Below are 63,575 nucleotides of genomic sequence, written 5' to 3'. Positions count from 1 at the left end.
ATTGCTTTCTTATGATTGTTTTTCTAATATATTGAAAAGTTTTTTTATTTATTTTCAACTGAACCATGAAAGCAATGGAGGGAAAATTGTCGGCACCAGTGATACGAAGAAGGCAAAGAATTAAAAAGCCCCTAGCAAACATGGTTTTGAATCTCAAATCAAAACGATTGTATTTCATCCATTGGAAGTTGTTTAGTAACTTGATCACAACCTCTTTTTGTTTCCATAAATATGTGAATGATGGATGTAAGTGATCATATTTATGGAAACAAAAAGAGGTTGTGATCAAGTTACTAAACAACTTCCAATGGATGCATTTGGAGCTTTATCTATCCATGATGATAAGAGTCAAGCTGAACAAGATTGGCTTCTTTTGAATTTAGATCTAGCAATAGCCCTATAATGACAACAATAGATGAATATGAAGGACATAAATCACAAGAAAGAAAAACAACAACAAAGACCGCACCGACATTGACAATGAGGTCATGTCAAAGAGGACATGAATTCGGAGGGGGGGAGTGTTGACCCATGGGTCAACAACATGACATAACTCAATTTCCCATATCAAAGTCTTATTTTTTGATTGTTATGATATGATGCGGATTATGGTTAGAAACATCATTTATAATGAGTAGTTATTCTACTTGTAGAAGCTAGGGTGCAATGGCACTTCATCCTAACTCTACTTCTTGCCTCCTCGTTGCATTGGAGATTCAACTGCACCATCACAATTGGCTTGGAGAGAGCTACACAACAATGCCAAGCATTCCTTGAAAATTGGAGCACATGTGCTAACGCATCTACAAGCTATTTGTGGTTGTAAGTGTATCAAATGATCTTTGCTTTTTGCGTGCAAGTAGTCATTATAATTGTGGCAACACTACGTAGCTCCACAACGAAGATATTCATTGAACTCTCTCTCTCTCTCTCTCTCTCACACACACACACACACACACACACGACCCCCTCTCTCCTCTCGACGTGCCTACAAAGATGGTCATCTCTCTCTCTCTCTCTCTCTCTCTCTCTCTCTCTCTCTCTCTCTCTCTCTCTCTCTGTGTGTGTGTGTGTGTGTGTGTGTGTGTGTGTGTGTGTGTCTCAACAAAAAACACCGAACGTGCCCGATTTGGGCCCTCTATGATATTAAGCTGTAGCCCACCAGGCTCTAGGGTCTTCCCGGAGGGCCCGGCAAGAAAACGCAAAAGCCCGGCGGGCTTTTTGTGGGTTTCCAGGTTGCTCTGAACCGGCTTGTTTGTGATTATGTAAATATGTCAACAAGACCTTGTGATCACACAATTTTTTTGGTAATTACGTAAATATTAAATCCCTGAGGGCAACATTAGTACAATATGTGTTGGAAAGAAAGAGAAATTGTGTTGAATGTATTTGGTTTGCAGTTGAACATCCTGTTGTATATTTTCACGGCACTAAGACTTTGCCTACATGGGAGAAATTGTTCTCTGCTGTTATAATTAAAAGTGGGTATGTCGTCTCTACCATGCTTATTAAATTTTGGAAGATGGTTGCCTCCAAGCTCATTTGGCAGGGGCGTGCGAGGTATTTTAGGAATTCCATAGGCCAAGAATCATTGTATTGGAGTTTTGTTTTTTACAACCGTCCTGCTTTGGTGTTAGGGAAAAAAGCTCTTCATATGTACAAAAAAGGGTCAAGCTTTATTGATCAAGGGGTGGACTTTCCGGGAATTGCTCTTCCCTGTTTGCACATGAGAAGAAGGTACAAGCTAAAAAGTCATCTAAAGCATGTATCAATGGGAAACAAGTGCCAATCAATCAAGACATAGATGCAAGAGACAAGGACTAGGTTTTGCCCAAATGCTCAATGCATTGGTCGATAGACTGCATGGGGAATTAAAGTGACTATATACAATATCAACATTTGCATTCATTAAGACAGAAGATGAAGGCATGCATAGATGTTTACACTCCTTTAGAATTTGGTTCTTATCGTTCATATGAACTATTAGAATACTTTTATGTATGAAAAGTATAAAATCTTCAGGTCTTCTATCACTTTGAACTTAATCAATGATAGAATGAATGAAGATGCATTGACTTTGACACCACAGGAGCTAAGTAGGAAAGCCCTAGTGGACCTATTGTACATACTATAACAATATGATTCAATTTCACAAAGCAAAGGAGAAGAGAGAGAGAGAGAGAGAGAGAGAGAGAGAATCCAAAAATCTTCGTTCTTTATTTATACATCAAAAACCGAAGGGGGAAAAAAAAGAGCAGGCCCGCTTCTTCATGCATGACAATGATGATGTGGCCCATAATGAAGGAGAGGATGTAGCAGATGCACAAGAGGGAGTGGGGAAGGACGGGAGCTGTCCATCAGGAGACCGGGGGAGTAGATATGGGAGAGGGGAAAGACCGGAGTGGGCCGACTTCAAGAGTAGTCGATTGGAGGTGGAGTGGGGTAGTCGAGATCAGGAGTATCGATTGGAGGTGGAGTGGGGTAGTCGAGATCAGGAGGAGTGGGGGTGGCCTCGGAGGGGTGGCCCGGAAGCAGGCGGACGTAGACGCCAAGCTTCATGCCCTCGTCACAATGGTCGGCGCCGCCACATGTGAAGTGGTAGACTCCTGCTTGCTGCAGGGGGCCGAAGATAGTGTAGCCGCTTTCGTCCATGAAGAGAGGGGGCTGCTCCTTGGTTGGATTAACGTTGCACAAGGCCCAGTCAAGAGGGCTCAAGAGCAGCACGTTGTGGAGCTGTGGATAATTATACTCAAACACTGCACACACAAAAACACAGACACATAAACTCTCTCTCTCTCTCTCTCTCTCTCTCTCTCTCTCTCTCTCTCTCTCTCTCTACTTACGCAGGGTGTCATCCACATGGATATGGTGCTCAAGCGTCCAGGCCGTGAAGTTGGTGCGGAGACTCCATCCGTTCTCGTTGCCTACGCGGTGCTGTACTCCTGCGCTCCCACTTGCCACCATAAACGCAGCCACCACTATGACTCCAATGAGCACACCTGCGTTCGTCATTTTTGAATCACCTTTGGAATTGCCTTCTCATCCTTTATATACTTACCTTGCTTTCAGTCGGTCAACTTTAGGTTACCTTTGAAAAACAAGATTTTGAAAAAGGTTGAAGTAGCCTTTCTAACTTTAGCTAATAAGGTCGCACACATTTTTTATAAATGGGAAATTGGGAATCAACAAATATTCATTTTAGTCCCCATCCGCACTAGCACTAATAATTCGGGCGCATCCGCACCGCGGGGGTAGAACCCCTGCCAATCGTCATCAGTTTTGTCGCGTACGCCAACTCCTGCCAATGCAAAGGAGACCTTTAACCAGACGAGGCAGGGGTAGCCAATTTGTTTTCTAACTCTGTCGATTTCGGCAAAGTTGAGCCTTTCGATCCTCGTTTGTTGACGACAGTACTGAACTGGGGTTCCACCCCCTCCTCTGTGGATCCGCCCATCGAGTGTCAATCTAGGGCATCTCATGTTATTTGAAGACAAGGGCATTCCAAATCCGTCAAAATTAAAAAAGGAGGAAGCGTATTGTTGATCTTCAGAAAAGGGGTGAAGTAAGATCACACATTCATAACTACATTTTGCAAAAAAATTACAATATTACACAGCACGATCTCACGTTATCGTCTTGTGGCGCGCTTATAATGTGAAAACAAAATGTTCACCTCACTTTTATTTTCTTCTGCTTGATCTTTTCTCGAGTGCAACCCTATTTGATTGATCTTTTCTCGAGTGCATGGAGATGGCACACTTGTTTCACCTAGAAAGTTCAGTGCGGACGATTTCAACCCAAAACAACAGAATTTGTCTACAGCCATAAACGATGTATCTAAAGTGCTTTCCAAGTGGAAAAATGAGGTTCAACGTGTAATTTGATTGTAGTGCAAGTTTTCCACAAGTTTAGGAATTTTTTCCAGCTCGTTTGGGCTTTTTACGGGGGAAAAAGGACATTTCCTGGCTTAAAATGACAAAAAATGGTAATCAAAATGACCCAAAAAGGGTCAACAATGGCTCAAAAGGCCACATCACTAACATTTCCATGACTATGATAGTTGGAGTAACATTTTATAAGAGGAATACCAGCTCATTTAGCCTCTCTGTGAAGGGATACTTCTTCTATGGAGTCACTAGTACAGTCGTGCATTGTTCTAACCCCATGTTTGAGCGTACGAGGGTTCCACTTAGGTTTTCTTCTCTTCAAAAAGGTGTGTAAGCTTGTCTATGAAAGTGTTGAAGCTTCCATAAAATGGCCTTGACGAAGAATTCAAGGAGCAAGAAAGCGTTTTAATAGGGGAAACATACATTGTATTTGTGCAATTGGGAGTGAGGCTACACCCAATCATCACAAAGACAAGAGTTTCGAGTTGATCTTGGTTTTCTTTTAGAGTAAAGCTTTCATGGCTGGAGTTTTGTTCTTTTTTGGTGTGTCTTTTTCTTCATATCTTTTGTGACTCGTTTAATTTTGTTGGGAACTCTCACAATCAAAGGCCAACCGCACTGGGCACTTCTCGACAATGTCTAAGGCACACTTGCTAGAAGCATCATTGCCATGTCATGCAAACCGTGGACACGTACTAAAGGATAGGATTTGATACCTCTATGATATATAACTGATAGCCCAACATGTAATTTAAAAGATCCATTAGTATATGCATAAATTCACACTTAAGAGGTCCAAAGACAAATCGGCATAATCCATTAGGAAGGGATCTAAGGGAGCCTCTTTATTTGCCATGGGTTAAAAAGGAGATTATGAAAGGGGGAAATGGGTGGATGCCATGTGGACTAAAATCGTGGGTATGGCCCGGCCTAAAAGTAAGTGGTCAAAATTGTACTCTTTTATAAAATATAAAGAAGAAATCTCTGATAAGTTCCAAAAACTAAACTTTTCTCTAAATAGTTGAGTAAAACCCAATCCTTCCTCTCTCTAGTGGCTGCCAATTCCTCCCGGCTCTCTCCTAAAAGGGGGTCCCTCCAAAAATGTGATGATCATTCCCTCCTCTCTCTCTCTACTATACCATCTCTCACTTCTCTTCAATTCACTTGTAAGCTGCTTCTCTTTCCTCCCCTTCATTTTTCCCTCCCAAAAGCTCTACAGCAGAAGTTTGAACCTCCTTTCCCTCCTCAAGCTTACTACATTCTCCTCAAGCTTGTTGCATTCTCCTCAAGCACAAGCTTTCCATTTTTCCATGAACCTCACTAAACACCTTTACCTAAAGCTAAAGATCTACAATATATCCTTCTGCTAGATCATCCTTCTTTCTTTTCTCAACAAGTCTCCTGCTTCTTCTCCATTAAGCTCTCTAGATAGTATCTACTTCCCTCTCAAGCTTTTGCAACATTATCTTCCCCATTAAGCCAAAAAGCAGGTTGAACAGTACAGTAGTAAGTGGCATCAATCGTCTTTGTGTACCATCAAGAATCTTGCTCTTTATACAGTTGAGAACACGGAATGTGCAGTGTCATAATATCTAATATTTAGCTAACCCAAATGATTTTCTCATATTGAACTGATCATTTAACGTGGAAAAGTAAATGGGAACAAGAATTAGAATATAGACATGTGCTTCTAGATCTAGCTTAGCACGAGACCAAAGGGAGAGAAGGCAACATGTCCAAAAGGGAGATGGTCTATAAAAGAGCAATGACCAGATAATGAAGTTTAAAAGACCTTAGGGTTAGCTTCATTAAAGAACTCCAAAGGTTAGTGTTAAAAGTCATTATACATAGGACCTTGAGGTATTTTAGACCTTAGACAAGCTAAGCATGTGCTTGAGGTGCTTGTCATGCTTGATGACTAATTAGGTGCTTGAGGTGCTTCTCATTCTTTATGACTAATGTGCTTGAGGGGCTTCATGACTAAGGTGCTTAAGGGGTGAGGTGTTCCAAAGTCAACCTAGATCCCTACACAAGGGGGGACAATCCCTACAAGTAGGAACATGAGAGAGAACACACACACTTACTCACTCAAGGCAAGCCCAAGACAAAAGACGCAACAAGCACACATGTCAAGCTACCCCCCATGTTGCCCTCATAAGGCGCCTAAAGCCTATTGGTTGGCCTCTAAAGGGGTCCAATGATAATTTAGTTTGTTTAATTAAATGTTTAAGCATTATTCAAGCTCTCTCTCTCAAAGGGGAAAGGAGGAAACTTGTCCAAAGTCTACCTCTATTGCTTGAAATGACCTACGCTTGTGATTGGGTAGGCTTGACATGAGCCAATGAGCTTCGAGTATAAGCTAGAAGGAGGGGTCGACCCAAGCAAGGACGGGGTGTGCTTTCAAGATATACACCCTCACACACACTCTCTTGGTGTGAAGCAAGAACTTCATCTCCTTCTCCAAGCTTGCTGAGAAGTTGAGAACCTACACCAACACTTCTTGGCTATGGAATGCAAATCCAACCAAGATCCATGATCCAAAGCAAAATCTTGCCATCTTCTTCATCTCCACTACTATGCTACTATGCTAGTAGTCATCATTTTTGTCACGTAAGCCAACTCCTCTCAAGCTTAATTTCAACATTATCTTCCTCATTAAGCCAAAAAGCAGGTTGAGCAGTATAGCAGTAAGTGGCATCAATCGTCTTTGTGTACCATCAAGAATCTTGCTCTTTATACAGCTGAGAACATAGATGGGCATTGTCATAAAATCTAATACTTAACTAACCCAAATGATTTTCTCATATTGAACTTATCATTTAATGTGGGAAAACAAATGGGAACAAGAGTTAGAATATAGACATGTGCATTTAGATCTAGCTCAGCACAGGACCAAAGGGAGAGAAGGCAACTCGTCCAAAAGGGCGATGGTCTATCAAAGATCAATGACCATATAATGGAGTTTAAAAGACCTTAGGGTTAGCTTCATTAAATACCTCCAAAGGTTAGTGTTAAAAGTCCTTAGACCTAGGGCCTTAAGGTATTCTAGGGCTTAATTAAATGTTTAAGCATTATTCAAGCTCTTTCTCTCAAAGGAGAAAGGAGGAAACTTGTCCAAAGTCTACCTCTATTGCTTGAAATGACCTAGGCTTGTGATTGGGTAGGCTTGACATGATCCATGAGCTTCAAGCATGAGCTAGAAGGAGGGGTCGACCCAAGCAAGGAGGAGGTGTGATTGCAAGATATACACCCTGACACACACTCTTGGTGTGAAGCAAGACAAGACCTTCACCTCCTTCTCCAATATTTTTCAGAAGTTGAGAGCCTACACCAACACTTCTTGGCTATGGAATGCAAATGCAATCAAGAACCATGCTCCAAATCAAAAGCTTTCCATCTTCTTCATCTCTACTACTATGCTACTATGCTATGCAAAGCTAAAAGAGTAATACAAGGTAGGAGACTATTTCTTTATCCTATGTTACTTCTTCTTACTCTTCCCTTACCTCACTCCTTGCTAGCTCTCTGCACCTTTGAAGGTGTTTGAGGCCTTGGGATTGAGACTGGGGATACGTTGTCAGGAGTTTTTTTGAGCAAGAGATTGCTCATATGTACATACACATGCATGGTGCATCAAATAAAGGATTACCCAATTTCCATAGCCAAGTGGTTACGTGGGGCCCACGTGTGTACAGGTAGGACAGGGTGTACATAGTGCTGCAATTTTCAATATTATCAGTACCACTGTGTTTTTTCTACAATAAGGAGGATTTGGTAGCGCGTAAAACTTCTCGAGGAATCTATCCGCGGGCCGACGACATGAGGTAAGCAGGTGCGTCAAATGGCATCGAGTGGCGTCAGGAGGTCGAACGGGGTCAATACTTGCACGCGGAGAAGTACGGACACAACGTGGGTGTTTCCTTGTGATAAATATGCAGAAAGGTCATCATGAGGACCACTTTTTGAGGAAACTTCACATGGTGGCGAGACACATTATTGGAAAAAATCGAGTGCCAGGTGTGCATACGGATGCAGCAGGGTGACAACTATGCACTGCGAGGTCAGTTTTTGGCCTTTTCGGGGTCCGTTTGAGGTCATCTAAAAGGCCAAGGGTGCCCAACTAAAAAATCTAAGTGTGGGAACTGAAAAAATAGAGAGAAGAGCAGAAAAAACATGGAGAAGAGAGGAGGAACAGCCGCAGGTGTGTTTTTGCTCATTTTGGAGGTTGTTTTGGTCGTAAACTACTCATCCGAGGTCGGATTTGAGCACTTTGACATTGTAGACTGGGGTTTTGGGCCGTTCCGGACACGATGGCGCTGTCCATTTTGCCAAATTCCTCACTCTTTTCCTGCTATTTTTCTGTGTAAGTTTCTCCTATGAGCGAAGTTTCTGCTCTAGTTTGTGATTGTATCTGGCTTATTTTACCCATATTGTGTGAGTTGTTTGCCCCTTGGTGTTGGCCCAAGCTCATTTGTATCTAATTATCAGAAGTTCCCCTCTTTTGAGATGAGTTTTTTGGGTGTGTGTGTGTGTGTGTGTGTGTGTCTCTGTGTGGAGTGGGCAAGTGGATAGTCTCTCTCCTCTCACTCCATAGGTGTGTTCCCGGTCTCAGCCAGGTGTGTTGTGTAAGCCGAGCGGTGCCCCATAGTGTGTGTGTGTGTGTATCTTCCCAAGAGTGTGTGTCGGATCGTTATAGAGGCGTTCTGTGTGTTTCCATCCCGCTCACATTCTTTTGGCGCCCCCACGGAGGATCTTCTTCGAGTACCTTCTGCTTCGAGCTTCAAGCTTCAAGATTCGGGATTATAGGTTGTAGGTTGCAGATTACAGGTTACAGGTTACAAGTTACAGGTTATAGGTTACAGGTTACAGGTTACAGGGACAGGTGATTCACACACGTACAGGTAGCTGGAGTACAGGGATATACTAGTAGTGGTGTCACTTGCAGTTGTTGTGGGTATGCATCACTTGGCGCCTGTATGAGCGCATTGTCTGTTGGATTGTACGCTACTTGTGGAAACTGCCATTGTATGCATTTGTGGAGCCATATTTGGTTTTATTTGGCACTCCTAGCCATTTTTGAGACTTGGTCTGGAAGATAGTCATTTCTAAGACTTGACTATACGCGATTTGCATTATCCTTCGTCTGAGGGTCGATAGCCTGAGGTTTTATTGAGTTGGGGGATTCTCAAATGTGGAGATCCTTTCGGTGATACAGGTAGCTGGAGCACCCTTTTTGTGACCTCGCCATCGGCTATGTACTAGTGAGTCCTATTTGATGCTCGGGTTCTATTGTTGACAGTTTGTGCATACAGATACAATCTATATTTTGGGTTCTCATTGCTCTACTTCTAGGGAAACTCTGTCAAAATTTTTCCAAGTTATGATGGCTGGTCTTTTGGTCTTTTGAGCCATTTTATGCTGTTATGCTGCTGAAATTTTGGAAAAATCAGAGGATAAGTCAGGTGTGCCTTCTTGGGAGCTGCATGGTTGGCTTTAATGGATGATCAAAATGGCCCTCAAGTCACTCCATTTCATTTAACTCAAAGAATCCAGATAAATGTTCATGTGTCCAAGAAGATTTTTTTCTAGCAGCGCATAGTCTTTATGTTCGGGCCAAGAAGATTAAGGGAGATACTCGAATGTCCTTTGCCTGTTGTAATTCCGATGATCAACTATGAAAACTCATTTGATGTGCATGTGTTTTTCCTTATCTAAAGTTGAGCTCCATTGAAGATTCTGGGAATTGAGTCAGTAAAAGTTTTGGGTTCTTGCACGTGTCTTCAAAGGGGTTCTCAAAGCATCATAACTTGGGTAGCCATGGCTTTCTCTTATCCGGAGTTTCATGGAAGAAGTGATGAAGATGTGGAAGACTTTCTGGAAAAGATGGAGGTTGCCTACATTAGAAACCAGATTCATGACGTTGTGCAGATGTTACGTCTTCTCCAAATCTGTTTGAAGAGTGATGCACAAGTTTGGTCCAAGGCATTTGAAGAGGAGTTGCGTATGGCTGATCCCCCCGTAAGGTTGATTTGGGACAATCTATGGCATGGGTTGGAGGTGGAGTTTGTGAAGATAGAAGATCCTGACAAAGTGTGGCAAGAAGTACAAGCTTTGGTGCAAAAGAAAGGTGAGCCAGTAGATGCGTACATACGTAAGTTCTCATTGGCATGGGAGAGGATGTGCAAGGCCTTAGCACCACAGGTACCCCCACCTGACATGATGAAGAAGGACAGGTTCTTGGCTGGTCTTTGGGAGAATATACGTTGGAGAGTGGAGCTAAAGAAGCCTAGGACATATGAAGATGCACTAGAGGTAGCAAGGAACAAAGAGTGGAAGCTGAGGAAAATGAGCTAGTTAGGGGTGGATTCTTTGCCCATGAGGTCTGAATTTCAGCCTATGGACTCTTTACAAGGTCGCATGTGAGGGGTTCATCATGAACCAGTGGTTCCTGCTACTACTCAGGTTATGCCAGCAGTGGTCACTACATCGGTGCAAGATGATGGGCTAAGGCAAGACATGAGGCAAGTGGTAGATTTGATGAAGAATCTTAGCCTAAACATGCTAGGTCAAGTGGGAAATAATCGAGGTCGAGGGAGGTATGCAAATCAGACAGGAGATGAAGAAAGACCTAGGAATGGTGTTGGACAAAGCAATGGTAGGTTTTGGAGGCGGACGCCCACATGTTACAATTGTGGAGAGTTGGGTCACATCAGCCCGCAATGTGATAAGCCACCAAGGATGGGGGGAGACATGTATCCATTGCCAAGACAGGTGATAACTAGGTCAAATGACTATGGCATCGAAATTAAGGGAGACGAAGGAACCAGTGGACTGACCAGGAGGAAAAGGGAAAGACAAAAGTGCTAAGTGTAGTCACCTTGGAGAAGGCATCAAAGCTAGAGGATACATTAGTGATGCCTATTGGGAAGAGGACCACAGAGGAAAAGGAAGGAAGAAGTGCCCCAAGTCCTAGAAAGAAGAAAGGAAACAGCCATGAAGGCGAGGATGTCAAGGCCAAGAGAAAAAGGAGAGCTCGTCGAAAGTTTCATGTTTCAGATTTTCCAATAGGGGATGGGCAATTAAGCTATGACTTGAAGGAGGATCTACGAGCAGGAAGGCAGATGTTACTTTTGGGAAGCTTATAGAGATGGTGCCTAAGCTAAAGCGACAGTGGAAGAGGATGGTTAACCCAATGGAGAAAGAGCCAGAGAGAGGTTCAGTAAAGGTGTTGGCAATGGATGAGCTACCAGACATTTGTCCAATAGTAGATGTGTGGCATAAAAGGAAAAATTTGGGACAAGGTTATGTGGATGGCGGAGCCCAAATACGCGTCATAACACACTCATGCATTGAGAAGATGGGTCTCACAGTGGCTGGGGTGTCAGTTTTTTGGATCAGATTGGCAAACCATCAAAAAGTAAAATGCTTGGGTGTTGTAAAGAGCTTAGAAGTGGAGGCATATGATGCAAAGGCAGTGGTTGATTTTCATGTGATGCCAGCCGGGTTGGGAGCATATCCTATTATACTGGGCAGACCATGGTTACGTGCAGTGGGAGCTGTTCAAGATTGGCGACATGGTACGATTAGCCTCTATGGAAAGACAGGTACCAAGAAGCTTTATAATATGGACACAAAGAAACGATTAGAGGAGCTTTATGAAGATGAGGATGAGTCTAGTGATGAAGACTCTTCCACGGTGACAAATGAGGACAGTGATAGCACTACCAGCAGTGATGAGGATGCTGATGTTGCATTTCTTTTGATGGACAAAGAAATACAAGAGTTTGGTTTAGTTGCATTTGCGAATGAGGTTGAAGATGAAAGTGAAGGGCCTTATGAAGTGATTGAAGGGCTGATTCAAACCAAGGTTGAGTTGTCAAAGAAGCAGGAATTGATGACACAAATGATCAGTGGAGACCTCTCAGCTATGGAGAAGGATATATATTTGCACATGCTGGCTAGTTTTCCTAATGGGTTCATTACTTCATATGAAGACATCAGAGGGTTCAAGGGCGAAGAGATGCATATAGAGCTGAAAGAAGGTGCTAAGCCAGTGCGGCAAAGGCTAAGAAGGATGGGTCAAGAGCAAATGGAAGCCTTGCGAGAAGAGGTGGACAAGTTGTTGAAGGCAGGGTTCATAGTCCCTGTGGAGACCACAGAATGGGTGAGTCCAAATGTAGTCAGTCCAAAGAAGGATGGGAAGTGGAGAATTTGTGTAGATTTTAAACCCTTAAACGCATCCACTAAGAAGAACCCATATCCTCTTCCATTCATCGATCAGATCTTGGATTCAGTGGCAGGTTATGAGAGGTACAATGTGTGTGATGGTTTTTCAGGCTTTTTTCAATTGAAGATTGCTCTTAAAGACCGCACAAATACCACTTTTATTACGCCATGGGGCTGCTATTGCTACACAGTATTGCCATTTGGGTTGTCAAATGGACCTTCCTTCTATCAAGAGAGAGCAAATTGGGTGTTGGAACCATTCATTGGTAGTTGTGTTCAAGCTTTTATGGATGACTTCTGTGTTTATAGCAATAGGGCTGAACACCATGAGAAGCTGCAGATGGTATTGGCTCGACATGATGAATGTGGAGGACAACTAAATCCAAAGAAATGTCATCTAGCACAGCCAAGGGTGAAGTTATTGGGCCATATGGTGTTAGAAAATGGCATTGAGGCTGATCCAGACAAGGTTAAGTTTATTATTCTTCTTCCATCACCTACGAGTACGAAGCAATTGGCAACCTTTATACACAAAGTGAAGTACATGGCAAGGTTTATTCCATTGTCTTCTCAGATTCTTTATCCATTACAACAAGTGGCAAAGCATGATCCATTGCAATGGGATGACAAGTGTGAAGAAGTGTTTCAAGAGGTGAAAGAGGTGTTAGGGGGTTGTCAGCCATGCAGGCTCCTGATTGGGAGAAAGTTTTTTATGTAAATCCCTTAGTAGGGGATGATGCCATTGGAGCCATGCTCTTGAAAAAGGGGAAGGGCAGCCATTATATGAGGCCAGTGTATTGTGCAAGCCGAGTGAAGTTGGTAGCGGAGAGAAAGTTCTCGGAAGTAGAGCTAGTGATGGCCAGTGTAATATTTGCTTGTCGACGATTTCGTCATTACTTGCTACCACGACCTTTTGTTTTCTTGATGAGTTATGCCTTTTTGCCACAGTTAATTAATGGTACTAACATGTCAAATGTGGTGACGAAATGGGTAATTGAGCTGCAAGAGTTTGAGTTCTCTTTTCTAGTGGAAGATAGTACAAGGGCTACCCTAGCTGATTTGTTGACCTACAAGGAGAATCCCCTTATTGTTAAGGAAGAGGTGGTGAGAAAGGTAGTTGAAGAAGTGCCACAGATCAGCAATGCACATGTGTTGTTCTTTGATGGTTCATACAGAAAGAGCCATGATGCAGCTTCAGGGGGTATAGCACTTTATGATCCAGAGGGGAAGCTAGTATGCAAGAGAGGGTTCAAATTGGATGCTCATAGTAACAATGAGGCTGAATATGCTACTCTGGAAGCCGGATTACACTTTTGTTTGAAGCATGGGGTTCGAAGGTTGAGCATAAAAGGTGATGCCTTGTTAGTGGTGAAGCAAGTGCTGGGTGTGTGGAAGAGCAAGAACACCTCATTGAAGGAAATGTGCTTCAGAATTAAAGGCCTCTTAAAAAAGTTCGAAGCATGGATCATCAGACACATTGAACGTGCTCTAAATGGAGAGGCACATGAAGCAGCTCAAGGCATGATTGGGGAGCTATTTGTGTTGAGGACCACTTTACCTCTTTATCATGGCCGGGAAAGTTTGGCTCAAGAAGAGGAGTTTTTGCTAACAGGAATCATTCCAAAGGAGATTCAGAAGTCTAAGAAGTATGGCTTTGTGCGTAGAGCATATAGGTACAAATTGATTGGTGATGTCTTATACGTGAAAGGGGCTGATCTCGTGTTTAGACATGTACCTTGGCGGGAGGAGCTTTACAGAGTGTTGGAAGAGAATCATGAAGGCGCATGTGGTGGCCATTTTGCTCTAAAGATCACCTTGCATAAGATTTTGCAAGAGGGGTATGTATGGCCTAGTTTGCAGAAGGATGTTCACCATTGGTGTAGGTCTTGCAATAGGTGTCAAGCATTTGGGAAGAGAGTATTGAAGCCAGAGCTACAGAAAACCATTATGGCGTTTGATGTGTTTGAAAAGTGGGGGATTGATGCAGTAGGCCCGTTACCTATCACAAGCAGGGGCAAAAGCTATATTTTGACGGCAGTGGACTATCTCTCTAGATGGACAGAGGCTATAGCAGTAAAATAGATCACTGCAAAGGATGTGGAAAAATTTGTGTATGATGAAATATGTTGCAAGTTTGGGGTGCCATTAGAGCTACTTTCAGATAAGGGGCCAGGATTTAGAGCTAAACTGCTAGACTTCTTATGCGCAAAGATGAAGATTAGGCACCAGCATACCACTCCTTATTACCCACAGTGTAATGGCTTAAATGAAAGGTTCAATGGTGAGTTGGTACAGATTCTTTCGAAAGTGATAGAGCACCAAGGAAAGAATTGGGATTTGGAATTGCCTAGTGCATTATGGGCTTACCGTACTTCGGTGAAGACAGGTACAGGGTTTACTCCATTTCATTTGGTGTATGGAAAAGAAGCACTATTGCCTGTGGAGGTAGAGTTGCCTGCGGTCAAGATGTTAGAGAAGTTGCTTGGGCCGCCTAGTGATGCATTCAAAGAGAGGATCTTGCAGTTACAAGAGGTCCAGCTGGATAGGATGAGCGCATTGGAGCATTATGGGCAGATGCAGGATAAGACTTTGGCAAAGATAAATGAAAAGGTCAAAAGTAAGGGTATCAAGAAACATGACTTGGTTTTGCGCTACAACAGTAAGCTGGACAACACCTTCCAAAAGAAGTTTCAAATTAAGTGGGAAGGCCCTTTCAAGGTAGTGGAGTGTTTTCCAAATGGCACATATCAGCTGGCTAACCTGGATGGTGTTCTACATAAGTCAAGAGTAAATGGATTGTGTCTTAAATTGTATCATGCTAGATTGATGATGGTGGAGCAGGATGAGCTGTCTGTGGAGCAAGTGATGTCTGTGAGGGATGAGGAGACCTGTGATGCGGCGAGTCTCATATCTCTCTTTGCTGCTGCTGATCATGAATGATCTAGCAGGCTAGGGGATGGGCAAATTATGTCAGGAGTTTTTTGGAGCAATGGATTGCGCATATGTACATATACATGCATGGTGCATCAAATAAATAATTGCCCATTTTTTAGAGCCAGGTGGTTACGTGGGGCCCACATGTGTACAGGTAGGACAGGGTGTACATAGTGCATCGATTTTCACTATTACCAGTATCACTGTGTTTTTTCTACAATAAGGAGGAGTTGGTAGCGCGTAAAACTTCTCGAGGAAGCTATCCGCCGGCCGACGACATGAGGTAAGCAGGTGCGTCAGATGGCATCTAGTGGCGTCAGGAGGGCGAACGGGGTCAATATTTGCACGCGGATGAGGAGACCTGTGATGCGGCGAGTCTCATATCTCTCTTTGCTGCTGCTGATCATGAATGATCTAGCAGGCTAGGGGATGGGCAAATTATGTCAGGAGTTTTTTTTAGCAAGGGATTGTGCATATGTAAATACACATGCATAGTGCATCGAATAAAGGATTATCCAATTTCCATAGCCAGGTGGTTACGTGGGGCCCACGTGTGTACAGGTAGGACAGGGTGTACATAGTGCAGCGATTTTCACTATTATCAGTACCAGTGTGTTTTTTCTACAATGAGGAGGAGTTGGTAGCACGTAAAACTTCTCGAGGAAGCTATCCGCGGGCCGACGACATGAGGTAAGCAGGTGCATGAAATGGCATCGAGTGGTGTAAGGAGGTCGAACGGGGTCAATACTTGCACGCGGAGAAGTACGGACACAACGTGGGTGTTTCCTTGTGATAAATATGCAGAAAGGTCATCATGAGGACCACTTTTTGGGGAAACTTCACGTGGTGGCGAGACACATTATTAGAAAAAATCGAGTGCCAGGTGTGCGTACGGATGTAGCAGGGTGACAACTATCCACTGCAAGGTCAGTTTTTGCCCTGTTCGGGGTCCCTTTGAGGTCATCTAAAAGGCCAAGGGTGCCCAACTAAAAAATCTAAGTGTGGGAACTGAAAAAATAAAGAGAAGAACAGAAAAAACATGGAGAAGAGAGGAGGAACAGCCGCAGGTGTGTTTTTGCTCATTTTGGAGCCTGTTTTGGCCGTAAACTACTCATCCGAGGGCGGATTTGAGCACTTTGACATTGTAGACTGGGGTTTTGGGCCGTTCCGGACACGATGGCGCTGTCCATTTTGCCAAATTCCTCACTCTTTTCCTGCTGTTTTTCTGTGTAAGTTTCTCCTATGAGCGAAGTTTCTACTCTAGTTTGTGATTGTATCTGGCAAGTGGATAGTCTCTCTCCTCTCACTCCATAGGTGTGTTCACTGTCTCGGCCAGGTGTGTTGTGTAAGCCAAGTGGTGCCCCATAGTGTGTGTGTGTGTGTGTGTGTGTGTGTGTGTATCTTCCCAAGAGTGTGTGTCGGGTCGTTATAGAGGCGTTCTGTGTGTTTCCATCCCGCTCACAACATTAACACTAGTTTGGTACCAAAAAGGACACTACAGTATCCTTTTTGGGTGTTTTGCAAAGAATTCTGGCAACTTTGTCATGGATCATTTGACCAACTCCTTTTTAAGGGGTTCTACATACAAGATGAGAGTATTATTAGACAAACCAAAAAATCTAAATGACCTGTACATAAAACCTCTCAAGTATCACATGGTATAAAACATTGATCTGTATTTTACGCATACATAATTTTCTTTCAAAAAAAAATCATTTGAATGAATTATAAATTTGTAATACCTCTTTGCAAGTTAGGGAATGATAGATGGTCAACTATCACTTCAAGAAAAATCATTTTCATGTATGAAAAATTTTGTTTTATGGTGACACTTATCAAAACAGCAAATCCAAAAACGAATATGGCTCTTCAAGTCGACATTGATACATATGGTATACATGTCACAATGGAGAACAAGTTGAGAATCTTAGCTTATGACTAAGAAAAACAATTCAACCTCTGAACTCAATGTCAAAGACACAAGTGAAATACAATCAAGACATAAATTGGTAGCAACATAGTCTCAAGAACCAGCTCATATTTCACTGGATAGCATTGCACAACTTGCTTTGCAGTTACACCCATGCGATCATACCCCACCATGACATGGTATTTGTCACAGTAAGGATCTATGCAAAGGTATTTCTTACATTTAGTGCAACCATAAAGTTTCCTTGATGGCTTTGACCTAACCACTTGTTTTTCTTCACACATAGACCTTTTCCGTTTATTGGCACATACAAAGCAAATCTTTCTTGCCTTTGCACTCAACTTCATCAACCTATGTCCTTCCATCGGACCACTTGTTTACAAAATTGCCTTACATGTGAGAATCCCTGCAAAGTGGTTATCAACAAGTTGTTCTTGCAAACGAATCATAAACTAAAACCGACATGCCCTAAAACAATGCGTGCCACCACTTCCAACCATGTATAGTAGCCTCTAAACTGTACCCAGATCCCAAGACCATACTATCAAATACATCACAACCTACTTTGTTCTTGTTATATACTGGATGGCTATGTTTGGACAAGTAAGTGCAACTCTATGACCACTTCCTATCTACCTCAATACTTCACCACTTTGCATACCATAGTCATTGGAAGCAAAAAATTTGTCTTTTCGTCCATCCAACTACATGCAAGAAGATGTTGGGGTCAGTCCAACTTGGGCGATCGTCCATGTGTGAACCTCTTATTGTAAATCCTTTATAAGGCTCAAGAAAACCATGCAAATCAAGAAGAACCATGCTAGCGGTGCTCAATATGTAACAACTGCAAATCCAAAAAATTCTCCATGTTAGTCATGTAAGTACCTATAGCACCAGGCCCTTGCTCAGTCAACTACATCAAGAGATTGGCTAATGTAAAACACATATCAAAGAACACATGATGACCTTTTTATTTCAAATATTTTGCAAGCATAGATGCAACATTATATGAAAGATCTACACAAGGCAATTTGTTATACAAACAAAAGGAATAATTATACCCAGTCTCAGAATCGCATAAGTTCCATAACTGGATCCCAAACTTCTGAGGCTTCTTGGGATTATATACCCTACATGGATTCAACTTACGTTTAGACAGTACACTCCTCCCATCAACAGTCACATTTTCCCCACAATTGAAGTGCAATTGAAACATTGCATTTAACCTTTCCTCTAATGGCAATACTTTCCATAGCTTATGCTCTCACAATCTAAGAAGTGGCCTTTGAGAGTTATCTCTTACATGCAAGAAACGCTTTATCTGTTGGTACTCAGTTTGCCCCATTTTCTCAGCATAGTTTGGATAATGCATGACACCACAAGTTTCCCCTTTCCAATAATAATTCTTGTCTGGCATATACTGCAAAGCCATGCCAAGAGAAACACCAAGAAATTGCAGAAAATAGTGCCTGTCAAGGTCATTTCACCTTCTTGTGGAGTCATACTTACATAAGACTTGTTCTTTCCTTTCCAATGCATATCTATTTGTCTCACCCACAATCATGTCAATCAAGTTTAACAGGAACAATGCCATAAAAAGCTGAATTTTTGTGAGCTCTCTTGGTACTTTTCCCAACTCTGGACCTCCAATATCTACAAATGTGGGAAGCACCCTAAATGTATCTTCAGGCTTGACATGCATCTTATCACTACTCTTCCTTGAAGGCATAGTCACATTAGACCAATTGGACTCATCATCACTATCCCGCAAGACCGGCCCTTTGGCCTCCAAAAGCTTATCCTTGCATTCATTTTCTTGTCCCACAGATCCATGCTCATCACAAGAATCACTTGCTTCATGGATACTTGATTTCCGACCTTTAGTAACAAGCGTCTTTTTCACTTTTCCACGCTTTTTGAGAATCTTGTAGCCCTTGCCATGAGCATGACTACTCTCTAAATCACCATTAGCATCATGAATTTCTTACATGATTCCTCTCAGCCTTTCTAGATGCATCATGAGTGTCCACATTCACATTATTAGCACAACCATCAAGAAGAAAATCAGTATGTTGGGCCTTTGGACACTTTAGTGTCTCAGGACACTTTAATGTCTCAGAACACTTGAGTGTCCAATTACAAGACTAGTGTTACTGCTTTTGCAAGATAGTTAAGGGCATAATTTTGGTGTATGAAGTCTACCATGTTCATTGCACCAATGAGGTCTCAAAGAACACAAGCTTGTACTGTACCAAGTCTCTCTATATGGGGGAATCTATAGTACAAAATCCTTTTGGAGGGGGGACCGGCTCCACGTAAATTCGGACCTCAACTGTTGTCAATTTCTCTAATCCTTTCTCTCTCTCTTTTACAAGTATTGTTCATGCCAAGCTAATTAGGTGTAGTATTCATCTTGCTACCTTTAATCATTTACTCTTGTTATGATCATTAAGAATTCTCTTAAAGGAAATTATCACTATTGTTATTTCAATTTCTACTACAATCAATGTTATAACAATATCCCATTACATTGGTATTGGAGCTATTGGTTTTTATTTTCTTGCTTAAGAAGAGAGGTCCTTAAGTTTTCCATGAAAGGTTGGACATATTCATTGCAAGAGGGTAGTGGGAGACGGATCTATTAGCTTGGTTGAAAAAGACTTAACTTGAGGTACATTGTGTTGAGATGCCGAGCTCTACACCTTGAGCTGGCATCCACTACGGGTCTTGGCCGCTTACGGGATTTACTCACTGGCGCGTTAGGTGACCAAAACGGAGGATCTCTGCCAGTGATTCTACGGCTGGACTACACTTATAGTGCCAGCCTAGTACGCTTCTAGCGAGTTCACACTTAGTGACAGCATGTACATATGTGCTACTTTTCAGCTTTAGCACTTAGTCATTTTGTACTCTCTTTTCTGTGAAGAAGAAGAAGAAGCTTTCCATCTCTGTGTGCTTTGTGCTTGTCTTGTGTATCTCTCTTGCATCCTCATTATTTACACATTGTTGGGAGCTATAGACTTAATAATGGATTCTTTTGGGACTTGCATTTGGCTTAACCATTATTGAGCTACTAGCAAGCTCAACAGGAACCATAATCAATCGAGCAATGTTAGACCCTATCCATTACTCTTTGCAATCAACAGTCCCCAAACCACGGGTGTGGTTGCTTGAGAGCTAATTTTCAAAGGTAAAGAAGAGTAGCAACTAAGGTTTTCAAGGATACCAAAGCACAAAGTAGCATATACACAAGTTAAGTTAGCCTGGCTGATAATAATAAAGAGAGTAGAATGAATATTGACAATCTTGATTCTGCACATGAAGGTGTTTGTGAACTATCTTGTTACTAGGTTGCAACAAGCTATGGTAGCAACTCTGCCTTGCAAGCCGAAGTTACTCACCAACTTCGTGCTTATGGGATTTCTCTACCTCTCCAAGAAGAGCGAGATCTTAGGAAGCCTCTTGTTGAGACTTCCAAAATAAGATTGATACTAGTCTTTCTTACCAATAACTCCCTCCTAGGACACCACACAACATATTGTTCAAATCTTCTTGTGCAATCATTCAATGTCTCTCTTGTCTTTTGTTTAAAGCTTTAAATTTGTGAGATAGTGTTATGTTTGATTCCCATTTTCAAGAATACTACCACAAACCTAGTTCCCAATGTGAGTAGGTCAGTGATTGTTTAGTTTTCTATCTTTTAAAACCATTTGAATGCTTTTCCTTCAAGCATCAACCTAAAGACATCATACTAGGTGTTACAATATACACGTGGTAGTGATGTGTGTGAGCACACTTAGGACCTCCGGGGCATTTTTCCTCTCACTAGGAGGTTTTTTCCCCCATGCATTGTATATACGCCCATCACTCTAGGGCCAACTTATCTTTCCATTGCACACTAAGTAATATACTCTTTAATATGTGCCTTGAGCTTCCTTCATCTTCTCCAAGCTGTTTGCATTTCCCTGCAACCCTAGTTCTAACAATTGGCATCAAAGCAGGTTGCATCCTCTAGAGCTCAGTCACCAGCATCGCTAACACACTCCTACTCAAATTTTTAGATTTTAGTGAGCTCAAATTCTTGATTCGAGCTCACTTCAGCCTCTGTTTCCACTACAAGCAGTACTACATAAGTAATTTTGTCCGTTTGTGAAAATTTTTTGTCAGTGTTGTTTTTTGCATAGCAGGTCCCTTACAATCTTCTTTGGGTTGTGTTGCATAGTATGCATTAGTCCTGTGTCAATTCTCCTCTTTTCGGGTAGTTTTCAATTAGGTGCATGTATTTGCCACGGTTGACAACAACAAAATGTGTTCAAGATGTTTGCTATTGAGGTAAATTGGATGGGGACAACTACTCAATATGGGCTTACATGATGCAACATGTTATTGTGTCAAAGGGCGTGTGGAATGTTGTACAGGGCATTGATGTACATCCCAGGGTTGTTGCTGTCAGAGTTGTTTTGCCTACGAGTGAGCAAGCTCATTGGGATGTAAGAGATGCGCACGTTGATGCATTGATTGCATAATATGTGAATTGCACTATCACTCCTTACATTTGTTCGACTAAATCTGCAAAAAAGGGCTTGAGATATTTTGATTGGTCTTTATGCAAGCCGCAATGACGCCAAAATTGCATTGCTACGTAAAACGCTAGAGTCAAAGATTATGCATGAGGAAGATGAAATGGACACTTTCCTTGCTCGTATTAAGGATATCAATGAGTAACTTATTTCTGCGATTGAAGTCATTTCCGATAGTTCCCTTATGCAGACTATTCTTGATGCTTTGTTAGATTCTTACCATACTTTTGCTAGTACTTGGAGGCTTATGACCCAAAGAAATTCTAAAGCTATCATGTTTGATGCATTATGCACATTGTTGTTGCAAGAGTCACTTTCTAGAAAAACAGGGCTAAACAGTGTACAATTGAGTAGGCCTTTATAGTTGGGGTAAAGGCACTACGCCTTTCTTAGGGCCAAACGTCCAGTGTCCGATTGTCTGTCCACGTGTGTACATACCCTTATTTGTTCTATATGAACAATAAGGAGATCCTCATTCTTAGTTCCTGAGGTTGCTCCACCCACACCATCTCATGCTCCTCACACGCATCACACCACACCACACCATTAAAATTAGGCATACACACACTCAATTAGAGCACACAATTGCAATTTAGCATCGCAATTAGGAAAATTCACAATGCTAATTTTCACATTCAATTCTAGGAAAGTTTGGGCATTACGATGACATGCAAACATTCCAATCAAAAGTTCCAAATTACAAATTGATAATGGCTAAGCATATCGCACAAGATTTGAGTCTAATGGCACCCTCCAATCACCAATAACACAATGTGTAGTCCGATTTTGTTGATGCTCCAAAGCCTAATCTTGCATTCCAAAATCAACAAATTTTTAGCAGAAGCTGACATTGTTCAAATGCAATCCAAGCCTCTAATTAGGCAAACATCAAAGAATAAGCACAAAATGTTAGTGCAATTAGTAGAAAACTAGTGTCTATAGTGAAATTACCAAGGGGTTAGTGTGAAATTAGAATGTGTAGGTACACAATTAGCAAGATTTTGTATCAAATTAGGGGAAATTGAACACATTGCTTTATGAACACACATCCAAAATTCACAAAACCATGAACACATGTGAAATTAGTGAGGAAACCTATCCAATTATGCCATAATTACACTAGCGTAGGCTATTGCTCCTCAACAATGGTGCCAACTTTGTGTTATATTTGGAGCCGAGGTGGCCTTGCAAACTACCAAAATAACATGTTACAAACCATCAAACTAAACAATATGCATACCTGGCATAATCCATATCACATAATCAAGATTTCACTCGATCAGAGAGGGATAGAGGGTGGAAGAGAGCGAGGGAACGCATGCGGATCTCCTAAAGAAAAGTGCTTCACCGGCATGGTGAGAAAGAAGAGAAGACAGAAGAGAATAAACACACATGTACTGGGTACAATCTCCCCACGTGCAAGACTGCGCATTCCCCTCTTGCACATATTTATTTATAGATTCTCAATGCTCAAAAATGAATACACATTGGCTGGTCGGACATAAATGGCCATAGCTCGTAATGAGAAGCTGAGTAATAAATGTACATACCCTTTCTCCATAACATACTCTGAGGTTGGGAAAGCAATTGTCCTCAACTGCAAGGTACATAAGTGTTGGGGTCCAGTTGAGGTACAAGATGCTAAGTACATGCTTGCATAACACACTGAGTTGCTGAAAACCAGAAGAGTAACAATGATTAGTAGGAAGTAATTTAAAAGTGAAAAAATGTGTAGCATATGGAGATTGTGTGATGGAAGTGCATGAAGTCAATGTGCATAGGTACAAAGTGCAACATTGGTCAAAAATGTTTTTCCAGATAGACCACCATCTATCATCGTGACATGCCAATTCATCTTATACTTTCATATCAATCCATACCAAATGTGGTGGGCCAGTTCCACATATAATGTAACCACGGATAGTCCTGTCTTACCAAGCGTAGGCACTCGAGTACACATGTATCCACATCCATAAATTTCCATATCATTATTGCAAAGTGGAGAGTCATGCCGCATGAGGCGTAGGCACTCAAATTACACGTGTCAATAACCATAAGTTTCCATAACAAGGTGTGGAGTGGAGAGTCCTGCCCTCTTCAAGAGTAGAAGCTTTAACATGTGTAGAAATTGTGCCATTCCAATTCAATATCCTTGCCATGACAATGTACAATGTCTCAACCAGTGTGCTACGTAATGTGACCAAGGGTTTGTGTAAAAATTTATACCTAGAGGTTCTCTTACGTGACACCATTGCATGTAGCTTCATCTGCAATAGTAGTTCTCAAAAGTAAAGCAGTAAAAATGACTTCTTATCAATCTTAAAACTAATTGAAGCACACACTAAATGCATTAACATTTTTAAAGTTTGTGATGAGATTTGTTTACAATGTAGGGATGGGAGTCAGTAGAGATTAGTGTTGTGTGATAACAATACGAAGGTCAAATAGTAGCTCTAAATAAATTAATTAATAATAGGTGCTTTAATTTAGGCAACTTGCATAATAAAATTTAAAAGGAAATCCATGCCTAATACATTAGCTTAACCTTAACCATCAAAAAAGGATATTAGAAACATTAGTAGGGATGACATACAATATTAAGTAACATACCATATGATGGAACATTAAAGAAAACCTTCGAGCAAATTAATTGTAAATCTAATTTCACTACATCGCTACAAATGAGTATATATAGGCATAATTAAGGTTATAGCCTGTGCAAGAAGCAATGAGAGGGAAATTTTGTTGTTTATAGTAGATAGTTGCGTTCATAGTTATATTTGCATTGCTATAATTGGGAGAACATTCAATTTAGGTGGTGGTAGCTACAAATTATCAGGTCAAACAATCTTGCTTTGGCACGGATCTACATCCACTACAAGAGGTACTTAATATTAGCGACTCGCGTCGTAGTGCGATGCGCAAATGTGAAAACCCACGGCGTCGCTATAGGCGTCGATATGGGTGTCGCTAAGTTATAAGTAACTTAGCGATGCCGACAGAGGTAAAAAAATAACAAAGAGAGCGTCCAAAAACTCAGATCTCAGATCTGAGTTTTCGGTGCACACTCAAGCAAGCAAAGGTAACCCGCTCTCTCTCTCTCTCTCTCTCTCTCTCTCTTTCTTCTCCACACGCACACACACACACACACACACACAAGAGGAGATGAAGGAGAGATGCTCCTTCCCTCTCCTCACTCTCATGTTCCCTTCCCCTCTTTCTCTCTCCCTCTCTCTCTCTCTCTTACACACACACACACATACATTGTGTTTTTGAGAGAGAGACAGAGACAGAGAGAGAGAGAGAGAGAGAGAGAGAGAGAGCACACATACATAAACAAAAAACACATACACACATGCATAAGCAAAGAATGCATATACACACATTGAGAGAGGAAAAGAGAGAGAGAGAGAGAGAGAGAGAGAGAGAGAGAGAGAGAGAGAAAGAGATAAGAAGAAGAAGAGAAGAAGAGAGTCTTAACGTCATAGGAAACTATCCCAAGAGACCTTAAAAATCTAGTCGATGAGGAGTTGAACTCAAGACCTGTTATTCAAGAGTGAAATGGCATAACCAATCTATCACACTTGGGTGATAGAAAGGTTATACCATTTTTCTCCTTTTATTGGCGTGCACACACACACACACCCGAAAAGAAGAGAGTTTAATTTAACATCGTAGGAAACTAATTCAAGAGACCTTAAAGATCTAGCCGACGAGGAGTTGAACTCAAGACCTATTATTCAAGAGGGAAATGGAATACCCAATCTACCACACTTGGGTGATAGAAAGGTTATACCATTTTCCCCTTTTTATTGGCACACCCACACACACATACACACACGAGAAGAAGAGAGTTTTAACGTCGTAGGAAACTATCCCAAGAGATGTTAAATATTAGGTTAGATGTAGACTTACGTTAGATTAGATTTAGGTTTATTTAAGTTAGATTATATTAGGTTTAGGTTTATTTTTAGTTAGATTTGCGTTAGATTAGATTTAGGTTTATTTACCTTAGATTTAGATTTACGTTATATTAGATTAGATTTAGGTTTCTTTTGAGTTCAAGATTAAATTAGATCTAGATTTATGTTTGATGGACTAGCTTTTTTTAGATTTAGGTTAGATTTTAGTGCATTTCAATGAAGGTGCGCTCATGATGGTAAGCATTGTATGAAAAACACTTGCTCATATGAAAAACACTGAAAAAGACTCCGTTTTCCTACATGAGAAAATTTCCTGCACTCACAGCCTGGACATTCCATGCGGACCAGCAATTCCACGTGCATGTTCGACTACTGCTACCATACAATAAGCCGTCATGATCAGCCAATGGAAGAGCAAATTGAGCCTACACAGAAATTGGTGATGCAAGATGACGATTCTAAGGGTCACACACACACACACACCACATCCCGTCAGATCTAGAGTAAGAATTAAGTGCTTTGAGCAGGCATCAGCTACATTGCAAGAATGGCGTACCTGCATGCTACACACAAAGATCTACTTTTAAAAGATGTTAAGATGCTGTGAAATGCTACAGTTAGAGAAGAGGAAAAGGGGTTTTGTACACTACATGCACTATCATGTAGACGTGGGTGTGTAGATTTCTTGTACCCACAAATATAGGAATTCACCAATAAAGACCAGATTATAACCCGGTGGTTCTGATCTCTGTGCACCTCTAGACCAAGATGTGCGGGGATTGGACATGACTAGAGAATGTGAGGTAGTTTACATGTGAAAAAAGAGAGAGAGAGAGAGATAAAATACGAAGAATGCCAATAGAACATTAAATTTGTTGTCCACATTATAAGATTTTTACCCTCATTATGAGTAGTGACGAGGATGTCAGGCCGTCAACCGAAACACCTATCTCTCAACGAGGATCTTATGTCCTTGTAATCAATGCAAACATGTTGTGTGATGGACAAGACCCGTTTCTTTGCATCACGTTCGCGAATTGGGCGAGTTTGATCCATCTATTATAGATCAAGCTGTTGCCAACTATAACTCGTCAGACTCTGACGCTGGCCAACAGGTAGCAATCTTGCAACCCAATAGACGTGCTCGCAGGCACTTTTGTTAAGGAGCATATGTGAGGCCACAAGATGTAGCCTCTAACAGCTCAGGGGATGATCATGCAGACCACATTCCCAACGAGGCAATGTTTGAGCCCGACATCGATGAAATGATCGAGACGATCATGGATTCAGAAAGGCTTATCTATGATGATATGAAAAGTGAAGCCGATACGCCATTGTATAATGGAGCATCTGTGTCTAGATTGAAGGTGCTCTTGGTTCTTCTCAGCATGTAGGCAAAGTTTGGATGGAGTGACACTAGCGTCACAATGCTTTTCAGGTGATCTATTACAATTAGTTTAATTTAACAAAAAACTCTAGATGTATAATGATCTGATAGATTTTTACACAATTGTACCATATTTTTTTCGTTGTATAGATTTCTCAAAGAGCACATACTACCAGCTGATAATGTGATGCCAGATTCCCGAGAGGAAGCAAGAAATATTTTCCGAAACTTGGGGATGGATTACAATTTGATCCACGCTTGTCCTAACGACTACATTCTTTTTAGAGGGGAATACATAGACATGGATAAGTGTCCGAAATGTGATTCCGAGAGATATCGAGTAGATCTCCATGAACAAAATTTTTGCAAAACGTTTTGCGACATTTTCCTCTGCTTCCTTGCATCCAGAATTTCTTAAAATGTTAGTCCATGGCCGCCCTAGCATCATGGCATGAGGAGAATAAACCTTCGGATCGTGTGCTACGGATTCCTGCAGATTGCGCAGCCTGGAAACATATAGATGAAACATGGTCAGATTTTGCCAGGGAAGCTCAAAATTTGTGCTTATGCCTGGCTATGGATGGCGTAAATCCATTTGGTCAAAGATCAACATCTTACAGTGTATGGCCCGTTGTCATCGTCAACTACAACATTCCCCCGTGGTTGACTATGAAGAAGGGGCACCTATGGCTAAGCTTGATTGTGTCGGGGCGATATAAAGTGAAGAATATGGATGTGTATCTTCATCCACTATTGGAAGAGCCACAACAATTGTGGATTGGCATAGAAGTGGTGGATATGAGCCGACACACAGGTCAACGGAATGCTTTGATTAGAGGCATTCTAATATGGACCATGCATGACTATCCCGGACTAACAGAATGCTCAGGTGATTTACACTCCTCACTCAAACACTGTAAATCTTGGTTTTTCTCAAGCTTATCTATTATCATGTGTATACATGCAGGGCTTCAAACAAGCGAATACAGAGCATGTGTCACATATGGACCTAGACTGAATGCACGTAGGGCGCCCTCATTGAAGAAGCAAATCTACAAAGGTCAAAAAGTGTATCTTCCAGAGAATTATGTGTTACGCGATGGCTTTTTGGGAAGAGAGCCACCAAGGATGTTTGCACAAGCATGGTTAGAGCAGAAGGAGATGTGTGATGATGGATGCCCCTAGGGATGAAGAGACTATCTCTATGGTACGAGTTACCATACTGGACCCGACTCATGATCAATCACTTGCTTGATCCAATGCACATATTGAAGAATGTGGGTAATCTACTATGGGACCATCTGATCGGCAAGAAAGATACTTTGGGAGCCAGGGTTGACCTTAGAAATGTGGATCGTATGGAGCAATATTGGCCGCAAACAGCATCCGATGGATCGATAAAACTCCCTAAAGCACCATGGATTTTCACAGAAGCCCAAGAACGCAAAGTAAAAGAGACCATTTGATCTTTGCGGACCCCCACTGGCGTAATTTACTCGCCTTGAACGTGTTTTACTAAAGAAGGAAAGATTACCTGTTTGAAGTCACACGATTGGCATAAAATGTGTCAAGTATGTTCATAGTGGAAATTGTGTAAAAAATTCGTGTGTGGACTTTAATATCATTGTTGCACGTGTTTTGCAGTTTATTTTACCGGTGGCCATTGAGGGATGTTTGTCTCTTAACGTCCGTAACAAAATCTACAAACTTGCGAAGTTGGTGCAATGGATCTCACAAAAAGAGATCAACGTAGACTCATACCATTTGCCAAACTAAACGCTGTGGAGGTTGTGTGCATGTTTGAGAAACATTTTCCTACTACCATGCTAACCATTCAAGTGCATCTTCTTGTTCACATAGTTGATGAGGTGGAAATCTGGCATAGTACATTCCAAATGGATGTTCTTTTTAGAATGTTTTGTGAAAACGCTCAAGGGATATGTGCATCAGAAGGCACGTCCGGAGGGTAGCATGGCAGAAGCTTGGCTGGTATCAGAGTCCCTATTGTACATTGGAGAGGGGCTAGACGGATTTGATAAATCCTGGGACACGCTATGGCAAACCATAGATGATGAGCGCATATTTGGGATTTTCATGTGCAATCTCGGTGTTGAGAAGAAGATGACAGAAGATCTAGAGGCTAAAATCAACCAATTTTACATGCTTCACAATCCAGTGATGCAAAAGTGGATTTCACAATATGAGGATGCAAAGCAAAAGCAACAAAGGGCACGAATCGAGTGGAGATGGGGAAGACGACCACTGATGCACTATCCGACGGGTCTGGAGAGCCTACCAAAATTCATGAGCTTTAGATGGTTGCACAACCAATTGAAAAGTGCACAACAGTGCGGTGAATAAGTGACTGAGGAAGAGTGGGAGTACTCTTGAGGTTCCGCAACCAAGGTAAGTTTGCAATGTACGACTAGTCAGTTTCTAGATGTTTGATTAATCTTTATCTGTTGTAGTATGAGTCATACACAGCAGCATGGTGTAAAGGTTGAAATTTTAGGGTGGAACAGATTGACAAAAAGCGTTTTACTCAAGGTTGTGGAATCATGGAAAAATTTGAACAGTCTAATTGACGACGGACCTTTGATGCAGATCCAGTGGTGGCGGAACTCACTTACTTCAGCACGCTACAAGAGATTTTGAGGATCGATTATAGAGGATTTTTTGTCGACTTGTTTGATGTGCAATGGTTCAAGATAATGATGGAGGATCGCAATGCTACTGTGCGTAGAGAAGAGTCTGGTTTTCTTGAGGTGGATTCAACTAAGAAATGGACTGAACTAAGAGCCACTTTCGTACTACCCGAGCATTGTAAACAAGTAAGTATGTAAATATTTAACATCCCATTTTAGAAGTTATGTGCTTGGAAGCTCTGATGTAAGTTATGTGGCTCCAAGAGGTGATATTTCGTCCTTCAAAGTCTGCATCAAATTGGTGGTACGTCATAGAGGTAGCCCCTCGTAGTGCACGGACGTATGAAGGCTACCATGTGTCAATCACAGCGGCATCAATGGAGGAGATCGAAGAAGATGCTCAATCAGAAGCCGTTGAGGTAGTGCCAGATTAGCATCAAGCTGCTACTCTCTATGGTGTGCATGTAGAGGATCTACAAAATAAAATGGAGGACAGATTCTCTCTAAATGGAGAGCTCTATATAGATATAGGAATTTATGCTAAACTACTGCTTACTTAGCGTCTCTTTCACCCGATCAACTAGATTTAGTGGTGGGGCAAGCAACATCTATGAGCAGATACGGACTTCCTTCGCGATTGCAGCTTCAGTCTCCATCGCACTCGGAGCGCAGTGCTTTTACAAATTCACAAAAATTCAACGAAAACTCTCTACACAGGAATCCCTCCTCTCTCTCTCTCTCTCTCTCTCTCTCTCTATCTATCTATCTATCTACTTGTCCATGTTTTCTACTCCATTCATTCAATATTAAGTTTAAATGTTTGTGTGTTTAATGCAGGTATGGATGATGAGCAGTTACAGGAAGATTGTGGGTAGTCTAATCTACTTGACTATCACGAGGCCAGACTTAAGCTACACAGTAGGCTTGGAGAGTCAGTTCATGCAGCTTTCGAGGAAGCCACATTTGGATGGAGTACGACGCACACTTAGGTATGTGCAAGGGACTCTTGACTACGCATTGTTCTATGCAGCAGATGTGCCATTAGCATTGTATGGCTTTACAGATGCAGATTGGGCAGGTAGCATTGTTGATAGGAGATCTACGAGTGGCTTCATGTTCTCTTTTGGGAGTGCTGCTGTTACTTGGAGCAGCAAAAAGCAGCCTACGGTTGCTTTATCGAGCACAGAGGTCGAGTACAGAGGTGCAGCAGTTGCGGCGTGCGAGGTAGCTTGGCTACGCACATTACTTGAGGACTTGGGAGTGCAGGTGGACCCGCAGATTGTCATCCATTGTGACAACCTCAGCAGCATGCATTTGGCTAGGAACCCAACGTTCCATGCCAGGACCAAGCACATAGAGGTCCATTACCACTACGTTCGAGAGCGAGTGTTGGCGGGCGACATCGACTTGGTCTACGTCAGCACAGAGGAGCAGATAGCGGATATCTTTACCAAGGCCCTCGGAGCTGAGAATCTTTGACGTTTCCGGACTATGCTTGGACTCTGCGACATGCAGAGCTCGAGGGGGAGTGTTGAGATGTCGAGCTCTACATCTTGAGCTGGCATCCACTACGGGTCTTGGCCGCTTACGGCATTTACTCACTGGCGCGTTAGGTGACCGACACGGAGGATCTCTGCCAGTGATTCTACAGCTGGACTACACTTATAGTGCCAGCCTAGTATGCTTCTAGCGAGTTCACACTTAGTGACCGCATGTACATATGTGCTACTTTTCAGGTTTAGCACTTAGTCATTTCGTACTCTCTTTTCTGTAAAGAAGAAGAAGAAGCTTTCCATCTTTGTGTGCTTTGTGCTTGTCTTGTGTAGCTCTCTTGCATCCTCATTCTTTACATATAATTGAAGATATTGTTGAGATCATGATATAAGTGAATAGTACAACTGAGAAAATCAAATATTGAGGGGTCTAAAAAAGTATGTACATGTCAAATATAAATAATATAGGTGGAAAAAATATAAAGGGGTCAAAATAATTCTCTCTCATTATAAGTCTACCATAAAAAGATGAATTTTTTTTGTGGTCTAATTTATGAGAGTAATAGAGAATAGATGTAGGAAGGAAAAAATCACAATAGTGAAAAAATATACACATAAATAGAACTAGTTTTTTTGGATTTTTGTTGGGATGGAGTTACACCAAAAATAAGAGAAGCTTGCATGAAATTATTTTTATATGGAATAAAGAGTATGCAAAATGGTAAGAAAAAATATGTTCATGGTGAGTCAATGTACATAGCATAAATAACACACGCCTAAGTATAAATATTTAAATAAATACCAAAATAATTATGAAAAATCCTTATATTTAGGCCCTATATACAATGAAATATTTACACACAAATGGGCCATGATATACTTATATTTTTTATTTTTTGGCTCAACTAGCCCAGTGACTAGCTAATTGAGGGTTTTTAAGAAGATATGGGAAAAGTCCCCTAACTCACACACGCCTATGTACAGTGAAATGGTAGGGATAACCAAAATGTTTGAGTGATTTGATAGGGTGAGGTAGCTTACTATGGCAATTATGGAAAGCTGAAAAACGGCTATCAGTATATTGACAAGTTTTTGCAACGTTTCAATATGGAGAAGGGAAAGGCATTGAGTGTTCCATTGCCACCATATGTGAAACTTAGCAAACAAGATTGTCCTGTGTCTGAGGAAGAACAGGCTGAAATGGATAAGATTCCATATGCATCTGTAGTGGGTAGTTTGATGTATGCAATGATTGCTACTCGCTCAGACATTGCATTTGCAGTGGGAGTAGTAAGTCGATACATGTCAAACCCAGGCAAGAAACATTGGGAGGCAGTGAAAGGAATATTGAGATACCTGAAAGCTACAAAGAGTATGCGTATATGCTATGGGAGTAAGGAGCTAAGTGTAAATGGTTTTACAGACTCAGATTATGCAGGTGACTTAGACAACTGAAGGTCTACGTCAGGGTATGTCTTTACATTGATTGGTGGAGCAGTATCATGGCGTTCTAGATTACAAGATTGTGTTACTCAATCTACTACAGTGGCTGAATATGTTGCAGCATCAGAGGCATGCAAAGAATCAATTTGGCTTAATCAACTAGTAATAGATTTGGGAATCAAAGAAGAGATGCCTGTGTTATATTGTGATAGTCAAAGTGCTATACAATTGGCTGGCAATCCAGTTTATCACTCAAAGACAAAGCATGTGGATGTGAAGTATCATTTCATCAGGGAAATGCTCGAGGATAAGAAACTTCAGCTTGTCAAAGTTCACACCACAGAAAATCCTACTGATCTACTTACAAAAGGGCTTCCCTCGGAGAGCTTTGCACATTTTCGCAAGCAGTTAGGTGTAGGGTAGTACATCACTTCTCTACATCTCTTGTATATTAGTTTGTATAGTAGCTTCTCTCACACTTAAAGTACCACATTGGACTTTAAGTGGGAGGTTGTTGGGGTATAAAGCCCAATGTGGTCGCCCAGGTAAGTGGGCGGGCCGCCAGGTATGTACACATATTCTTTTGTAAAAACCTAATAAGAACTCACTATGCTCTACACATTACAGTAGAGTGAGTTCACCATATCTTCATGCTCTTCTTCTCGCACTCTCTCTCGCGTTGCACTTCCGCTCGTCCTACTTCAAGAGCAACGCTTACGTTTCTCAATTGAAACAGATTGTGGAAAAACAAACAATCCACCTTGAAAAATAAATACCAACAAGCCATGATAAGAGGAAGAAGATGCAACACAAGGATTAGCATTGAAGGAATGTTGATGATTTTGCTCTTGAAACAGATGAGCAATACATTGAAACTCCAAGACATGGCAAGCTAGAGTGATCAAATTGATTGAAAGCAAAGAAGAATTTGTTCTTGTACCCATATGTTGGCAAACTAGAGATTCAAGAGTTTTATCGTCAACATTACAAGCCACACGCTCATCATTCCACAATTTCAGTCACACACTTGTGATCTCCAAGTCTTGAGAACGAAATTTTGCAACAATATGCTTGGATAGAATATTTTCTAGTGAATTGATAGAGATATCTACACCAATACAAACAAAAATGCCCTTAAAACATCTTGATTACAAGGAGATGTCGTCCAAAAAGTTGAGTCGATTGAACATTGGATCCCATTTATAACAGAAAACAGTTTTATCACTAAGAGAATCCCGCCATAATGCCTAGATACAAAAGGATATTCAACAGAATATGACCTTCCTAGAGGAGTGCAAGGCACATTAGCAAAGCTAGCATCTTCCTATTCCAATTTAAAGCTTGTTACATACCCCTATGCATCAATTGAGAAATGCCCAGCTCTCTTCATTCCCACCAAGGAAGCTTTCAAACTCACTAGATTAGTTTCATACAAATGCAAAAAAGAAGAGAGTAGGCGAAGGACTTGGTCAACAATCTTCCCATGCAAGGTAACGGAAATACCTTTACTGTCATGAGGAACCAGCTTTGCTTGAAGAGCAGGAACTTTCCAAATTTCAACAACTTTGTTACAAGCGAAATAATGAGGATTTGAGCTTTGGTGACTGACTTGGGTAGATTTGCAAACTCCACATAAATACTCCAATCCAACGCTGTTGACGTTAACAACCTCAAGAGAACCGAACACCTGAAATTAATCTAAAGAAATCACACGATGCACAATCAATGCAAACAACCTACGAATAAGAACTCACCGTTTTTCCAAATCCCATATTGGCAATTTGCTTAACACGGATATCTTTGAAAAGAAACTTCAATTGAGAGGGCAATGACAACAGAATAGTGTAGTCCATGACACTATTCTTAAAATCCATTCTCTTTGACTTCATTGGATATGTTATAAAATTCAGCCTTTTGAGAAGGTACAAACAAAAGCTGCAGCAATAACAAACAATAAAAACACTATTAAGAAGACTTAGAGCTACGTATAGAAGCTTATCGTTACTCTATCAACATCAACAAGACCATCAGCAACAATAAGTCTAGTGCCACTACTGCCATCACTTTTCACCATGTTCTCCACCTTGATAACAATAAAAGCTACAGTAGGCACACCATCTTCAATTGAAGAAGTCCATGATGAGACAAGATCTTTAATCTTGTGCTCGGGAAAGAGAGTGAGCACAAAGTCGAATGAAGGAGCCTTCACAATAGATGTAGTTGCATCAGCATAGAGAGCAAGATGGCAAGTGTCTCCATCACTAGGATTATTTTTCCTCACAACAGGCCCCTCAATACGTAAAAAATCACCCACCACAAATGTGTTGACAAACTATTCAATATAATTTTTAGCCACAACAAAAGTGATAGTATGATGTGCAACCTTGTCCACAAGATCAGCCTTCAAAAATCTGCTGTAATTTTCTTTTTGGATTTTATATGTGCCATACTTTGCGAGCACCTTGCCAACAAAGACAAAATAGTAGTTAATAGCATCAGAAAGCTAAGATATAAGAATCTCAGGTGTAGATTGACTCAATGCCAATTGAGATCCAAAGGAATCAACTATAGGTCTTGGTTCTTCTTTAATAGATGCTAAGCCCAACGAACGACTCACACCGGCGGAGGGAGTGGCAATCCCGGAAGAGCTAAGTGGTGTTCGCCCTACAACACATGGCACATGATACTATTATTATCAATTACACAGTGGTAAGCCACAAAAATTGGAAACAAAGCTAACCTCTCACAGAGGCCATTCCTCTTGCAATACTAAGGGCCTTTTGAACAGATTTTGGAGATGTTTTCTTTAACTTGGCTTTGGGACTAAGATTTTTAAATGCTGAGTTTGGAGAACCCACTAAACTACTTGACGATCCAAGGCCCCCACTTTCAAACACAACTTCATGCAAGTTTTCAGTACTAGGAGCTGCACTTAAAGTTTCAAAGTAGTCATTGCTTGAATTTGTAGTCAAAGCATCTATAATCAAGAGCAAATTCAAGACAGTTTCCAAGACAAGCAAGACAGCAAGACTCTTAACACTAGGTTGGTAATGGGACACTTTTATGTCCTGGGACATTTTTATGTCCTGTTAAGTGACCATTTTCCTTGAATTATCTCAAGAGTTTCAAAGTGGATTTTGAGGTGCTATCTGTCTAGAAAGTTGTCTCATGAGCTGAAAAAAACTCGACATTTTTTTGGAATATCAATTCCATCTTTAGCCTTGTCCTTGCACAACATTTCACAACCTAAACTATGTGAAAAAACGGGTCCTATTTTTGGCTTTTTTCATCTTTTTGCAACTATACCACTCTAAAATTCATGATTGTGAGGTCTATAATGCTAGAGAACTATCTTTAGTAGTCCTCAACATGTGCTAATGCTTCTAGGGAGAAATAAAGGTTAAAGTTGTAACTTATGACCAAATTACAAAAATTGTCAAATCCTGTTTTTTAGCCAATTTTAGCTCTTCTATGATTTTTTTGGTGGCTTTCATGATATCCAAATGCAGTTTTGATTTTTTATGTTGCATATTGTAACATAAAGCTAATATTCCTTGAGTTTTGGGGCACCTAATACCCTATTTTGCATAGTAGACAATGATGGTTGATTTTTTCAATTATAGAAGAAAACGAAACATTCTAGTATATCAAGTATAGCTTTTTCAATATTGTTAGTTTCTTGTGAAAACTACATGCATTTTGTCGGTAGTAACCATATCTAGTCATAAGGATCAAATTTGGCTAGATATTGAATAGTTTCTATGGGATTCTACAACTCATAATGTTGAACCCAGTTTTTTCATGTTTGCTGTATTTAGCACTTCATCTTTGTCCCCAAGATTCCCCTTGGTAAGAGATGTATTATTCTTTTGACATGCTCCATGGCTGCTTATGAACCTAAAGGACAATAGGGAACTAAGAAAACATGCATATATTATTTGTATTGAGCGTGGCTTTAGAGACTTTGATGATAGGTTTGCAGAATGGTAAAAATTCAACTTTTTTGTACCTATTTCTTTTGGCAAAACAAAAAATAGTGAGTGAGAAGAAATCATATGTTCTGATCACCAACCCATTGAAGTTACCTAGGGAATTTATCTCAATTCCTACAAAAATCCCTAATCTTATTTTTATGCAACAAAACGTAAGAAATGACTGTTTTGATGAAAATGTACTGGTCCATCAACTTTGGAGGCTTGGTGTGACCAAAAAATGAGAAATTTTACAAGTTTATTATTTTTTCCATGTGTAGTAGGCCTTGAACTATAACCTCATAAAAGGATTTTACAAAATGAGTGGATCTACTATGGTTTTGGAGGTTTTTTTCAAAACCTTGAAAGGACACTTTTATGTCCTGTTAGGTTACCAACGTAGTGTTAAGCACCAAACGAGGAAACTAAATGCAGAGGTATATTACCATCCATATTCGAATCCATAGGGCCTTGCTATAGAGATTAATGCTATCGCTTTGATAAAAGATGTGGCTGTAAAGTTTAAGAGACTGTACTATAGAGGGAGTAAACTCTCAGCAAGAGTGATCTCAGAATAGGGAAGCTTGTAAAACGTGATAGTTCTTCAAAATACCTTTAGCTTTTATATAATTATAAGTCAAAGAGTGAAACTTGATGTATAATCTTGAGTACTTCAAGATAAATAGTTTGAAAGTTCCACTCAAAGGTTGGCAGTAAATGAAGAATTTTACATTTGTTATCATCTATCATTATATGATATTGGGTCACGACCTGTACACTCCATAGAGAGAGAAAGAGAAAGGGCTCCTCTTTTTATCAACTCTACCTCGACTTTTGCAATAATAATAAAAGCTATTGTTACGGCATAAGCCGGTGTGTGCCAAGTGTTAGCCGTTAGGATGCCTTGGACGTATGGTGGGAACCTTACCTAGGAATGGGGGGATGCCAAGAGGCATGAGTCATGAGGAGCGAGGGGACACGACTAACCTATATGAAGGGCCTCTTGTGACCTTTGTAAACATACACAATAACCAATCTAATTAGTTATGGCTGCGGACATGAACATCTATCTCTCTCTCTCATTCTCTCTCTCTCTAATGTTGTGCGGTGCTCCTCTCTCTTGCATTTCTGTGAGCACAGTTCCGTAATAGGCAGCCACTCCTATTACACTTGGCGACCACGCAGTTGATCGAATATCCATCCTTGGTGATGAAGGAGTCGCATATGCTACTGCTTGAGTCTATTCGTACACGCACAATCATTTGGGAATTGCAGAAATAATGGGTGATGACGAGTGCCTGGAGACACGCCACCTTTCCCTCTTGGGGGTGATGACAATTATGAGAGGATGGTTTTCTAGAAGCAGTTGCGCAGGCGGGCAAGGGTGGTCTATGGTCATGCAGATTCCATTCATTTGCAGACCAAGATTTCCACAACAGCCTTTGGAAGTCATCGCGAGTCTCAGTCACCGAACTTCAAAGTGTTGCGGGGTATTTAATATGACTTTCAAGAATGATGTGGAAGTTTGCGAAGAGTGCAGCATCGGTGACGATGAAGTTAATGCGGCTTCATGTTTATGGCTAACTGGTGCGGATCATGTTCGTCCAACGGACTATAGGGGATACCTTTGGTGGGCCCATGCGGAGTCCTAGAGTCCTTGCTATGCAGACATTTACTGTGCAATTTTTTGTCGAGTGCAGTGTGCGGGCCAGCAAGTGAGTCATGGCGAGGCTGTGCGGTACCGTACGCAATGCGTAGCCGGGTATGCGGTGCCTGTGCAGCAAAGGACAGCAGGCGATCAATTCATTAGCAAAGCTTCAAATGCAGTACTGGTTCAATTGTGCAGCTTTGCCAGACCAGTGAGTAGAGCTAATTGCAAGTTGCGGTTCCTCTATGATCAAGCCTGGCACCTGCGACAAGTGCAGGATGGCCGGTGACGGCCATGGCAGTGCGGTACAATGAGTGGGTGTTGTGGGAGTGGGCAGCGATGGTGGGCTGCCTGCAAGAAGGAGCACCAAGTGGCGCTGCTTGAGGAGGACCACCCCTTGCATGGGAGCTGTCAGGGGCCATCGATGGGGGGTTGCAGCCTACGATTACACAGTACAGACGGGATGAGGGCCGCCAATGATTGGGGTCACTAAGGGGGCACTACAGACAAGAAGAAAGGTATCGAGTGCAGAAGGAAGAGCCGCCAAGCCAGAGCAGGGGATAGAATCCTCCTTAAGGTGAGCAAGGCCGTGAGCAATCACAAGTAGAGCTGCAAGTGGTTGAGGATGTTCGGGATTCCATGAGCAAGGGAGAGGCCTCTATCTGAATAAGGATGGGAATTGGGGACTATTGTACAAGGCAGAGAGGTGTCTTTGTGCGGAATTAAGAAAGCAATGGGATACTCATGCGATCAGGGATGCATGATATACGGCACGAGAGCAAAGTGTTGTGGAAGAGTAAATTGTGGAGATGCGGATTTTGAGGGGTGCAGGTAACAATGCTGCGATGGGGAAATCCTTGCACTTGTTAATCATTGTGCTCGAAGTCTCAAAATTCCATGTTCCTCTTTTAATTGCACTGAGGGCGGTGATGTCCAAGTGATGAAGGTTGATGCGGCATAAGGACATATCGATGAAGAGCGAATGAAGCGCCTATGACCAGGCATCAAATTCATGAAGGGACGGTTAAAAGTTTTTGCGGTTATGCAGCAAAGAGGACCATGCGATGTTGCAATTACCAGTGTGCTGTGAAAAAGACATGATTTCTTTCTCTCTTGTTCATGATATTGGAAATGTACTTCTTGCACTTGGGGTACTCTGCCTTGGCTATGCCTAAAATGTTTTGTAAAAAAATCTTTTAAAACAAAGCACATGCACATAAGGCACTTGACTTCTAACCAAGGGACTCATGAACACTGTGAGTTCGCACATGTCCACCGTGCATGCCAAGTGTTATGGCATAAGCCAGTGTGTGCCAAGTGTTAGCCGTTAGGATGCCTTGGCCCTGGGGTGGGAACCTTACATAGGAATGGGGGGATGCCAAGAGGCATGAGTCATGAGGAGCGAGGGGACACGACTAACCTATATGAAGGGCCTCTTGTGACCTTCGTAAACATACACAATAACCAATCTAATCAGTTATGGCTGCGGACGTGAACATCTATCTCTCTCTCTCATTCTCTCTCTCTCTAATGCTGTGCGGTGCTCCTCTCTCTTGCATTTCTCTGAGCACAGTTTCGTATTAGGCAGCCACGCCTATTACAGCTACAAACATAAATGAATGTTAACTCAACTATTACTAGAGAGAGGAGAGAAGATAAGAGAGGTGTAGCCTAAATAAAGTCAACTATTATTAGAGAGAGGAGAGAGGAGAAGAGAGGTGCAAGGCTGCAAATGAAATGAGAACTACAACTTAAGTAAATTAGGGCATCTAAAGAAGAGAAACTAATAACTTAGAACTTTATAAAGATTTGAAGTAAATGATTCTAAATCACCACATCAAAACGGATTTATTTCCATTCTTACTTTATAATATTAACAATGAACCTTGAGATCATTGAATATAATATTTAAAGTTAAATCATTTTTTTTCTTACATTAAAAAAATAACCGCATAGCCATAAATTTTCAATGTCAAATCCCCAAAACCTAACCACATGATCAGCTAGTCCAAATAATCCATCAATAGGATTAAATCATGGACCAAGATTGCATCATAGAATGTGGAGCTAATCATTTTAAATTAAGAGCACCTTGACACAATACCAAAATAAATTCTCTATAGCAAACTAAAGCACAAAATCTATCAACAAAATAGACAAACTTCAAGAATTAAATAATTTCGGAAACATTACATAATTTTAAACTTCATCAACACCATAAAAGTTACATGTACAATCTTCAAATTATTCAGCCCGCAACATACTGTGCTTGACCTCCACATACAATCAGCCAACCAAACCATCCAATCCCATCAATGGCTCCTTACCACCCTGCAAAAACCAGAGCAAAACAATAAATAAAATAGCCAACCAAAATCAAAGCAATAAATTAAATAGAAAAAGCTTCTCTTTGATGCATACCGAAAATTAACACAAAATGCCGCCGACAAGCCACATATGACACTGAACCGCCATAGACCGGCAGGCGGGATGACACAGCAGAGCAGCGCAACACACCGCAGTAGAGCTGCACAACAGAACGGCCCGATCCACCACAGACCAAAGAAGAGGACGAAAATGCAGCACGACAACACCGGAAACAGCAGCAGCAACAGAACAGATCGGCGTCCAAGGTCCGTCACAGATCGACGAAGGGGACATCCTAACAGAGCAGCAGAACCCCGATGCAAAGAGCAGCATGACACACAACAAAATGGCCTGATCCACCACAGACTGACGGAGAGGACGATAATGCAGCACGACAACACCGGAAACAGCAGCAGCACAACAAATCAATGTCCAAGGTCCGTCACAGATCGGCGAAGGGGACGTCCTAACAGAGCAGCAGGACCCCGATACACAAAGTAGCACGCCACCACATCTTCAAGACCCGCTTCAGATCGGCGAAGGGGACGAGCAAACAAAGCACCACAACCCCGAGATACAGAGCAGCACAGCACCAAGGTACGACCCCAATCCACCATAGACCAGCAAACCAACAACACAAGGCACCCGCAGAGAAGCACAGCAGAGCACAAGCGCGGCCCAAATCCGCCATCGGCGAGCAGGATGGAAAATCACAACAACACAAGACCGCGGAGAGGCAGGGTACTGAATCACTCCTAACAGCGCCATAGACCAACGAGAGGAACCATGCTACACAAGCCACCCATTTCTCAATAACCGCATGCAAGAAGCAAGATAGCAGAGCACAAGCGCGGGCCAGAACCACCACAAGCCGGTGAGCAGGGTGACATGCCGCCATGGCTTCATGCACGAAGTAGGACAGCACAACAGAAGTGAAGCAGCACAGCACAGCAGAAGCGCGGCCCAGAACCACCACAAACCGGAGAGCAGGATGAGAGACGGGAGCAATACAAGAGCATACAAAGGCACCCCATGCACAGCGCGCACGCATGACCAAGAACAGCCATAGGCGGGCGCCCTTGCGCACGGCTTTGCTACCCTACCAGGGCTTCATGAGCCCTAAACCTAAAGAGAGCTCCCTCCATGGAGCTCAAGGAGTCTCCACTCCAAAAGAGGGAAGAAATGAAATGCATGCACTCATTATATGCCCTCCCACCAACCTCAAGTTAAGGCTTCCAGCTTGCAAAAATGCCTTACTTAAGGCTTGCAGCTTGCACCTAACGTTTACTTTCTAGAACCACTCAAAAGACACGGAATCCAATGGACATATCCTCTCAAGAGCCACTCAAAACTATATAGGTCATTTTCCTTCAAGTCTGATTCTCTCCCCTTGGGCCATGCAAAAAAATTTTAAAAAAATATCTTACAACCCTGTGACCCTTCAATGCCTCACGCCATGCAACATCTGACAACTATGTGTTATTTTTAAGATCTTTGAACAAATCTTAGGGTTGTTTCCCACTATCAATGAGAATTTTACTACTTTCTCTTGTTGATCTCCTTTATGGCATCATGAATGCCATGGAATCTAAATGATATCCATTCAAAACTCTCGTGGGTATGCTAAACGGGTTATTGTGAGTAAGATGTATCTAAAAGAGTACCTTGTGTTACAAGTCACATGCCATGCCTGACTTACCGTTACCACTAGACAACCTTGCCTACATGCATCCGCTATGATTGATGAACTAAACATTTGAAAGAAGTCACCTTTTTTGTGTGTTGAGGAGCATCATAAAAACCTGTATGGGTTATCTTTGTTGGAGCCATCCTCCTTAATAGAGACATAAACATATGCCTTGCATGTATCGGAACTGGGTGAAAAGGACATGACCAAGAAATGTCAAGACTCCTTGTAGAGACAACCATGATATCTTTCACAAGTTTGTAGAGTGTTCCTACAAAACAAAACCAAGATCAAGCTAAACATCAAAAAACCTACTTACTTGCGACCATGTCAACCAATTGGGCCTATGCTTTGCTAGTCAACACTTGATTATGTGTTCCATAATCAAAGTATGTCCAATGTACCTTGGTAAACCGTGATTTGTAATCAAACATAACTAATGTAATATTGTGGCCGATCTTATGGCCCTTGCATTGTCGATATCATATATCCTACCTTGTGTCCATGCTCAAACTCAAGATAGATTCTAAAGAAAATTGAGTTTGCTGATCCGTCACCTTGTCGAGTGGACGGCATATTGGAAGAACAAAATTTTGACTCCATGATCCTCACCATGCCTTGCATGGAGTCCATAGGAGTTTTGTGTTTTCACAAATATCCGGCATTCTTCATGCCTTGCATCATCTCCCCACAAGCCGGAGTCAAGATGATGGCTATATACCTCATAGCTCTCCACCTTTGTAGCTTCGTAGCTCGAGAGAGATGGGTGGGAAATGGCCCGTGGGCACACTCCCTTGCGTTGTTGTTTCTAAAAAACTATGGAACCCCAAAGGTTTTGATCCCTCAAGTGAAAAAGGATAGGTTTTTTTACATATCAGTGATGGCGGCAGTGCAAACGAAGGTGGGGAGAGCTTTAGTTCTCGCTACAGACTGTGCCGATCAAGGCTACTATGTTGAACCTTCTCCCCCTCATCAACGCGAGTTTAACAAGCCCAACAACACGATGTTTTGTGACTGTTCTCTAGCGCTCTTATCCCCTGCTAGGCAGCCATATCCATGGAAATTTGTGTGGAGACTGTTGTCTTGGTTGCCTCTATGTGGAGGAGATCGCTCCCATAGCTTTGTTTGCTCGGATTCCTTGACGCAAGGGACCATGTCCACACCATACAACATGAGAGAGAGAGAGAGAGAGAGAGAGAGAGAGAGAGAGAGAGAGAGAGAGAGAGAGAGAGACCACACATGCACCATGCAAAGCCCTCCATGCCTTGCTACCCTCCTCCCCTCTCCCCGTAGCCCTAATAAATCCGCAATATCAGGGGAAATTCCATGAGATTAATACTCCTCCCTACCGCCCTTTATATAAGTACTAGAATTCCTAGCCCTAGTCTATTCTAAGAATCCTCTACACACACCAGGTAGTTAGGGCCTTGGCCTAGGTCTGTGACCCCTTGGTTTTCCCTTGGCCTTAATTACATATTTCTTCAAGGCTTTTGGCACAATGTACTGGGAGTTCATCTCTCATATATTCGGCAAAATTGGGTTTGGGCCAAAAGTGAGGAAAAATATATATCTACTTGGGGAAGGATCATACTCAAGACTTCTTACAAATGAGAAATTATAAAATGCCTTTGAAAAGATCAATGAGATAGGGTTGTCCCATAAGCCCTCTTATGTATGATGTTGCCTCATATCCCTTTTTTACCTACTTGGATAAGTTGGCTAAAGACCAATTCTCGTAGGGTCTTCTGCTCTCCAACAAATAAGTAATGGGGCAGGGTTATGCAGATGGCACATTTATGTTCCTAAAGGCTAACAATGTAAATGTCAACAGAGATATTGATTTTTTGGAATTGTTCATCTAGGCTAGAGGTTAATCATGGTAAATCCTCCGAACTTTCATGCATAAATATGGAGGGGATAGAGAATTACTACTTGTACAATATTTAGTCATTAAATTTATCCTATTGGAGTTCATGTGTCTTAGAAAAGCTTGTAGGAATGGGTCCTAGATAAGGTGTATCAGAAAATAGCTTCCTAGCACTGTAAGGAGTGGCCTTTGCATGTTAGAGTCAAAAATAATTTTGAGCATTTTGATCCCTTAAGTCCTCTACTTTCTTCCACTCATTGATTGGTCCAAGGCTTAATTTCAAAAATTTAACTCAGTCCTAGCTATGTTCTTGTGGGGAAAGAATAAATACTCATCTGCTTTGATCGCTTAGTGAACTCGACCTTGACATCATGGGAGATTGGGCATATTAGAACTTGACACCCATGTAGTGGCTAGAAGGGCAACCAGGGATTTCATTCACGTAATCACAATCATGTGATTACGTTAATAACTCTAGTATTTACACAAGAAAATCACATGATCACGTTAATTGTTAGCGTGATCTTGATGGTGACCTGCAAAAACGAATAGAGCCGGTAGGCCCGTCAGGCTATCCCATTTTCCCTGCGGGTCCCGCCGGGTTGTAGTGCTTTACCGGTGGGGCCGCCGGGAAAATGGAAAAGCCCGGCGGGCCAGACTGTATATAGTAAACCTCTTCTTACTTTGACATTTTAACTAGGCAAATCCCTGGGGAGTATATCCGAGCGTCGGTTATAGTCATCTCCTTGTGAATTGACCTAAGGTTACAGAGTCACGGGTCCTTTTCTTGGGCCGAACGTGATTCTTAATTCGGTAACCACTTCTAAAAATATTTAAATCCTTCACCGAAAGTAAACGTACTAAACCAAAACAATTGAGAATTTCGAGAGTTATGCTCATTGTGACGAAGCCATTGGTCCATAAAAGGGCTATAGTTGGTTTTAGAAGATGAGCATATTTAAATAACGAGTTGATAGTCAAGGGTCGGATGTCCTGTACTAGTGTAAGTATATAAAGATCCTTGAAGTCTTGCATTTTTCCACATCATAGATTTGAACATTTCCACTGCACAATATAAGAGCTATAATCCTTAATTGGGTGAAAATAGCTTTTATATATTGAATTGGATGCATAAGGGAGCTACAATCCTTGATTGGGTACAAGTAGTCCTCATTGCTTAATTGTGTAATTGTATTTAATATTTCATTGCCTTGTTTTATGCATTGGTTTATATAGGGAGTGAATTATGTATTATATTTAAAAGATTGTCAGTGCATGAGATGGTCAATCATCGATATTATTTCTTTCATGTGTGTTTTGCAAATAATTATCATCATTTCAATGTAAATGTTGATGATTCTTTGTAGCATGTGAAAATAGTTGTGTCTTATTGTTTTCAGATGGCAGAGGATATATAACATTATATTTATAATTACATTGACTATTTCATATTATTTTTGTTTCCATAATGTCATGTAGAGAGTGCATTGCAATGTGTATGTTCTCTCAGAACATATGTGGTCGATATGTGGAATTGACTAGAGTGCATTGCAAATCTCATATTGTGTAGATTTGATTGCTTTCTTAGTGATTGTTTTTCTAATATATTGAAAAGTTTTTTTACTTATTTTAACTGAACATGAAAGCAATGGAGAAAAATGTCGGCACCAGTGATACGAAGAAGGCAAAGAATTAAAAAGCCCCTAGCAAACATGGGTTTTGAATCTCAAATCAAAACGATTGTATTTCATCCATTGGAAGTTGTTTAGTAACTTGATCACAACCTCTTTTTGTTTCCATAAATATGTGAATGATGGATGGAAGTAAAGTGATCATATTTATGGAAACAAAAAGAGGTTGTGATCAAGTTACTAAACAACTTCCAATGGATGCATTTGGAGCTTTATCTATCCATGATGATAAGAGTCAAGCTGAACAAGATTGGCTTCTTTTGAATTTAGATCTAGCAATAGCCCTATAATGACAACAATAGATGGATATGAAGGACATAAATCACAAGAAAGAAAAACAACAACAAAGACCGCACCGACATTGACAATGAGGTCATGTCAGAGAGGACATGAATTCGGAGGGGGGGAGTGTTGACCCATGGGTCAACAACATGACATAACTCAATTTCCCATATCAAAGTCTTATTTTTTGATTGTTATGATATGATGCGGATTATGGTTAGAAACATCATTTATAATGAGTAGTTATTCTACTTGTAGAAGCCAGGGTGCAATGGCACTTCATCCTAACTCTACTTCTTGCCTCCTCGTTGCATTGGAGATTCAACTGCACCATCACAATTGGCTTGGAGAGAGCTACACAACAATGCCAAGCATTCCTTGAAAATTGGAGCACATGTGCTAACGCATCTACAAGCTATTTGTGGTTGTAAGTGTATCAAATGATCTTTGTTTTTTGCGTGCAAGTAGTCATTATAATTGTGGCAACACTACGTAGCTCCACAACGAAGATATTCATTGAACTCTCTCTCTCTCTCTCTCTCTCTCACACACACACACACACACACACACACACACACACACACACACACGACCCCCTCTCTCCGCTCGCCGTGCCTACAAAGATGGTCATCTCTCTCTCTCTCTCTCTCTCTCTCTCTCTCTCTCTCTCTCTCTCTCTCTCTCTCTCTCTCTCTCTCTGTGTGTGTGTGTGTGTGTGTGTGTGTGTGTGTGTGTGTGTGTCTCACCAAAAAACACCGAACGTGCCCGATTTGGGCCCTCTATGATATTAAGCTGTAGCCCACCAGGCTCTAGGGTCTTCCCGGAGGGCCCGGCAGGAAAACGCAAAAGCCCGGCGGGCTTTTTGTGGGTTTCCAGGTTGCTCTGAACCGGCTTGTTTGTGATCATGTTAACTGTGATTATGTAAATATGTCAACAAGACCTTGTGATCACACAATTTTTTTGGTAATTACGTAAATATTAAATCCCTGAGGGCAACATTAGTACAATATGTGTTGGAAAGAAAGAGAAATTGTGTTGAATGTATTTGGTTTGCAGTTGAACATCCTGTTGTATATTTTCACGGTACTAAGACTTTGCCTACATGGGAGAAATTGTTCTCTGCTGTTATAATTAAAAGTGGGTATGACGTCTCTACCATGCTTATTAAATTTTGGAAGATGGTTGCCTCCAAGCTCATTTGGCAGGGGCGTGCGAGGTATTTTAGGAATTCCATAGGCCAAGAATCATTGTATTGGAGTTTTGTTTTTCACAACCGTCCTGCTTTGGTGTTAGGGAAAAAAGCTCTTCATATGTACAAAAAAGGGTCAAGCTTTATTGATCAAGGGGTGGACTCTCCGGGAATTGCTCTTCCCTGTTTGCACATGAGAAGAAGGTACAAGCTAAAAAGTCATCTAAAGCATGTATCAATGGGAAACAAGTGCCAATCAATCAAGACATAGATGCAAGAGACAAGGACTAGGTTTTGCCCAAATGCTCAATGCATTGGTCGATAGACTGCATGGGGAATTAAAGTGACTAGATACAATATCAACATTTGCATTCATTAAGACAGAAGATGAAGGCATGCATAGATGTTTACACTCCTTTAGAATTTGGTTCTTATCGTTCATATGAACTATTAGAATACTTTTATGTATGAAAAGTATAAAATCTTCAGGTCTTCTATCACTTTGAACTTAATCAATGATAGAATGAATGAAGATGCGTTGACTTTGACACCACAGGAGCTAAGTAGGAAAGCCCTAGTGGACCTATTGTACATACTATAACAATATGATTCAATTTCACAAAGCAAAGGAGAAGGGAGAGAGAGAGAGAGAGAGAGAGAGAGAGAGCGAGAATCCAAAAATCTTCGTTCTTTATTTATACATCAAAAACCGAAGGGGGAAAAAAAAGAGCAGGCCCGCTTCTTCATGCATGACAATGATGATGTGGCCCATAATGAAGGAGAGGATGTAGCAGATGCACAAGAGGGAGTGGGGAAGGACGGGAGTTGTCCATCAGGAGACCGGGGGAGTAGATATGGGAGAGGGGAAAGACTGGAGTGGGCCGACTTCAAGAGTAGTCGATTGGAGGTGGAGTGGGGTAGTCGAGATCAGGAGGAGTGGGGGTGGCCTCGGAGGGGTGGCCCGGAAGCAGGTGGACGTAGACGCCAAGCTTCATGCCCTTGTCACAATGGTCGGCGCGGCCACATGTGAAGTGGTAGACTCCTGCTTGGTGCAGGGGGCCGAAGATGGTGTAGCCGCTTTCGTCCATGAAGAGAGGGGGCCGCTCCTTGGTGGCGTTAACGTTGCACAAGGCCCAGTCAAGTGGGCTCAAGAGCAGCACGTTGTGGAGCTGTGGATAATTATACTCAAACACTGCACACACAAAAACACAGACACATAAACTCTCTCTCTCTCTCTCTCTCTCTCTCTCTCTCTCTCTCTCTCTGTCTCTACTTACGCAGGGTGTCGCCCACATGGATATGGTGCTCAAGCGTCCAGGCCGTGAAGTTGGTGCGGAGACTCCATCCGTTCTCGTTGCCTACGCGCACGGTGCTGTACTCCTGCGCTCCCACTCGCCACCATAAACGCAGCCACCACTATGACTCCAATGAGCACACCTGCGTTCGTCATTTTTGAATCACCTTTGGAATTGCCTTCTCATCCTTTATATACTTACCTTGCTTTCAGTCGGTCAACTTTAGGTTACCTTTGAAAAACAAGATTTTGAAAAAGGTTGAAGTAGCCTTTCTAACTTTAGCTAATAAGGTCGCACACATTTTTTATAAATGGGAAATTGGGAATCAACAAATATTCATTTTAGTCCCCATCCGCACTAGCACTAATAATTCGGGCGCATCCGCACCGCGGGGGTAGAACCCCTGCCAATCGTCATCAGTTTTGTCGCGTACGCCAACTCCTACCAATGCAAAGGAGACCTTTAACCAGACAAGGCAGGGGTAGCCAATTTGTTTTCTAACTCTGTCGATTTCGGCAAAGTTGAGCCTTTCGATCCTCGTTTGTTGACGACAGTACTGGACTAGGGTTCCACCCCCTCCTCTGTGGATCCGCCCATCGAGTGTCAATCTAGGGCATCTCATGTTATTTGAAGACAAGGGCATTCCAAAGCCGTCAAAATTAAAAAAGGACGAAGCGTATTGTTGATCTTCAGAAAAGGGGTGAAGTAAGATCACACATTCATAACTACATTTTGCAAAAAAATTACAATATTACACAGCACGATCTCACGTTATCGTCTTGTGGCACGCTTATAATGAGAAAACAAAATGTTCACCTCACTTTTATTTTCTTCTGCTTGATCTTTTCTCGAGTGCAACCCTATTTGATTGATCTTTTCTCGAGTGCATGGAGATGGCACACTTGTTTCACCTAGAAAGTTCAGTGCGGACGATTTCAACCCAAAACAACAGAATTTGTCTACAGCCATAAACGATGTATCTAAAGTGCTTTCCAAGTGGAAAAATGAGGTTCAACGTGTAATTTGATTGTAGTGCAAGTTTTCCACAAGTTTAGGAATTTTTTCCAGCTCGTTTGGGCTTTTTACGGGGAAAAAAGGACATTTCCTGGCTTAAAATGACAAAAAATGGTCATCAAAATGACCCAAAAAGGGTCAACAATGGCTCAAAAGGCCACATCACTAACATTTCCATGACTATGATAGTTGGAGTAACATTTTATAAGAGGAATACCAGCTCATTTAGCCTCTCTGTGAAGGGATACTTCTTCTATGGAGTCACTAGTGCAGTCGTGCATTGTTCTAACCCCATGTTTGAGCGTACGAGGGTTCCACTTAGGTTTTCTTCTCTTCAAAAAGGTGTGTAAGCTTGTCTATGAAAGTGTTGAAGCTTCCATAAAATGGCCTTGACGAAGAATTCAAGGAGCAAGAAAGCGTTTTAATAGGGGAAACATACATTGTATTTGTGCAATTGGGAGTGAGGCTACACCCAATCATCACAAAGACAAGAGTTTCGAGTTGATCTTGGTTTTCTTTTAGAGTAAAGCTTTCATGGCTGGAGTTTTGTTCTTTTTTGGTGTGTCTTTTTCTTCATATCTTTTGTGACTCGTTTAATTTTGTTGGGAACTCTCACAATCAAAGGCCAACCGCACTGGGCACTTCTCGACAATGTCTAAAGCACACTTGCTAGAAGCATCATTGTCATGTCATGCAAACCGTGGACACGTACTAAAGGATAGGATTTGATACCTCTATGATATATAACTGATAGCCCAACATGTAATTTAAAAGATCCATTAGTATATGCATAAATTCACACTTAAGAGGTCCAAAGACAAATCGGCGTAATCCATTAGGAAGGGATCTAAGGGAGCCTCTTTATTTGCCATGGGTTAAAAAGGAGATTATGAAAGGGGGAAATGGGTGGATGCCATGTGGACTAAAATCGTGGGTATGGCCGGGCCTAAAAGTAAGTGGTCAAAATTGTACTCTTTTATAAAATATAAAGAAGAAATCTCTGATAAGTTCCAAAAACTAAACTTTTCTCTAAATAGTTGAGTAAAACCCAATCCTTCCTCTCTCTAGTGGCTGCCAATTCCTCCCGGCTCTCTCCTAAAAGGGGGTCCCTCCAAAAATGTGATGATCATTCCCTTCCTCTCTCTCTCTACTATACCATCTCTCACTTCTCTTCAATTCAACTTGTAAGCTGCTTCTCTTTCCTCCCCTTCATTTTTCCCTCCCAAAAGCTCTACAGCAGAAGTTTGAACCTCCTTTCCCTCCTCAAGCTTACTACATTCTCCTCAAGCTTGTTGCATTCTCCTCAAGCACAAGCTTTCCATTTTTCCATGAACCTCACTAAACACCTTTACCTAAAGCTAAAGATCTACAATATATCCTTCTGCTAGATCATCCTTCTTTCTTTTCTCAACAAGTCTCCTGCTTCTTCTCCATTAAGCTCTCTAGATAGTATCTACTTCCCTCTCAAGCTTTTGCAACATTATCTTCCCCATTAAGCCAAAAAGCAGGTTGAACAGTACAGTAGTAAGTGGCATCAATCGTCTTTGTGTACCATCAAGAATCTTGCTCTTTATACAGTTGAGAACACGGAATGTGCAGTGTCAAAATATCTAATATTTAGCTAACCCAAATGATTTTCTCATATTGAACTGATCATTTAACGTGGAAAAGTAAATGGGAACAAGAATTAGAATATAGACATGTGCTTTTAGATCTAGCTTAGCACGAGACCAAAGGGAGAGAAGGCAACATGTCCAAAAGGGAGATGGTCTATAAAAGAGCAATGACCAGATAATGAAGTTTAAAAGACCTTAGGGTTAGCTTCATTAAAGAACTCCAAAGCTTACTGTTAAAAGTCATTATACATAGGACCTTGAGGTATTTTAGACCTTAGATAAGCTAAGCATGTGCTTGAGGTGCTTGTCATGCTTGATGACTAATTAGGTGCTTGAGGTGCTTCTCATTCTTTATGACTAATGTGCTTGAGGGGCTTCATGACTAAGGTGCTTAAGGGGTGAGGTGTTCCAAAGTCAACCTAGATCCCTACACAAGGGGGGACAATCCCTACAAGTAGGAACATGAGAGAGAACACACACACTCACTCACTCAAGGCAAGCCCAAGACAAAAGAGGCAACAAGCACACATGTCAAGCTACCCCCCATGTTGCCCTCATAAGGCGCCTAAAGCCTATTGGTTGGCCTCTAAAGGGGTCCAATGATAATTTAGTTTGTTTAATTAAATGTTTAAGCATTATTCAAGCTCTCTCTCTCAAAGGGGAAAGGAGGAAACTTGTCCAAAGTCTACCTCTATTGCTTGAAATGACCTACGCTTGTGATTGGGTAGGCTTGACATGAGCCAATGAGCTTCGAGTATAAGCTAGAAGGAGGGGTCGACCCAAGCAAGGACGGGGTGTGCTTTCAAGATATACACCCTCACACACACTCTCTTGGTGTGAAGCAAGAACTTCATCTCCTTCTCCAAGCTTGCTGAGAAGTTGAGAACCTACACCAACACTTCTTGGCTATGGAATGCAAATCCAACCAAGAGCCATGATCCAAAGCAAAATCTTGCCATCTTCTTCATCTCCACTACTATGCTACTATGCTAGTAGTCATCATTTTTGTCACGTAAGCCAACTCCTCTCAAGCTTAATTGCAACATTATCTTCCTCATTAAGCCAAAAAGCAGGTTGAGCAGTATAGCAGTAAGTGGCATCAATCGTCTTTGTGTACCATCAAGAATCTTGCTCTTTATACAGCTGAGAACATAGATGGGCATTGTCATAAAATCTAATACTTAACTAACCCAAATGATTTTCTCATATTGAACTGATCATTTAATGTGGGAAAATAAATGGGAACAAGAGTTAGAATATGGACATGTGCTTTTAGATCTAGCTCAGCACAGGACCAAAGGGAGAGAAGGCAACTCGTCCAAAAGGGCGATGGTCTATCAAAGATCAATGACCATATAATGGAGTTTAAAAGACCTTAGGGTTAGCTTCATTAAATACCTCCAAAGGTTAGTGTTAAAAGTCCTTAGACCTAGGGCCTTAAGGTATTCTAGGGCTTAATTAAATGTTTAAGCATTATTCAAGCTCTTTCTCTCAAAGGGGAAAGGAGGAAACTTGTCCAAAGTCTACCTCTATTGCTTGAAATGACCTAGGCTTGTGATTGGGTACGCTTGACATGATCCAATGAGCTTCAAGCATGAGCTAGAAGGAGGGGTCGACCCAGGCAAGGAGGAGGTGTGATTGCAAGATATACACCCTGACACACACTCTTGGTGTGAAGCAAGACCTTCACCTCCTTCTCCAATATTTTTCAGAAGTTGAGAGCCTACACCAACACTTCTTGTCTATGGAATGCAAATGCAATCAAGAACCATGCTCCAAATCAAAAGCTTTCCATCTTCTTCATCTCTACTACTATGCTACTATGCTATGCAAAGCTAAAAGAGTAATACAAGGTAGGAGACTATTTCTTTATCCTATGTTACTTCTTCTTACTCTTCCCTTACCTCACTCCTTGCTAGCTCTCTGCACCTTTGAAGGTGTTTGAGGCCTTGGGATTGAGACTGGGGATACGTTGTCAGGAGTTTTTTTGAGCAAGGGATTGCGCATATGTACATACACATGCATGGTGCATCAAATAAAGGATTACCCAATTTCCATAGCCAAGTGGTTACGTGGGGCCCACGTGTGTACAGGTAGGACAGGGTGTACATAGTGCTGCGATTTTTACTATTATCAGTACCACTGTGTTTTTTCTACAATAAGGAGGAGTTGGTAGCGCGTAAAACTTCTCGAGGAATCTATCCGCGGGCCGACGACATGAGGTAAGCAGGTGCGTCAAATGGCATCGAGTGGCGTCAGGAGGTCGAACGGGGTCAATACTTGCACGCGGAGAAGTACGGACACAACGTGGGTGTTTCCTTGTGATAAATATGCAGAAAGGTCATCATGAGGACCACTTTTTGAGAAAACTTCACGTGGTGGCGAGACACATTATTAGAAAAAATCGAGTGCCAGGTGTGCATACGGATGCAGCAGGGTGACAACTATGCACTGCGAGGTCAGTTTTTGGCCTGTTCGGGGTCCGTTTGAGGTCATCTAAAAGGCCAAGGGTGCCCAACTAAAAAATCTAAGTGTGGGAACTGAAAAAATAGAGAGAAGAACAGAAAAAACATGGAGAAGAGAGGAGGAACAGCCGCAGGTGTGTTTTTGCTCATTTTGGAGCTTGTTTTGGCCGTAAACTACTCATCCGAGGTCGGATTTGAGCACTTTGACATTGTAGACTGGGGTTTTGGGCCGTTCCGGACACGATGGCGCTGTCCATTTTGCCAAATTCCTCACTCTTTTCCTGCTGTTTTTCTGTGTAAGTTTCTCCTATGAGCGAAGTTTCTGCTCTAGTTTGTGATTGTATCTGGCTTATTTTACCCATATTGTGTGATCTGTTTTCCCCTTGGTGTTGGCCCAAGCTCATTTGTATCTAATTATCAGAAGTTCCCCTCTTTTGAGATGAGTTTTTTGGGTGTGTGTGTGTGTGTGTGTGTGTGTGTGTCTGTCTGGAGTGGGCAAGTGGATAGTCTCTCTCCTCTCACTCCATAGGTGTGTTCCCTGTCTCAGCCAGGTGTGTTGTGTAAGCCGAGCGGTGCCCCATAGTGTGTGTGTGTGTATCTTCCCAAGAGTGTGTGTCGGATCGTTATAGAGGCGTTCTGTGTGTTTCCATCCCGCTCACATTCTTTTGGCGCCCCCATGGAGGATCTTCTTCGAGTACCTTCTGCTTCGAGCTTCAAGCTTCAAGATTCGGGATTATAGGTTGAAGATTACAGGTTACAGGTTACAGGTTATAGGTTACAGGTTACAGGTTACAGGGACAGGTGATTCACACACGTACAGGTAGCTGGAGTACAGGGATATACTAGTAGTGGTGTCACTTGCAGTTGTTGTGGGTATGCATCACTTGGCGCCTGTTTGAGCGCATTGTCTGTTGGATTGTACGTTACTTGTGGAAACTGCCATTGTATGCATTTGTGGAGCCATATTTGGTTTTATTTGGCACTCCTAGCCATTTTTGAGACTTGGTCTGGAAGATAGTCATTTCTGAGACTTGACTATACGCGATTTGCATTAGCCTTTGTCTGAGGGTCGATAGCGTGAGGTTTTATTGAGCTGGGGGATTCTCAAATGTGGATATCCTTTCGGTGATACAGGTAGCTGGAACACCGTTTTTGTGACCTCGCCATAGGCTATGTACTAGTGAGTCCTATTTGATGCTCGGGTTCTATTGTTGACAGTTTATGCATACAGATACAATCTATATTTTGGGTTCTCATTGCTCTACTTCTAGGGAAACTCTGTCAAAATTTTTCCAAGTTATGATGGCTGGTCTTTTGGTCTTTTGAGCCATTTTATGCTGTTATGCTGCTGAAATTTTGGAAAAATCAGAGGATAAGTCAGGTGTGCCTTCTTGGGAGCTGCATGGTTGGCTTTAATGGATGATCAAAATGGCCCTCAAGTCACTCCATTTCATTTAACTCAAAGAATCCAGATAAATGTTCATGTGTCCAGGAAGATTTTTTTCTAGCAGCGCATAGTCTTTATGTTCGGGCCAAGAAGATTAAGGGAGATACTCGAATGTCCTTTGCCTGTTGTAATTCCGATGATCAACTATGAAAACTCATTTGATGTGCATGTGTTTGTCCTTATCTAAAGTTGAGCTCCATTGAAGATTCTGGGAATTGAGTCAGTAAAAGTTTTGGGTTCTTGCACGTGTCTTCAAAGGGGTTCTCAAAGCATCATAACTTGGGTAGCCATGGCTTTCTCTTATCCGGAGTTTCATGGAAGAAGTGATGAAGATGTGGAAGACTTTCTGGAAAAGATGGAGGTTGCCTGCATTAGAAACCAGATTCATGACGTTGTGCAGATGTTACGTCTTCTCCAAATCTGTTTGAAGAGTGATGCACGAGTTTGGTCCAAGGCATTTGAAGAGGAGTTGCGTATGGCTGATCCCCCCGTAAGGTTGATTTGGGACAATCTACGGCATGGGTTGGAGGTGGAGTTTGTGAAGATAGAAGATCCTGACAAAGTGTGGCAAGAAGTACAAGCTTTGGTGCAAAAGAAAGGTGAGCCAGTAGATGCGTACATACGTAAGTTCTCATTGGCATGGGAGAGGATGTGCAAGGCCTTAGCACCACAGGTACCCCCACCTGACATGATGAAGAAGGACAGGTTCTTGGCTGGTCTTTGGGAGAATATACGTTGGAGAGTGGAGCTAAAGAAGCCTAGGACATATGAAGATGCACTAGAGGTAGCAAGGAACAAAGAGTGGAAGCTGAGGAAAATGAGCTAGTTAGGGGTGGAGTCTTTGCCCATGAGGTCTGAATTTCAGCCTATGGACTCTTTACAAGGTCGCATGTGAGGGGTTCATCATGAACCAGTGGTTCCTGCTACTACTCAGGTTATGCCAGCAGTGGTCACTACATCGGTGCAAGATGATGGGCTAAGGCAAGACATGAGGCAAGTGGTAGATTTGATGAAGAATCTTAGCCTAAACATGCTAGGTCAAGTGGGAAATAATCGAGGTCGAGGGAGGTATGCAAATCAGACAGGAGATGAAGAAAGACCTAGGAATGGTGTTGGACAAAGCAATGGTAGGTTTTGGAGGCGGACGCCCACATGTTACAATTGTGGAGAGTTGGGTCACATCAGCCCGCAATGTGATAAGCCACCAAGGATGGGGGGAGACATGTATCCATTGCCAAGACAGGTGATAACTAGGTCAAATGACTATGGCATCGAAATTAAGGGAGACGAAGGAACCAGTGGACTGACCAGGAGGAAAAGGGAAAGACAAAAGTGCTAAGTGTAGTCACCTTGGAGAAGGCATCAAAGCTAGAGGATACATTAGTGATGCCTATTGGGAAGAGGACCACAGAGGAAAAGGAAGGAAGAAGTGCCCCAGGTCCTGGAAAGAAGAAAGGAAACAGCCATGAAGGCGAGGATGTCAAGGCCAAGAGAAAAAGGAGAGCTCGTCGAAAGTTTCATGTTTCAGATTTTCCAATAGGGGATGGGCAATTAAGCTATGACTTGAAGGAGGATCTACGAGCAGGAAGGCAGATGTTACTTTTGGGAAGCTTATAGAGATGGTGCCTAAGCTAAAGCGACAGTGGAAGAGGATGGTTAACCCAATGGAGAAAGAGCCAGAGAGAGGTTCAGTAAAGGTGTTGGCAATGGATGAGCTACCAGACATTTGTCCAATAGTAGATGTGTGGCATAAAACGAAAAATTTGGGACAAGGTTATGTGGATGGCGGAGCCCAAATACGCGTCATAACACACTCATGCATTGAGAAGATGGGTCTCACAGTGGCTGGGGTGTCAGTTTTTTGGATCAGATTGGCAAACCATCAAAAAGTAAAATGCTTGGGTGTTGTAAAGAGCTTAGAAGTGGAGGCATATGATGCAAAGGCAGTGGTTGATTTTCATGTGATGCCAGCCGGGTTGGGAGCATATCCTATTATACTGGGCAGACCATGGTTACGTGCAGTGGGAGCTGTTCAAGATTGGCGACATGGTACGATTAGCCTCTATGGAAAGACAGGTACCAAGAAGCTTTATAATATGGACACAAAGAAACGATTAGAGGAGCTTTATGAAGATGAGGATGAGTCTAGTGATGAAGACTCTTCCACGGTGACAAATGAGGACAGTGATAGCACTACCAGCAGTGATGAGGATGCTGATGTTGCATTTCTTTTGATGGACAAAGAAATCCAAGAGTTTGGTTTAGTTGCATTTGCGAATGAGGTTGAAGATGAAAGTGAAGGGCCTTATGAAGTGATTGAAGGGCTGATTCAAACCAAGGTTGAGTTGTCAAAGAAGCAGGAATTGATGACACAAATGATCAGTGGAGACCTCTCAGCTATGGAGAAGGATATATATTTGCACATGCTGGCTAGTTTTCCTAATGGGTTCATTACTTCATATGAAGACATCAGAGGGTTCAAGGGCGAAGAGATGCATATAGAGCTGAAAGAAGGTGCTAAGCCAGTGCGGCAAAGGCTAAGAAGGATGGGTCAAGAGCAAATGGAAGCCTTGCGAGAAGAGGTGGACAAGTTGTTGAAGGCAGGGTTCATAGTCCCTGTGGAGACCACAGAATGGGTGAGTCCAAATGTAGTCAGTCCAAAGAAGGATGGGAAGTGGAGAATTTGTGTAGATTTTAAACCCTTAAACGCATCCACTAAGAAGAACCCATATCCTCTTCCATTCATCGATCAGATCTTGGATTCAGTGGCAGGTTATGAGAGGTACAATGTGTGTGATGGTTTTTCAGGCTTTTTTCAATTGAAGATTGCTCTTAAAGACCGCACAAATACCACTTTTATTACGCCATGGGGCTGCTATTGCTACACAGTATTGCCATTTGGGTTGTCAATGGACCTTCCTTCTATCAAGAGAGAGCAAATTGGGTGTTGGAACCATTCATTGGTAGTTGTGTTCAAGCTTTTATGGATGACTTCTGTGTTTATAGCAATAGGGATGAACACCATGAGAAGTTGCAAATGGTATTGGCTCGACATGATGAATGTGGAGGACAACTAAATCCAAAGAAATGTCATCTAGCACAGCCAAGGGTGAAGTTATTGGGCCATATGGTGTCAGAAAATGGCATTGAGGCTGATCCAGACAAGGTTAAGTTTATTATTCTTCTTCCATCACCTACGAGTACGAAGCAATTGGCAACCTTTATACACAAAGTGAAGTACATGGCAAGGTTTATTCCATTGTCTTCTCAGATTCTTTATCCATTACAACAAGTGGCAAAGCATGATCCATTGCAATGGGATGACAAGTGTGAAGAAGTGTTTCAAGAGGTGAAAGAGGTGTTAGGGGGTTGTCAGCCATGCAGGCTCCTGATTGGGAGAAAGTTTTTTATGTAAATCCCTCAGTAGGGGATGATGCCATTGGAGCCATGCTCTTGAAAAAGGGAAGGGCAGCCATTATATGAGGCCAGTGTATTGTGCAAGCCGAGTGAAGTTGGTAGCGGAGAGAAAGTTCTCGGAAGTAGAGCTAGTGATGGCTAGTGTAATATTTGCTTGTCGATGATTTCGTCATTACTTGCTACCACGACCTTTTGTTTTCTTGACGAGTTATGCCTTTTTGCCACAGTTAATTAATGGTACTAACATGTCAAATGTGGTGAAGAAATGGGTAATTGAGCTGCAAGAGTTTGAGTTCTCTTTTCTAGTGGAAGATAGTACAAGGGCTACCCAGCTGATTTGTTGACCTACAAGGAGAATCCCCTTATTGTTAAGGAAGAGGTGGTGAGAAAGGTAGTTGAAGAAGTGCCACAGATCAGCAATGCACATGTGTTGTTCTTTGATGGTTCATACAGAAAGAGCCATGATGCAGCTTCAGGGGGTATAGCACTTTATGATCCAGAGGGGAAGCTAGTATGCAAGAGAGGGTTCAAATTGGATGCTCATAGTAACAATGAGGCTGAATATGCTACTCTGGAAGCCGGATTACACATTTGTTTGAAGCATGGGGTTCGAAGGTTGAGCATAAAAGGTGATGCCTTGTTAGTGGTGAAGCAAGTGCTGGGTGTGTGGAAGAGCAAGAACACCTCATTGAAGGAAATGTGCTTCAGAATTAAAGGCCTCTTAAAAAAGTTCGAAGCATGGATCATCAGACACATTGAACGTGCTCTAAATGGAGAGGCACATGAAGCAGCTCAAGGCATGATTGGGGAGCTATTTGTGTTGAGGACCACTTTACCTCTTTATCATGGCCGGGAAAGTTTGGCTCAAGAAGAGGAGTTTTTGCTAACAGGAATCATTCCAAAGGAGATTCAGAAGTCTAAGAAGTATGGCTTTGTGCGTAGAGCATACAGGTACAAATTGATTGGTGATGTCTTATACGTGAAAGGGGCTGATCTCGTGTTGAGACATGTACCTTGGCGGGAGGAGCTTTACAAAGTGTTTGAAGAGAATCATGAAGGCGCATGTGGTGGCCATTTTGCTCTAAAGATCACCTTGCATAAGATTTTGCAAGAGGGGTATGTATGGCCTAGTTTGCAGAAGGATGTTCACCATTGGTGTAGGTCTTGCAATAGGTGTCAAGCATTTGGGAAGAGAGTATTGAAGCCAGAGCTACAGAAAACCATTATGGCGTTTGATGTGTTTGAAAAGTGGGGGATTGATGCAGTAGGCCCGTTACCTATCACAAGCAGGGGCAAAAGCTATATTTTGACGGCAGTGGACTATCTCTCTAGATGGACAGAGGCTATAGCAGTAAAACAGATCACTGCAAAGGATGTGGAAAAATTTGTGTATGATGAAATATGTTGCAAGTTTGGGGTGCCATTAGAGCTACTTTCAGATAAGGGGCCAGGATTTAGAGCTAAACTGCTAGACTTCTTATGCGCAAAGATGAAGATTAGGCACCAGCATACCACTCCTTATTACCCACAGTGTAATGGCTTAAATGAAAGATTCAATGGTGAGTTGGTACAGATTCTTTCGAAAGTGATAGAGCACCAAGGAAAGAATTGGGATTTGGAATTGCCTAGTGCATTATGGGCTTACCGTACTTCGGTGAAGACAGGTACAGGGTTTACTCCATTTCATTTGGTGTATGGAAAAGAAGCACTATTTCCTGTGGAGGTAGAGTTGCCTGCGTCAAGATGTTAGAGAAGTTGCTTGGGCCGCCTAGTGATGCATTCAAAGAGAGGATCTTGCAGTTACAAGAGGTCCAGCTGGATAGGATGAGCGCATTGGAGCATTATGGGCAGATGCAGGATAAGACTTTGGCAAAGATAAATGAAAAGGTCAAAAGTAAGGGTATCAAGAAACATGACTTGGTTTTGCGCTACAACAGTAAGCTGGACAACACCTTCCAAAAGAAGTTTCAAATTAAGTGGGAAGGCCCTTTCAAGGTAGTGGAGTGTTTTCCAAATGGCACATATCAGCTGGCTAACCTGGATGGTGTTCTACATAAGTCAAGAGTAAATGGATTGTGTCTTAAATTGTATCATGCTAGATTGATGATGGTGGAGCAGGATGAGCTGTCTGTGGAGCAAGTGATGTCTGTGAGGGATGAGGAGACCTGTGATGCAGCGAGTCTCATATCTCTCTTTGCTGCTGCTGATCATGAATGATCTAGCAGGCTAGGGGATGGGCAAATTATGTCAGGAGTTTTTTGGAGCAAGGGATTGCGCATATGTACATATACATGCATGGTGCATCAAATAAATAATTGCCCATTTTTTAGAGCCAGGTGGTTACGTGGGGCCCACATGTGTACAGGTAGGACAGGGTGTACATAGTGCATCGATTTTCACTATTACCAGTATCACTGTGTTTTTTCTACAATAAGGAGGAGTTGGTAGCGCGTAAAACTTCTCGAGGAAGCTATCCGCGGGCCGACGACATGAGGTAAGCAGGTGCGTCAGATGGCATCTAGTGGCGTCAGGAGGGCGAACGGGGTCAATATTTGCACGCGGATGAGGAGACCTGTGATGCGGCGAGTCTCATATCTCTCTTTGCTGCTGCTGATCATGAATGATCTAGCAGGCTAGGGGATGGGCAAATTATGTCAGGAGTTTTTTTAGCAAGGGATTGTGCATATGTAAATACACATGCATGGTGCATCGAATAAAGGATTATCCAATTTCCATAGCCAAGTGGTTACGTGGGCCCATGTGTGTACAGGTAGGACAGGGTGTACATAGTGCAGCGATTTTCACTATTATCAGTACCAGTGTGTTTTTTCTACAATGAGGAGGAGTTGGTAGCACGTAAAACTTCTCGAGGAAGCTATCCGCGGGCCGACGACATGAGGTAAGCAGGTGCATGAGATGGCATCGATCGAGTGGTGTCAGGAGGTCGAACGGGGTCAATACTTGCCGCGGAGAAGTACGGACACAACGTGGGTGTTTCCTTGTGATAAATATGCAGAAAGGTCATCATGAGGACCACTTTTTGGGGAAACTTCACGTGGTGGCGAGACACATTATTAGAAAAAATCGAGTGCCAGGTGTGCCAGGTGTGCGTACGGATGCAAGCAGGGTGACAACTATGCATTGCAAGGTCAGTTTTTGCCCTGTTCGGGGTCCGTTTGAGGTCATCTAAAAGGCCAAGGGTGCCCAACTAAAAAATCTAAGTGTGGGAACTGAAAAAATAGAGAGAAGAACAGAAAAAACATGGAGAGAGAGAGGAGGAACAGCCGCAGGTGTGTTTTTGCTCATTTTGGAGCTTGTTTTGGCCGTAAACTACTCATCCGAGGTCGGATTTGAGCACTTTGACATTGTAGACTGGGGTTTTGGGCCGTTCCAGACACGATGGCGCTGTCCATTTTGCCAAATTCCTCACTCTTTTCCTGCTGTTTTTCTGTGTAAGTTTCTCCTATGAGCGAAGTTTCTGCTCTAGTTTGTGATTGTATCTGGCTTATTTTACCCATATTGTGTGATCTGTTTTCCCCTTGGTGTTGGCCCAAGCTCATTTGTATCTAATTATCAAAAGTTCCCCTCTTTTGAACTGAGTTTTTTGGGTGTGTGTGTGTGTGTGTGTGTGTGTGTGTGTGTGTGTGTGTGGAGTGGGCAAGTGGATAGTCTCTCTCCTCTCACTCCATAGGTGTGTTCCCTGTCTCGGCCAGGTGTGTTGTGTAAGCCAAGTGGTGCCCATAGTGTGTGTGTGTGTGTGTGTGTGTGTATCTTCCCAAGAGTGTGTGTCGGGTCATTATAGAGGCGTTCTGTGTGTTTCCATCCCGCTCACAACGTTAACACTAGTTTGGTACCAAAAAGGACACTACAGTATCCTTTTTGGGTGTTTTGCAAAGAATTCTGGCAACTTTGTCATGGATCATTTGACCAACTCCTTTTTAAGGGGTTCTACATACAAGATGAGAGTATTATTAGACAAACCAAAAAATCTAAATGACCTTTACATAAAACCTCTCAAGTATCACATGGTATAAAACATTGATCTGTATTTTAAGCATACATAATTTTCTTTCAAAAAAAATCATTTGAATGAATTATAAATTTGTAATACCTCTTTGCAAGTTAGGGAATGATAGATGGTCAACTATCACTTCAAGAAAAATCATTTTCATGTATGAAAAATTTTGTTTTATGGTGACACTTATCAAAACAGCAAATCCAAAAAGGAATATGGCTCTTCAGTTGACATTGATACATATGGTATACATGTCACAATGGAGAACAAGTTGAGAATCTTAGCTTATGACTAAGAAAAAAATTCAACCTCTGAACTCAATGTCAAAGACACAAGTGAAATACAATCAAGACATAAATTGGTAGCAACATAGTCTCAAGAACCAGCTCATATTTCACTGGATAGCATTGCACAACTTGCTTTGCAGTTACACCCATGCGATCATACCCCACCATGACATGGTATTTGGCACAGTAAGGATCTATGCAAAGGTATTTCTTACATTTAGTGCAACCATAAAGTTTCCTTGATGGCTTTGACCTAACCACTTGTTTTCCTTCACACATAGCCCTTTTCCGTTTATTGGCACATACAAAGCAAATCTTTCTTGCCTTTGCACTCAACTTCATCAACTATGTCCTTCCATCGGACCACTTGTTTACAAAATTGCCTTACATGTGAGAATCCCTGCAAAGTGGTTATCAACAAGTTGTTCTTGCAAACGAATCATAAATTAAAACCGACATGCCCTAAAACAATGCGTGCCACCACTTCCAACCATGTATAGTAGCCTCTAAACTGTACCCAGATCCCAAGACCATACTATCAAATACATCACAACCTGCTTTGTTCTTGTTATATACTGGATGGCTATGTTTGGACAAGTAAGTGCAACTCTTATGACCACTTCCTATCTACCTCAATACTTCACCATTTGCATACCATAGTCATTGGAAGCAAAAAATTTGTCTTTTCGTCCATCCAACTACATGCAAGAAGATGTTGGGGTCAGTCCAACTTGGGCGATGTCCATGTGTGAATCTTATTGTAAATCCTTTATTAGGCTCAAGAAAACCAAGCAAATCAAGATGACCAAGCTAGCGGTGCTCAATATGTAACAACTGCAAATCCAAAAGTTCTCCATGTTAGTCATGTA

The 63,575-nt window shown here is 41.9% G+C and overlaps 1 protein-coding gene and 1 pseudogene across 1 annotated transcript; both read right to left on the bottom strand.

Moving 5' to 3' along the window:
• Positions 1-17,952: 17,952 nt before the first annotated feature.
• On the bottom strand, positions 17,953-36,872 carry LOC147449884 (uncharacterized; annotated as a pseudogene).
• Positions 36,873-40,379: 3,507 nt separating this feature from the next.
• On the bottom strand, positions 40,380-41,057 carry LOC147449883 (uncharacterized). Its single transcript, XM_086522719.1, has 3 exons — positions 40,906-41,057; positions 40,489-40,821; positions 40,380-40,398 (listed from the first exon to the last, which is right to left on the bottom strand). Exons 1-3 carry the CDS (start codon positions 41,049-41,051, stop codon positions 40,380-40,382), a joined length of 498 nt encoding a protein of 165 aa, XP_086378845.1. The 5' UTR covers positions 41,052-41,057.
• Positions 41,058-63,575: the final 22,518 nt, after the last annotated feature.

The sequence above is a fragment of the Adiantum capillus-veneris genome, chromosome 10 (assembly GCF_014529385.1).
Source record: "Adiantum capillus-veneris isolate H3 chromosome 10, ASM1452938v2, whole genome shotgun sequence".
Lineage (NCBI taxonomy): Eukaryota > Viridiplantae > Streptophyta > Polypodiopsida > Polypodiales > Pteridaceae > Adiantum > Adiantum capillus-veneris.
This window is presented reverse-complemented; position numbering and strand designations above follow the sequence as displayed.

Coding starts and splice junctions, on each gene's coding strand:
- LOC147449883 (XM_086522719.1), bottom strand. CDS start 41,051: ATGGTGGATTGGGGTCGTACCTTGGTGCTGTGCTGCTCTGTATCTCGG. Junction 40,822..40,905: donor TATCGGGGTCCTGCTGCTCT/GTTAGGACGTCC, acceptor GTTGTCGTGCTG/CATTATCGTCCTCTCCGTCA.